At 37.1% G+C, this 72,089-nt stretch overlaps 1 long non-coding RNA gene across 1 annotated transcript; it reads left to right on the forward strand.

Moving 5' to 3' along the window:
- The first annotated feature begins 27,447 nt into the window (after positions 1-27,447).
- On the forward strand, positions 27,448-30,522 carry LOC101254914 (uncharacterized). The gene is made up of 3 exons (NR_136340.1): positions 27,448-27,666; positions 27,840-27,924; positions 29,843-30,522. It is a non-coding gene; the product is annotated as an uncharacterized lncRNA (long non-coding RNA).
- Positions 30,523-72,089: the final 41,567 nt, after the last annotated feature.

Below are 72,089 nucleotides of genomic sequence, written 5' to 3' on the forward strand. Positions count from 1 at the left end.
ATACCATGTGGTGTGATATATGTTTGTAATTGCCACATTATAATGCATGGATATATGTGAATATTGCATTCTTGATCACCATAAATGTAAATGAGGATAATATACTAATTGTATTCTGTGAATCACCTCTTGTTTTATGATGGTGAGAATATATATTGTAATTCCATAATTGTGGGATTTATGTTTGTCTTTGTTTCATTATGATACTTTAATATTTTTGAATGTTGCATTATTGATCATACTTGTTGTAAAGGAAATAGAATATGTCACGAATTAGTTTTGATTGTATGACCTGAGAGTGTACTTGTGTTTGTGATTGTGGTGTAGTGAAGGATCAAAGTTCCATGTTCTGACCTAACTTAAACCGGATTTCCATGTTCTGTCAGAATGAACTGGGATCGGATTTCCACGTTCTGGCATAAATATTGATTAAATTGCAATGTTTTTTCATAACTATAGGGTTGGGTACCACATCCGGTATACTATCAATTTGGATTTGGGTTCTATGAGAGGACCATTGAATTGTGTTTCATGAGAGGAACATCGACTTGTATATATTTTCTTATTTTTGTGATCATGAACATGGATAATGACTTATCACTTCTCAAATAGTTCTACTTTATGTGAGTGGGGGTATGAGACTTCATTTATGCATTGCACAAGTGGACTTTATGAGTGGTTATGGTGTGCTTCTCTTATTAAAACATGTGAAATTGTACGTTGCTCGTAAAAGATAATTGATATTGTATATGTTCTATGTATGTACTTTTATTATGATTTAATATCTGATATATGTTCACTTAGTAGGATAGCCTTGTGATCCTTACATTACAGATGGCGGTTAACTACTGATACTACATTTGCTTTTATTTTTGTTTAGTGTAGGGCATCTTCCAAAGGCTGTTGAGAGAAATCTCTTAGAAGATAATTGATTGCCGATTTGAATTAAAGGTTGAACTAGTTCTTCATGTTACCTTGAGTTGTTCTTATGTTAAGTTTACCCTCTTAAGACTTGGACTAAATCTTGTGATGATTTTCTTGTTCAGACTTGTGAACCTTGTTAAAGTTTTGGTACATTTACTTTCACGATCTAGAGTTGTTTTTCCATGTTAGTTTTAGTTTTTTTAGTTAAACCTTTGGTGTTTATCGGGGCTCCATATTTACTATGTTGTCATTTAAACCTGCTTTCGTATCTTTAAATGCCTAGTTTTTCATTACATTGCTCAGTTGGGTTGTAGTAATAGTTCTCCCACTGGAGGGTTGGTGTGTATGCCAATCATGGCGGTCTAGGTCATGATATTCTCGTCTCTCTATCAACCTTATCATATCCTTCACCAAAATTCCAACCATACTCACCATCAAACTCAAAACTGCAAAAGAACTTATCATTATATGAAAGTTAAACATAAAAACACTCTTATACAATAGTTTTTAATCAATCTGATGAAACTGTGACACTATTGATATACCGTGGTTTCATAGTATAATTAATACTTTTGCCTTAAGTTTAGTGTGTCCGAAAGCCTTTTTGTGCTAATTTTGATATAAGTTTCTCTTTGTTTTGCAGGAAATCTGTCCAAAGCTGAAAGCGGATACTTTGAGCGAAAAAATGCAGAAGAGACCACCTACGGAGCTTATGACGGTCCGTCGTGCCTGTGACGGTCCGTAGGTGGCAGCGTAGAGAAGCTGCTGAAGGAAGATGGGGCAGTCTGACCAAGTGTGGGATTACGAAGCTTGTGACGGTCCGTCGTGGCTATGACGGTCCGTCCTGCAGGTTCGTCGTGAAGATCAGAGAAGTGATCCCAGTATCTAGATTCCAAGAGTTGAAGTATTTTGAAACGACGACCCTTGATAGACCGTTGTGCCTATGACGGTCCGTCACACTTGCCGTCGAGGGGAATGAAGAAAGCAGCAGAAGAAATTGCACCAAGTATGGGACGACGGAGTCCACGACGGTTCGTTGTGACCACGACGGTCCGTCGCGTGGTCCGTCGACCCAGCCGCGTTTTGGCAGATTCCCAGTTATTAGAATCCTTGTTTAATTAGGTTTTTATTTTTTATAAATAGTTCGAAAAACCTCGTTTTTGAGGTTAGACTCTGGGAGATTAGACATCATATTATTAGACTTTGTGTATTAGTGTTTGATTTTTGGAGATTCTTACAAGTGATTTTTGGTGATTAATCAAGCAAATTTTCGGACATTATTCTTTCACATTGAAGTAAGTACATGAATTCTTATTTAATATATTTGAATATTGTGTTTATGGCTATGAGGAACTAAACTCCATAACTAGGGTTGTGGGAACCATGGGCAAATAATGAGATAACCCTAGCTAAAATAACAATTCTAGAATAGTGTCTTGCATGTATTATTAATTCTTTCGCTTAGAAGTCTTTTTAACGGATGATCAATGTTAGAACTCGCCTTAATGCTACTTGCCGGACCAAGGAGGTAGATAATAGGAAAAGAATTATTAACATAGATTTAGTGTATATGTCACGACCCAAATCCGGGCCGCGACTGGCACCCACACTTACCCTCCTATGTGAGCGAACCAACCAATCTAAACCTTAACATTTCAAGGTAATATCAACATAAAGTAATGCGGAAGACTTAAACTCATTAATAAAATCAATTCATTAACTTCTAAAATTCAACATCTATTATTCCCCAAAATCTGGAAGTCATCATCACAAGAACATCTACGATCAAATGACTAAACTAAGAGTATTCTAAAGGCTAAAAATACATAAGAATCTAGTCCATGCCGGAGGTTCAAGGCATCAAGACATGAAGGAGAAGATCCAGTCCAAGCTAGAAGCGTTAGCTCACCCAAAAGATCTGGTGTGACGAAGACTGGCTTGAGTTACTGTTGAGTCGAAGATGACGGCACGTTTGCTGCACTCCACAAATAACAAGAAGAAAAACATAAAAGTAGGGGTCAGTACAAAACACGGGTACTGAGTAGATATCATCGGCCAACTCAAAATAGGGAACAGTATATATCAAATACTATCGTAAATCAACTATAAAACTCAACATGTAGCAACAACAAGTACTATAATCATCAATAAGTACCATCAAGTTCATCCATGAGGGCTCAAGCCTCAACACCATACTCATTTGGGAATTTAAGTTTATTAAATTGAGTATATTATCATCTTTCAAGATTCATTATTTTTCTTCCTCTTGTGTCGGTACGTGACACTCCGATCCCCTACTGCTATGTGTCGGTACGTGACACTCCGATCCCCTAATTCTACGTGTCAGTTTGTGACACCCGATCCCCTATATGTGTCGGTACGTGACACTCCGATCCCCTATATGTGTCGGTACGTGACACTCCGATCCCCTATATGTGTCGGTACGTGACACTCCGATCCCCTAATTCTACGTGTCGGAATGTGACACTCCGATCTACTAATACTATGTGTCGGAACGTGACACTCCGATCCACTAATACTTTGTGTCGGAACGTGACACTCCGATCCACTAATACTATGTGTCGGAACGTGACACTCCGATCCACTAATATCATTCTGTAAATCATCAAGCCTTCTCTATACCAAGGCCTCATTAATCCCATTACTTTAATTCATCAAGCCTTCTTCTATACCAAGGCCTCATCATTAATAATGTATATTAAAGTTTCTTTTCAAGATTTGGGATTCAATATTTTCATCATGCTTATATTATCACAATCACATAATCATATTCATGCAAACATACCATTAAGCATATAGTAGGATTTACAATACTACCAATACATATCATTCACTATTAAGAGTTTACTTATGAAAGCATGAAACCATAACCTACCTCCACCGAAGAATTGAAATCAAGCAAGTTAATCCTCAAAGCTTGGTGTTTTCCTCTTCTTCTCGATCGTTTATCTCTCTCCCTTCTTGTTCTTTCTATTTTCTTATTCAAACCCTCTTTCTTTTACCCTAATTAGTATATAATTAAGAATAAAAGATGGTAATAATACCCCACTAATTAACTTAGGGTTACCTCTTTTAACCCCCAAGAATTTGAGTTATTAATATAAACCCACTAACCTTATAATTAAAGTAGGAATAGTCCAAAACGTCCCTTAAAACGTGCAAAGAAATCCGACCCAGACTGGGATTGCGCAACCTGTGATGGGCCGTCGAGCCTGCGACGGTCCGTCCTGCAGGTCGTCGCAAAGTTCAGAGACCCAATATTTCCACCAAGGGCCTGTGACGGTCCGTCACACCTGTGACGGTCCGTCCTGCCATTACGTTACGAAGTTCAGAGAGTCGATTTTCAGTATCCAATTTTCAGTTTTTCTAAGTGTTTTGGAACGAGACCCTGCGACGGTCCGTCGTACCCTTGACGGTCCGTCGTGGGGTCCGTCGCTTCTGCCAGTTTTTCCATAATTGAAGTCTGTTGCTCAAAACGATTAAACAGGTCGTTACAATAGATACCAATTTACCCATCGTTCGTCCCCGAACGATCACAAGAAGGAAAACAAGGGAGAAAAGGAGTACCTGAATCTGTAAACAGATGTGGGTATCTTTCTTGCATATCTGCCTCCTTCTCCCAAGTGGCTTCTTCAACCGGTCGATTCTTCCATTGCACCTTGATGGATGCAATCTCTCTTGACCTCAACTTGCGAACTTCTCTATCTAGAATAGCAACAGGCTCCTCCTCATAAGACAAGTTCTCATCAAGCAAAACTGAATCCCAACGGATAATATAGTTTCCATCCCCATGGTATCTTTTCAACATCGACACATGGAATACCGGATGTACTCCGGACAGCCCTGGAGGCAAGGCTAACTTATAAGCCACCTCCCCTACTCGCCTAAGTACTTCAAATGGTCCAATGTACCTTGGACTTAGTTTACCCCTTTTACTTTCCGCATCACCCCTTTCATTGGTGAAACTTTCAACAAGACTTGTTCACGCTCCATGAACTCTAAGTCTCTAACCTTTCGATCTGCATATTCTTTTTGTCTACTTTGCGCCGCTAGAAGCTTTTCTTGAATAGACTTCACTTTTTCCATCGAATCCCTCAAGAGATCAGTGCCCCAAGGTCTAACCTCGAACGCATCAAACCAACCAATGGGAGACCTACATCTCCTACCATACAATGCTTCAAATGGAGCCATATCAATGCTTGAGTGATAGCTATTATTGTATGAAAACTCCGCTAAGGGTAGGAAGTTATCCCAATGACCACCAAACTCTATCACACATGCACGAAGCATATCCTCCAACACTTGAATCGTTCGCTCAGACTGACCATCGGTCTGAGGATGGAACGCAGTACTAAGGTCCAACCTAGTACCCAATTCCGCATACAATGTTTTCCAAAACATAGAAGTAAACTGCGTACCTCTATCTGATATGATGGATAGTGGAACCCCATGCAATCGCACCACTTCCGAGATGTAAAGTTTGGCTAACTTTTCTGCATTGTAAGTCACCTTGACCGGAATGAAATGAGCAGATTTAGTTAACCTATCAACAGTCACCCAAATGGAGTCATACTTACCCATTGTCTTCGGAAGACCAACCACAAAATCCATTGCAATTCTTTCCCACTTCCATTCCGGAATGGGCATTCTCTGAAGTGTTCCTCCGGGCCTTTGGTGTTCATACTTTACTTGTTGACAGTTTGGACATTTGGCAATAAAACCCACAATGTCACGCTTCATTCTACTCCACCAAAAGTGTTGCTTTAGGTCACGGTACATCTTGGTTGCACCCGGATGTATCGAATACCTCAAACTATGAGCCTCTGTCAGAATAGTGTTGATCAAATCATCGACGCGGGGTACGCATACCCTTCCCTTGATCCTCAAAACACCTTCCTCATCAATTTGTGCTTCCTTAGCCTCTCCTCGCAATACCTTATCTTGAATTCTGCGCAGTTTCTCATCATCAGACTGTCTTCCCTTAATCTTGTCAAGGAAGAAAGATCTTTCCTCCACAGAAGCCAACAATCCTCCCTTCTCATTTACTTCTAATCTCATCAAGTCATTAGCTAGAGTCTGAACCTCTCTAGCCAATGGGCGTCTAGAAGCTTGCAAGTGAGCTAGACTTCCCATGCTTCCCGCCTTTCTACTTAAAGCATCCGCTACAATATTCGCCTTTCCCGGATGATACAAGATTGTGATATCGTAGTCCTTTAGTAGCTCCATCCATCTCCTCTGTCTCAAGTTCAAATCTTTCTGAGTAAAGACATATTGTAGGCTACGATGATCTGTATAGATCTCACACTTAACCCCATATAAGTAGTGTCTCCATTGCTTTAATGCAAACACTACCGCAGCCAATTCCAAATCATGAGTTGGATAGTTACGTTCATGCACCTTTAATTGCCTTGAAGCATAAGCAATCACACTCTTCTCTTGCATTAGTACTGCGCCCAAACCAGAATAGGATGCATCACAATAAACAATGAAGTTCTTACCCTCTACTGGCAAGGTAAGGATAGGTGCGGTAGTCAACAAAGTCTTGAGCTTCTGAAAGCTTTCCTCACATTCGTCCGACCATACAAATGGAACATTCTGCTTAGTCAAGTTCGTCAATTGGGAAGCAATAGAAGAGAATCCCTTGACGAATCGGCGGTAGTAGCTAGCTAACCCAACAAAGCTTCTTATTTCTGACACATTAGTAGGTCTTACCCAATTCTTCACTGTCTCAATCTTAGAAGGATCCACCATCACTCCATCCTTAGAAACCACGTGCCCCAAGAAGGACACTGCATCTAGCCAAAACTCACACTTAGAGAACTTGGCATAAAGCTTTTTCTCCCTCAACATTTCCAATACCATTCTCAAATGCTCTTCATGTTCCTTCTTGCTCTTTGAGTATACCAATATATCATCAATAAATACGATCACGAAGAGGTCCAAATATGGCTTAAAAATCCCGTTCATCAAGCTCATGAATGCAGCAGGGGAATTCGTAAGACCAAAGGACATCACTACAAATTCGTAATGCCCATACCTCGTTCGAAAAGCAGTCTTTGGCACATCCGTTGCCCGTATTTTCAATTGATGATAACCGGATCTCAAGTCAATCTTAGAGAAGACACAAGCACCTTGTAACTGATCGAACAAGTCATCAATGCGGGGAAGAGGATACTTGTTCTTTATGGTTACCTTGTTTAGTTGTCTGTAGTCTATACACATTCGAAAACTCCCATCCTTCTTCTTTACAAACAAAACCGGAGCACCCCAAGGAGATGCACTTGGTCTAATAAAGCCTTTGTTTAACAACTCTTGAAGTTGGGCTTTTAACTCTCTTAACTCCGCGGGAGCCATTCTATAAGAAGGTATCGAAATGGGCCGAGTACCCGGTTCAAGGTCAATACAGAAATCAATATCCCTATCTGGTGGCATACTAGGAAGATCTGCAGGGAACACATCCAGAAACTCACGGACCACCGAAACCTACTCAATCGAAGGTACTTGGGTAGTGTCATCCTTGAGATGTGCCAAGAAAGCTAAACACCCTTTACTAACCATTTTCTTAGCACGAAGAAAGGAGATGATACGCACCGGATTGGAAGTGTAGTCACCCCTCCCACACTAACGAATCTGTCCCAGGCTTGGCTAACGTCACCGTTTTAGCATTACAATCCAAGATCGCAAATTGCGGAGAAAGCCAAGTCATACCCAGAATTACATCAAAATCATCCATTTCTAAGATAACCAAATCTACATAAGTGTTGCTCCCCGCAAAGTTCACCAAACAAGACCTATATACCTTTTCAACCACCACAGACTCACCCACCGGAGTAGAAACACGAATAGGCATATCAAGAAATTCACAATGTAAATTTAGACCATTAGCAAATGAGGAAGATACATAAGAAAACGTGGATCCAGGATCAAACAATACAGAAGTGATGCAATCACAAACCAAAAGATTACCTGTGATGACAGCATCAGATGCCTCCGCTTCAGACCGCCCAGGGAAAGCGTAACAATGGGCCCTATCGTTAGTCTGTCCGTTGCCCCTACCTTGTTGTGATGTAGTGGCTCCAGTTTGCCCATCACCTCGGCCCTTTTGGTGACCACCATTTCCTCGACCACCACGCCCTCCGGAATAACGGCCTCTACCATGACCACCTCTACCTCTAGCTATTGGGGGTCTATAACTTTGTCTGGGACAATTTTTCCTAATATGTCCAATCTCCCCACATCCATAACACTCTCTGGAGTCAAGCATAGGCCTCTCGGAGAAGTGTTGACCGGTCTGAGGTGGTCCCCCAACTACAGTCTATAGTGAAGACTGAATTGGTCGGACTGAGTAACTTCCCGAACCCTGTCCTCTAGTGTAAGCACCATTAAACTCACCTCCCTTTCGAAACCTTTTTGATGTCGATGTTGTGGTGAAGTCGTCTGGCTTCACTCCTTCCACTTCTATCACAAAGTCTACCACCTCTTGGAAGGATTTTGCCATTGCCGCTATCTGTAAGGCCGAAATCCGCAATTCTGACCTCAACCCCTTCACAAACCGGCGAATTCGCTCTTGTGGACTGAAACATAGTTGGGTGGCATACCGGGATAATACACGAAACTTAGCCTCATATGCATTGACCGACATCCTACCTTGCTCTAGGCTCAAGAACTCATCCCTTTTCCTATCCCTCAATGTTCGGGGAATATACTTCTCCATAAACAAGCTAGAGAATGAGGCCCAAGTCATAGGTGGTGCCTCTGTTGGTTGACACTCAATATGTGACCGCCACCACATTTTGGCGTTCCCTTGAAACTGATAACTCACGAACTCAACACCAAACCGTTCTACTATACCCATCTTGTGTAGTAGCTCATGACAGTCAACTAGAAAATCATAAGCATCCTCAGATTCCGCACCCTTGAAGACTGGAGGTTTCAATTTCAAGAACTTACTGAAAAGTTCATGCTGATCATTTGTCATTATAGGCCCAGTAGTCAGACGTGGAAACGTGCCTATTTCCAATGGAACATCCATGCGGGGAGCCATAGTAGCCGCATGTTGTACCTCCGGAGCCTGAGGTGCTGGTGCAGAAAACACTGGGGGTGTCTGGCCCTGATCAGATAACCCGCTAAGATAAGCCAGAACCTGATTGATCATCTCTAAGGTAGGTTGGGGTGGCATTTCCTCATTTTGCACTTGTTCATTCACCCCATCCTCCCCCTCTCTTATCACTTCCTCAGTCGGTGGAGGAGTCACCGCCCTAGTACCAGATGGGCTCGGTGCTCGTCCTCTTCCTCTAGAGGACGTCCCCCTACGACCTCTACCACGGCCCCTTGCCGCTGTTCTCCCTCGAGCCACAGCCCCAGTGGCTGGCTCAGTTGTTTCTTGTCTGGCCGGCGTTGGTGTTGGCGTAGTCGTTGCTCTAGTTCTAACCATCTGCGAAAGAGAGTGAAGATGGTCAGATACCAATTCGTATCGCCTAGATACCAATTGGACTCAAGTAGTAGCACGAAAGAAAGAATGAAAGAGTGAAATTTTCCTAAAGTCTTATAGCCTCTCAAGGAAAAGTAAAGGTGTCCCCCTACCGTTCCTTAAGACTCTACTAGACCTGTTCTTGTGTGATGAGACCAACGAACCTAATGCTCTGATACCAAGTTTGTCACGACCCAAATCTGGGCCGCGACTGGCACCCACACTTACCCTCCTATGTGAGTGAACCAACCAATCTAAACCTTAACATTTCAAGGTAATATCAACATAAAGTAATGCGGAAGAATTAAACTCATTAATAAAATCAATTCATTAACTTCTAAAATTCAACATCTATTATTCCCCAAAATCTGGAAGTCATCATCACAAGAACATCTACGATCAAATGACTAAACTAAGAGTATTCTAAAAGCTAAAAATACATAAGAAGCTAGTCCATGCCGGAGGTTCAAGGCATCAAGACATGAAGGAGAAGATCCAGTCCAAGCTAGAAGCGTTAGCTCACCCTGAAGATCCGGTGTGACGAAGACTGGCTTGAGTTACTGTTGAGACGAAGATGACGGCACGTTTGCTGCACTCCACAAATAACAAGAAGAAAAACATAAAAGTAGGGGTCAGTACAAAACACGGGTACTGAGTAGCTATCATCGGCCAACTCAAAATAGGGAACAGTATATATCAAATACTATCGTAAATCAACTATAAAACTCAACATGTAGCAACAACAAGTACTATAATCATCAATAAGTACCATCAAGTTCATCCATGAGGGCTCAAGCCTCAACACCATACTCATTTGGGAATTAAGTTTATTAAATTAAGTATACTATCATCTTTCAAGATTCATTATCTTTCTTCCTCTTGTGTCGGTACGTGACACTCCGATCCCCTACTGCTATGTGTCGGTACGTGACACTCCGATCCCCTAATTCTACGTGTCAGTTCGTGACACCCGATCCCCTATATGTCTTGGTACGTAACACTCCGATCCCCTATATGTGTCGGTACGTGACACTTCGATCCCCTATATGTGTCGGTACGTGACACTCCGATCCCCTAATTCTACGTGTCGGAACGTGACACTCCGATCCACTAATACTATGTGTCGGAACGTGACACTCCGATCCACTAATACTATGTGTTGGAACGTGACACTCCGATCCACTAATACTATGTGTCGGAACGCGACACTTCGATCAACTAATATCATTCTGTAAATCATCAAGCCTTCTCTATACCAAGGCCTCATCAATCCCATTACTTTAATTCATCAATCCTTCTTCTATACCAAGGCCTCATCATTAATAATGTATATTAAAGTTTCTTTTCAAGATTTGGGATTCAATATTTTCATCATGCTTATCTTATCACAATCACATAATCATATTCATGCAAACATACCATTAAGCATATAGTAGGGTTTACAATACTACCAATACATATCATTCATTATTAAGAGTTTACTTATGAAAGCATGAAACCATAACCTACCTCCACCGAAGAATTGAAATCAAGCAAGTTAATCCTCAAAGCTTGGTGTTTTCCTCTTCTTCTCGATCGTTTCTCTCTCTCCCTTCTTGTTCTTTCTATTTTCTTATTCAAACCCCCTTTCTTTTACCCTAATTAGTATATAATTAAGAATAAAAGATGGCAATAATACCCCACTAATTAACTTAGGGTTACCTCTTTTAACCCCCAAGAATTTGAGTTATTAATATAAACCCACTAACCTTATAATTAAAGTAGGAATAGTCCAAAACGTCTCTTAAAACGTGCAAAGAAATCCAACCCAGACTGGGATTGCGCAACCTGTGACGGGCCGTCGTGCCTGCGACGGTCCGTCCTGCAGGTCGTCGCAAAGTTCAGAGACCCAATATTTCCACCAAGGGCCTGTGACGGTCCGTCACACCTGTGACGGTCCGTCCTGCCATTTCGTTACGAAGTTCAGAGAGTCGATTTTCAGTACTCAATTTTCAGTTTTTCTAAGTGTTTTGGAACAAGACCCTGCGACGGTCCGTCGTGCCCTTGACGGTCCGTCGTGGGGTCCGTCGCTTCTGCCAGTTTTTTCAGAATTGAAGTCTGTTGCTCAAAACGACTAAACAGGTCGTTACAGTATACTATCTAATAGGCTAGTATTGATTGGTACGAGGTAATAACTTAGTCAAATATCGAATACGATGCTTAATATGAGGTAAAGATAAGGGTTAGGAAAGCAACACACTTAGCCGGACCAAGGTGCGTAGTGATTTTCTACATGCCGGACCAAGGATTTAGAAATACATAACTTATCACTTTGCATGCAAGATACTAGGAAAGAATTGTTATAATTAGAATTATTAAGTTCTGAACCTTTGGGGAACACGTAAACCCTAGTTACTTTGATTAATTGATTAAACCCCAAAATTAAAAGTTGTTAAGTGTCTCTTTCAAATTCATTGTTTATTTTCACTTATTTAGAGATAGAATCCCCCTTTTTATGTTTTTACTTTCTAAGGAAGTCATCAACCGAACAATAGTAATAACAAGTTGAAGTTAAGTCTAGACTATTTTCCTCGTGGGAATGATCTTAACCTCACTAGTTGGGTTATTAACTTGACGCGACCGCTTTACTTCTCATTTGGTCTAGGTCGTGATATTCTCGTCTCTCCATCAACCTTATCATATCCTTCGCCAAAATTCCAACCATACTCATCATCAAACTCAAAACTGCAAAAGAACTTATCATTATATGAAAGTTAAACATAAAAACACTGTTATACAATAGTTTTTAATCAATCTAATGAAACTGTGAAACTATTACCATATCCAATTATTTAACCCTTGCATATAAAGTAAATATCCTTGTTATCTCCTTTTTTTGAAAGCTAAACTATATCTACTAATTCTTCCCATTTATAACACTAGCTCATTCAATTCTATTCAAGAGGTGTTTCAACTCCTCCTACAACTTTCTATGCAACAAAGTTGTTGACTAAATAGTAGCAAACCACAACCTTAGATAATCACAAGTCTTCCTTACGATACAAAAATACATTTTACCAACAATTTTTAGCATATAGTTGTATCTTAATCCTAATCCATCACAAATTCTTACAACCATATTGCTCGATTAACCCTTGCCATCACCACAAAGTCAACCTTGTCATCGACATGACTTCTCAAACCCAACTATACCAATCAAATTCATAGTACTAGCTCAATTTTATATACACTTTCTTACGAAAATTCTAATTTACTTCCACACAAGTATAATTGTTTAGGATTCCTTTATCCATAAGTTTGTCATCCTAATTACTATCAACTTTCATGAAGCCTATGTCGAACCAATCAAGATATTGTATATACCACACAACTACTATTCCCGCTACCTTGTAACTAACTAGAAAAGATAATACTTTTATGAAGTCCCTTAAACCATTTTTCAACTTCATCATTTATTTATCATCAAAGTGTTCATCAAACCATAACCTAACACAATTTATTTTAATTACTAAACATTTAAAATCTAAGAACACACCCTTTAGGTATATCACTTCAACCTTAGCAACATATCGAGATCCAAAACATATACGGCACCAACTACTCACACGAGGATCTATGCACAAGTCATAACTATAAGTGAGAGTGGATAGAGTGAAGCGATAAAAATCAAATTATACGAAGGACACACAATAGAGATTCAAAAAAAGAGTGATATTTCCTAATAATCACTATAGCCTCTCAAAGATAAGTACAAATGTCTCCGGAGCAATCCCTGAGCTCTACTTAGACTCAGCATGTATACACGTTAGACTTATGAACCAAGGGCTCTGATAGCATTTTGCCACGACCCAATAATGGACGTGATTTCACTCATCTTATACAAAGAATACAATTCATCCTAAAACTCGACCTTACATTAAAATGCAATTTTTTTATAATTAACTCAAAATACCCCCAAAAATCTAGTTGTCACTTGTACATGTCTCTAAAGTATTATAACTGATTAAAAACAATAACAAAATACTCAAATTACCTTGTTTTTAAAATAGAACAAGATATTAAATAGGATTAATAAGGTTTGCTACGATGAAGAACAACTACCTCACAATTTTCCAAGATGTCTCGCAAAAGAAGAGAATGGAAATTATCACAAAGATCCATGCTCGTAACCTAAAAAAATTATTAGAGGCAAGGGATGAGTACCAAACCACACGGTACTCAGCAAGTAAATTATGAACACGAGCTAAGAGAATAATAGAGGTACTTCTACCACCCAAATGGAACCTCAACGACTACAACATGTACAAAAATCAGCCCAACCTAACAATTCACAATTTACATAGCACACAGCTCAAAAACAACACTCTAATAATTATATATCCTCAACAACAAGCTCAAAATTCATCTATCACAAGTTCCACAACTACCACTTGCATAAAATAAACTCAACCTAACAGTTCACATTTTACATAGCACACATTTCAAAAACAACACTCTAACAATATATATTCTCAACACTAAGCTCAATATTAATCAATCACAAGTTCGATAGAAAGCCATTCACATAAGTAAAGCACGATATCATGTTCACTAATGATAAAGATGTGAAATGCAATGGAATGCAATTTCAAGTATAATGATGCATGTCTGAACGAATTATACACACCTATTGTTTAACAGTGTGGGACCCATAGGGTTATATCTGTCCAAGCATCTGTCGAGGAATACAACACGACCCACGATAATAGTATTCATCGTGGCACTTGATACATCTCTAAAAATATAGTATCACTCGCAGCGTGCGACACGTCACTCGAAATATAGTATTAGTTGGAGCGTGTAACCTATTTTTCGAAATAGTGTATCCCTCTTTAGTTTCTTATTCTTTCTCTAGTCACATAACACTTTTCACAAGAATTCTTCAAAATAATGCAAATGATATGTTCACATAAATAGTGTGAAGATAAATTTATATATAATAATTCACAATTCAAAACAAAACAATTGTGATACAAAATCAACAATGAGTCAATAAGCCTTTTAAACCATTGTCAATACATCACCCACAAACAATCAATCATATTCCTTTTTATCACCCCTTTTTCATCATTTGAATTATTCAATATGAACAAGTCAACCCACCACCAAGTGTCATTACTCCCCAACACATACCACAAGGACATATATGATTTTATGCACTTAAACAAGGGTTTTTATAAAATTATTTTGCCTCAAATCATCGAACAATCACTCTGGGACTTTAGCCTTCCCATTTCGTTAGACTTCCAAATTAATACAATCTATTTAAATAATTAATCAACAATAACTTTTTGAAATGAACAACACCCATATTTGTAGAGGTCTAGTCTATATCATATAACTCACTAAAATTTAAAGTCAAGATCCTAATGTTCACACCAATTAACATGCCAAATTTAATATTTTCAAAATTTCAATTCTAGGGTTTGTTTCCAATATCTCTAATATCTTAACTATAATATATTCATAAAAATAGAATATATGTATAGTATTTCATTACTATCTTAATATATAAAAAGTTAAATGATAATGTGATAATCAAATAGTTTTTAAAAGGAATCTACCCACAATTCCGTAAGATCAATGACAACTATAACCACAAATTAAAGCCTACCATACTGTTAACCTTAAAATAATATATTACCATGATCATTAAATTGTCATGGTCTATCCTTAATGAATATCCTAATTTTCTATTTCAACCAATTACAGACCACTTACCCCTAGTCCTTGTAGATAACTATGAGAAGTAACAATAGATGCCCTCAATTTAATAAGCCGCAAATTCAACAAGTCTCAAATATAATCTCTTTTATTTTCTAAACACCAAACATATAATAATATAAATAGACTATATTCATATTCACAACACGAGTATTAAGTGTGATTAGTACTTTGTCTAAAGCAACATGCAGTTCCTCTTCACCTAATGCAACTTAGGTAAGTATTCTACCTCTCTTTCTATTTATTTTAGAATAATTATGTATTAAAAGTGAAAGATTCTAGTAACATATTTTAATAAAGATGGTCAGGTTGTATAGATTTTAAATAAATTTTGTACTTGATCCATTAGCCACAAATTAAAATTTATTTTAATAAATCACCCATAAATGAAACAATTGTATTAACAAATAACTCAAAAATTCCAAAAATGATTTTCCAGTCATTAAAGTACATTAAACCCTAGATCTACTAAATGTTAAGCTTACTTCCAATTACAATATAATATAACTGAAATATACTTGATAGCTCGATACTTTAACGTGTTAAATGAGAATAATGCAATATTTAAGTACATATTATGATATATTAAAAATCTGAGACATGTATATTTGTTTATCTGATCTAGCTACTGTAATTCATGAACTAAATGAATCTACACAACTAGGGTTCTGTGTTTCATGCAAGTAAAGAAGAAACAATGTTACAAAAAGATGATAATCCGATTAAGAACATTATAACAATTGAATTACAGCAATTCTCTAAAGTTCTAAAAGCCTAATATCTATACAAAATAAAGGGAATCAAGAACTCAACTGCATTCTAGGGACCTAAATGATAAAGGAAACCTACTAGATAGATCCCATATACCTGGTGATGAAATAAATGGAGAAATCTTTCAATTTTGGAGTTGTAACTAAAGAAAAACTGTTGCATTTTCGGAAAGGTTTGGTCAACACTTTATTCTTCATTAGCTCTAAGTTTAATGAATTTTTGGTGAAAGAATAGACCAGGGAATGATTTAATTAAGGTAATAGACCTAAACTGACCAAAACTATGTAATTTAGGGGTTAATTGACGTAGTTTACGTGTCCAATGTAAAGGGGAGAAGACCAAACAACCCCTAAATTAAAATCTAACAAGGCTTACCATTGGGCTAGTGACAGGTCATCACTAGGAAAACGACCCATCGACTGGGTCGTGGTCTGCTTGACAGTGGCTACTTGTTTTGGGGGTCTTATCTATGAGCCCTACAACGGATAGTGTGGAGGACCACGGACTGTGAATGTCGTTGTTGTCCTTCACTTAGCTTGTGGTCTGCTTGTTCAGGTCCATGTACCCTCCCAGAGCACCTCATCTAGACCATGTGTAATACCTCAAAAATGACTAAGGTGAATCTAGAGCCTAACATAGTTTTCATGATTTTCTACAGTCTTAAAATTTTCTATAATGTGGTATTGAGGTTTTGTCTAAGGCTTTAGGCGCATTGGAAGTCAAACGTCAAGGGACAACCAAGACATTTGACGACTAAGTTACCTATGTGCCTCATATGTGTCTTTATGCTTAAATATGTATTTTATGAGTTAATGATGTAATTATATGAATTATTATAGTGTTTATAGTCAGTGTGTCAAGTTTCGTGAAGTTTGGAGGAAACGTCCATGACGTTCGAAAGGTTTGCCTTGAACTGACCTTGTGTGTCTATGCATGTTTCGTTGAATTTTACGTGTTTATTTTGGATGAAATTCATGTGGGAGGTCCTAAACTCATATAACATATTAGGGTTGGAAACATTTGGGTTTAAGTGCCCAACGACCCACCAAGGGTCCTTGAGGAAAGACCCTTTCCTTGAAGCCAAAACTGCTAAGACAACCCCAAACGACGAAAGCAGTAGATGGATCGTGGGCAAGTCCACTCCCCTTCGCTGGGTGTCGTGGGTCAGTACTTAGGCGTTGGGGAAGTCCAAGCCAAGGACCAGTCTCATTCCCAAACCATGGACCAACAGAACGGTCCGTTGGTTGAGGGACGGTTTGTTGGTGGCCATCTGTCGATGGGCTGCCAATCTGTGCAGCTTACTGTTAACTCTAGAGGTGAATTAGTAAATTCACCCACGTCCAAATAAGATAAAGGGAGGTTACTTTGGGTTCTTTTGGGTATTTTAAACATGTTTATAAGTCTTTAACACTTAGAAAAATTCATTCTTCAAATTAAAATCCAAAATCCCTTTAAAAATCTCTAGAACTCCATTGGAGCCAAAACTCAAGGAAGGGCTTGGATTGGAGGTTTTAGTGGAGAATCTTTATCAAATTGGTTGATTATATTTAGTGAGTTACGGTTTTTGATCCTTGAAACTCTATTTATCAAGGATCCCAAACTCAAAGAAGTTTTCTAAAAGTTTTCAAAGATGAATTATCCAATTTCATTATTTATCCATGGGTTCTTGCATTAAATGATTTTAAGCATTAAATATTGATTGAATTTTTATTAATTAGATGAATTTAACTCAATTGACCTATGAACTCATGTAATTGATGAACCCTAGTTTTTGAATACTTTATGGGTTAAGTGATTTGGTCATAATGCTTATGAATTTAGTGTAGTTTTTTATGGGCTATTGATTGACGTAATAATTGTATTGAAATGATATCTAGGTTGTCTTAGATTGATGAATCTATATTTATTTGGTCTAGTTTCATTGAATATCGTAGTTAATATATTGAATTATTTGTTATGGTCATGGTTAAAGGCCAAATGGTATTGAATTTGATGATTTAGCATTGGACTGAAGTGTTGAGAATAGATTTGGTGGTACCCTGCCCTAATTCTCTTTATTATATGTTAATTAGACTTCAATTATGTTGTCATTGTTATGCTCCACTTATGGTTGCAGTGCTATGTTCTTTACATGCAATTGATCATGGCCTTGTCACAATTAACTTTATGTATTATGATGATCATGGCCTTGTCGACACTACTTGAAGTATTATGATGATTTGTGTAGTTTATTTATGTCAAGTATCAGCATATCTATCTACATGCGATTGATCGAAAGTATGTGTTCTTTTTATGTATTAGATGATCATGTTAGAGTCTTAGAGTTGATTCATAATTGTTCCTAATTGACTATATGAGTCTATGATGGTTATATTGATGATATTATAGTAATGTATAGGATGACATAAGGATGATACGGGTCATTCCTAAGTGATTCAAAGAATGATATGCTATATGTGATAAAGTAAAGAATTTAGTGTCTTGGTTTTGTAGACTTGTGTCCTTACTTGATACATATATGAATGATATGTGAATATAAGATGTCTTGACTACGTAGGTTTAGCTAACCCTTGTCATGTATGAATGAATGATATGGGAGATCTTAGGTAATGTTAAGAAGGTCATGTAAGTGGAACCTTGAACCTAGTGGTAAGGTTATGACCGTTGAAGTCGAGAGTTGTAATGGTATCCTTCATGTAAAGAAACGGTGGACTTAGGGTTGATTGGCTGGAACGACATCATATCATCCTTAGGAAATTCATAATGAGCAATCTTAGTCGCCATTGAAAGGTAGCCCTAGTGAACCTCTTTGGCAGGGTGAATGTAACTAGGTTATGAACTAGATAAGGAACCTCTTCATGTGATCCTTTAGTGTCAATTACTCTGTGAGAACAAAGGCTAGCACCGAGTGATTATGTCATGGGAAGTAGCTATACTTGAGAAGGAGACTAGAGTATAATGTAGCTCTACTTGAGAATGAGACTAAAATGCATAAAAGCCCGTCATATTCCATAACCATGTGCCTACATGGGATCACTACAAGAAAACATATTATTAGCTACGGATTTTAGCTAGAGAACTAATATTCCTAGCTAATCTATATATTAGCATCAAATTTAGTTAGAAATGTCTTGTTTCCTAATAAACTTTTTTGTCTGAAAATTTAGTCTAATAATAGCTAGGAATTAGCTATGAATATTCCCTAGCTAATACATTGCTTGGGGACCTTTCCAAGCAAAATCTCTAGCTAAATTTTGGTGGAAAATCAAATTGGCGTCAAATATTTTTTTTTTAAGAAAATCTAATCTGGCGCAATTTTTCTTTCTTTAAGGATTTTGGTTAACTAGGAAAATGTTTAGTAGCTAATCCCTAGCTATGTTTTAGCTAGGAAATATGCCTAGCCAAATTGATAGGTTGCTAGGAAAGTTTCTTGCAACTTCTATATTTAAGTTTTAGTAGGAATTGAGTCGTGTTTTCCTTATATATTTTAAGAATTTTTAGAACAATTATAGTTCTACAAAAGCATGTGTATGATAAATAGTAAAATTCAATGCTTATATTAATAAATTTTTTAAAGTACTTGTACAAAAGTTAAATACAAAATGACTTTACCTATTTTAGCGTTTAAATGTATTTCTTTTAAGCAACTAACTCTAAACTTGAACATAACTTTGGTCAATAATAATAAACTTCTTATAAAGTCACAAATAGCCAATTCGAGGCTAAATAACTTTACAAAGAAAATAAAAATTTCATATCAAAATTAAATTAAAGAAGTCTGACATAGAGAAAGACAAGGAAATAAAAATTGAAAAAATCAATTCATTGAATATAAAGACTAAAGTCATATAACAATATAGATAAAAAAAATAAATACAAACTAAACATATAATTGTCTTAGTTCTTATTTTATTATCTTCCTACGGATCAAATTCAAGATATTTCATTTATCGAGTCAAACAAAGACATATATCAAATAATAAAATAATGCTATAAACATTTTATAGCGGGTTCATAGATATATTTGAGACGTTGAATTTATATAGATAAAATAGATGAATATCAAAAAATATCTTAAAATTTTAAATTGATTATTTAGAAGTTATATGAATATGAACATCATAAGGGTTATGGATATTATATTTGAATAGGTAACTATATATATATATATATATGAATCATAAAGATAAATATTAAAACAAAGAAAGGAGAAAAATAGTAAATAAAATAAGAAAAAATATTAGTACGAATAATAGTTATGTTAAAAATTTTAAATATATATATTAATAGTAAACAAGAAATATCCGAATCACTGTAACAAAAGTACTTCAAATGCAACTGTTGGTTTTTCCAAGGCGTAACATACTAATTATTGTTTATCTCCATTTTCAATTCTCATAATTTAAATTTTTTAATAAAATTATAAAAAAATTAATTAATATTTTATGATGTATTTTTTTAACATAGTAACATGAAAAATGTTACAATTTAATACATTTCGTATAATTTTTAAATATCTAAATTGTTATTTATAATATCAAATTAATGTAAATTATGAAAATTAAAATTAAATTGACTTTAAAACACCTAACACCACAAATAAAAATAGGAATAATTACCTGAATATACAACTTAAGTTACATATTCTCCATATTTCCCTTCTTTTTTAAAAATTACTAAAATCCCTATTTTTTAATAAATTTAATCTAATAGATACATAAATAAATTAGAATCCTAATTAATACAAACCAATTAAATCTTACCCCTAATTATACTCTTTATTTTCCCCAAATAAAATACCCATACACGACTCCCATAATTAATACTAACCAATTAAATATTATCCCTTATTTTACTCTTTATTTTTCCAAAATAAAGAAACTTTTTTCACCACTCCCACTAATTAATTACTCAACTGTTCATCTTCCTCTAAGTTGTACGCCATTTTTCTTAGTCCGTCTGCCTTTGATTCCGTCCGTCCGCCATCCTCTAAGTTGTCCGCCATTTTCTCCGTCCGTCCGCCTTTCATTCCGTCTGTCCGCCTTCCTCTAAGCTGTCCGCCATATTTCTCTACCTGTCCTCCTTTGAAAATCAAAGTTGTGCTCTCTGTCCGTACGTCGTCGTCTAATCTGTCTGCCTTCGTCCAACCTCTTGGTTCTTTATTTCTATAAACAGCTTCACACCCATATCATTCCTAATTATCATCGGAGAAGAATTGCCCTCTACAATATATCGGGTAATAATATATTTTTTTCAATTCATCAATATTTAATCCCATCACATTTGTATTGATTGTATTTAACCTCACTCTCCCATATTCGTGAATGCCTTAGCAATATCGTAATATTCATTACGAAACCGGATACAAAATTACCTTCAACGAAAATTTGAATATCGTTTTTGCCAAAAAAATGAAAGATCACTAATCAAAATCAAAAATTTCGTTTCTGCATAAAAGAAGAGAAGATATGACAAATTTCAAGGGAATATAACTGCTTTTAAAACACACAAGTTAATGCCTTTATTTAAGGGAATAATAACAGTGACATATTAAAAGTAGGCATTAATTCAAATTTCAGTTTTTAATCCCCCTAATTACTCAACAAACGGATTCCTAAAAATTACTCAACACACAATTAAAATGGAATACAATATAATGTATTTAAGTGTTTTATTATGTAACAGAAACTTATTAAAAATAAGGGATTTTTTGTAATTGAAAAAGAGTAGGAATAGGAGGTAATTTATGTTTTACACTTTGTGATTTATATAATTTTTACATAAAAATAAACATGGCATGGCAGTACATGATTAGAATTCCAAAAGGTACACGTTCATAAGGTCAAATATTGTTATTAAGTTATTAACTACGAAAAATGAAAAAGTCATATATAGTAAAAAGATTTATCTGCAAATACGTTTTCTGATTTATCCGCAAATACGTTTTCTTTTTGTTTATGTAACATTACTTTCTTATAATTATTTCCATGTTTTTTAACTTTTGAATTAATTATTTCTTATGACCTTTATATTTAGTATAATAATTTATATAATACAACTAATTAATAAAAGGAGATACGGCAAAATTTTAAAATGCAACGATTAGTAAATAAAATAAGATAAATTTAGAAATAAGATGAAAAGAGTATATAATATAATTGATGAGTAGCTTGACTAAAAATGACATTGAGTATAAGAAGATTAACATTAACTTTTTTCTTATTAAGTAGTAGGCTAACACAAACACATTCAAATTATTTATATTTAATAAAAGAAAACTACTTTAGGATGAATGATTACTATGGTTTATTTAAGGGCAACTTTCACATATAGCAAAAAAAAAATTATATTTGTATGTTATAGCAAAGTTTGCATAATTGCGCTCCATGGCAAACATAAAACTGTATAATTCGCTATACATATACGATTGTATAATTCGCTGGCCTATTTCGTTGCAATTGTACAATTCGCTATCCTATTTCACTGCAATTGTATAATGCACAATTGTAAAAATTCGCTGCCTATTTCGCTGCAATATTTTTATAAAATTTGCTTTGCATACAATTGAATCGAATTAAAATGTATGTATATTGCATAATTATAAGTGTATAGCAAGAAGATATATGTTTTTCTCTCGCTTTACACAAAAACAGAAACACAATATATACACTTCTGTTGTATAAAGCTAGAGAAAATTGTATTTCACTGCAATTGTATAATTCGTTGGCCTTTTTCTCTGCAATATTTGTATAAAATTTGCATTTGTCTACAATTGAATTGAAGTAAAATATTTGTAAATTATATAATTAAGTGTATAACACGAAGATATATGTTTTTACATGTGTATATACAATTTTCTCTAACTTTATACAAAACGGAAATAGAATTTATACACTTCTGTGTATAAAGCGAGAGACGCGAGCAGAGGGAGAGCGAGAATGGGAGAGTGGCGAGCGAGATTTTTGGGAGAGAGGCGCCTGACAAACTTTGGCTAACGTTTGCTATGGAGCACAATTAAATCAAACCCTAGCTACTACATTTATTTTAGATTATTAGTTTGCTATTATATACAATTTTCTCTTTATTTAATTAAGTAGATATTTTATAATATTTTAGTTTTGTATAAGACACAAAATAGCGCGTGCACACACACACACACACGCACGCACGCACGCGCGCACACACACACACTGTAAATATATATATATATATATATATATATCACATTCAATTTATTAATATTTAATAGCTGAAATTATGTTCTATTTAATTAAGTAAATATTTACAATATATATATATATGTATGAGAAGTAACGTACACTAATTAATATAATATATGAAGTAAAAAACGTACATCTAATTAATATAGTATAAACTTACAGCTAATATATATATTTTATTACTCTTATATTAGAAAAGGCATGTTCAACATGCCTGCTTCATAGGTTTGAGGGTATTTTAATCTTTTTAGTACTCCATTTTGGCTACGTGTCCTGTTGTTGTGCTTTCAGTGTATACATCAATGCGGACTACGGTTTATGCACACCAAAAGTTCTCCTTTCTCCAGCAATATGTTGAGGTAAGCTTCTTCATATTGTTTCTTTGGCTTTTTTGTGATCTTCTTTGTTTTCCCCAAAATTGATGATTTCTTCTTCTTTTTTTTTCCAGTTGGTTTTAGTGTTGATGTTCAGTTTTTGTTATGTGGTTGTGTTTTTTCTGTTTCGTTACTGATTTCTGCTTTGTTTATTACATGCAACAATTAATTTAGTCTGTCTTCATCATAATTCTTTTAAATCTTATCTGTTCATAGATGGTTCTTTGTCGAAATTAACTTTTTGGGTTCCTTAATTTTAGTTGTTTTTTCCATCATACTTCTTCTGGACTTCCTCTGTTTGTATATGTTGGTTTTCCATTGGAATTAACTTTTTGGGTTTCTTCATTTTAGTCGTATGGTGTTGTGGGTTTCGCTTCGAGTTTGTTTAATACATCATTGCATTAACTTTTTGAAATTATTTTCATTTACAGTGTGAAAATTTAAAGATCTGCAACTACTTATGCCAGAATTTGAACTATCGATGTGTCTTCTTAGCAAATTCAAGGATCTGGAACTACTTATACGAATTTGAATTGCGGGTATGTTCGTTGATGGTTTCTTACGCCCTTTATTCCAATTTTTCTCTTTGTCCTACATTAGATACCTCTATGAGCTTTGTTGCTATTATTAAGGATATTTTGGACTTTCTATTTTCAACAAGGTGTTTAACTTGTTCCTACTCTGAAATGAATGTGTTAAAGGAAACTTAGACAGAATAAGAGGTTAGACATATCTTCTCTTAGAAACACCCCTAAAAATTCAAGTTAGTGAGACTAACAATACTATCTTTGATTTGTAAATCAGTTGACTTTATTAGTGAATCGTAAATTTGTGATTAATAAATAGGATATGAGCTATTTGTGCTTTTTTGCTTTTGATAACACTAGCGTACAACAAATTGGCATTTGGAGGACATGTTAACTCATGATTTATCCACTTGCTTTTGCATGAATATGGACATCAAGGTGTAAACTGATGTTCGATTGAAGGAAAATGTCGTCTTTCTAAGGATCTTGTATGTGTAGATGTTTAATGCGGATAAGTTCTCTCACTACATGAACATGTTTATTTGACTGCAGAATAATGTGGAGGCAAGCAAGAAGTAGATATCGTTGTTATTGGGAGCGGTATAGGTGGTCTATGTTGTGCTGGACTTCTTGCTAGGTATGGACAAGATGTTTTAGTACTCGAAAGCCATGATGTAGCTGGAGGTGCAGCTCACTCTTTTGATGTTAAAGGGTACAAATTTGACTCTGGCTCATCGCTGTTCTCTGGTTTTCAATCAAGAGGTCCTCAGGCTAATCCATTAGCATAGGTTATAAAACTCGTATATATTTATAATTTAGCTTTGTTTGTTCAGAATGCAAATGAATCGAAACGTACTAGTATATAAGTCTTCTTCTTTCCTTATGTATCCTAGACATTCCTTCCAAATGTAGTATATGTCTAATGTGAATAGAACTCTAATTAAGGGCCTTGTATACTAGCATTTTCTTTGTCGGATCAATGTTCTTAAGTTACTACACATGAAATAAGTGTATGAGATGTTAACAAAGTTTTACTGTAATTTAGTTTACATTTGGTGTGGTTTCTTGTTAGCAAATAACTCAACTTATGATATGTTTCTCAGGTTCTTGATGCATTAGGTGAATTGATTCCCTGTGTCAATTATGACTCGTGGATGGTATATGTACCTGAAGGTGAATTCCTGTCACGCATTGGCTCAACATAGTTTTTTAAGGTCTGACCTCCTGTTTGCTTTTGTGAACATCTTTCATAGACATCATCGAAATTTTTCCTGTGTGTTTTCAGTATTTGCAAGCTTCATGCTGTAATTTCTAAAATATTAAGATGTTGAGATAGTGTACGATGCTTACAGTAGAGGAGTGTAAGACTTCCTTTTTATTTGTGACCGTATCCTAATGAAACCATTTTATCTTTTAACTAAATGGTTACATTTTCTTATAACATTCTTCGTGATAATCTTTGTCACAATTCAGGATCTAGAGAAGTATGCAGGACCAGATTCAGCGAGAGAGTGGAGGTTTCTTACCCCTACATGTTGTCGTTTCTTACATTATTGATTGTTCTAATACTCAGAGATGTTTCTCTTAATAGTCCCTTTCTCTCGAACTTTTGTAAGAGCTCTTTACTGTCCTTTCTTCTTTGAAATCTTATCTCATTTGCATAGAGTGTTGTTTGTTATGTAGGAAAAGAGTGTATTGAAATCAATTGTTGTGCTCTTTCTCTGTTGATCCCTCTTTACAGTGAATGATTTAATAATAAAGTGTTCCGTGAAACATAAAATATGAAGACAAGTAGAAAGAGCAAGATGAAGAGACTTACTTGTACTTTCGGCATCCTTTATAAAATTTTAGACATTTATCCCTCAATGTTTCAGTATCTTTCTCAAAAGCTTGGATCTATTCAGCCAAGTACAAACTTAAGGACTCACACTTCTGGTTAGAGAAAAGTAAGAATAGATTAGCATATTTCTTAGCCATGGAAAAGGCTTCCAAACTTCTATTGCAAAAGACACAACAAACTGCTACTATTACTTCTATTGTATACACGACTCATTTTACTTAAAGGTGCTCACATGCTATTTTTCATATAGAATCCAATCCAATCTATCCCGTGTATAATACATTGCATTTGAACCTTGGACAATCTTTTTTCATGCTGGTAACAAGGAAAATAAGTGTACTATTAGTGTAACAGATGTTATTTGATAGGTACAAATTGCAAAACATACTAAATTCATTCTACAATTATTTTGCGTGCAGGGTGAAGTTAACGATTTGCAGTTATTACAATTAAGGCTTCAGCTACAGGTATGTTCTTTTTTATCCGTCATTGTGATTTCTTTCTCTCTCATTCCTCATTTTATCTCCTTCGATAGTAGCTGTCCAGCCACTCTGTTCTGTTCCATTTTGATTGATAGAAGATTTGGGTGTGTCTGAGGAGTTCAAGGATAGAAAGTTGTTGTCTTGCTACTGATAATGAGAAAGATAACTAGAAAAATAACAGAAAAATATCTATCATAGACAAAGTAAGAAACTATTGGTAGCTGATATAAGTGAAATTATGATCTTACACTTAATGTTGATTAGGCATTTCTTGATTTTTGGATGGGCTGAAATTCCACAAATTATTGATTTATTGTTTATACTAGAGGTAACGATAGTATTATCACAATCTAATACATACCTCTCATGTGCTCATTCTGCTTTAGTGTCTAATATATATATATATATATATATATACACACACCATAGACTTGCAAGTGAACCTGGCTTGTCACCTTCTGATTCCCCTGGTTTCAGGTAAATGTTATTCTGGAATTTCCCTAATAACATCACTAAAATGTTGATGTAATTAAGTTTTATATAAGAGTGTTTGGTTTAACTATTTGCCTTTTAAGATGGAGGATAGTCTTGTTTAGATTCTCTGGCTTTGTTGAGTTAACACATGAATTTATGTTTGAACCAATTGATGATACCTCTTTAATATTAACAATAAAAAATATTTTGAGTCAAACTATAAATGAAAGACATTTTGATTAATTTCACATAATTTAAGGACATTTTTATCCTTTTCCGTTTAAATAATCTTATCATTATTTGATTCTTCTGTTAATAGTACTCTCTCATTACAATCATATTTATAACAAAACTTTATTATTATATTTACAATAAAATATTAAGATGGTATAAGATAGAATTAATTAATTAAGATAAGTATGATATGAAAATGAAAAAAAATTAACAACGTTGGGCCCGTGTTTACACGGGCAACTCTTGCCTAGTCTAAATAGAAGAAGTACTAGAAAATAAATAGAAAGAAGAAACATATATAAAACTAATTATTATATAATATAATATAATGTAAGAAAGGGAAAAGAAAAGGATCAGAAGTAGAATAAGAAACGTACAACACTAAAACCCTATTAGAGCTCCAAATCGTGCAAAATAGAACAAAATAACTGCACAACTCTTCTTCAAATCCCGTAAACTGAGGATGCATTTCTTCACGTCTCTTCATCATGCTCCCACAATTCAAACTATTATTTCAGTTTACAGAAGCTTGAAATCACAAATTGTTACTTCCTTCTTCGGTTAAGGTATGAAGTTCTCCTAACCCTAATTCTTTTGTAGGAACAGATATTGTTGAAAAGCTAGTTTTTCATATGTTTTTGTTAGATATGAGAGTGAAATTCACACATAATCAATATTTTTTCTTGAAGATACCCTGTTTTTCTTAGACCTTGAAATTGGAACTTGTTATTTTGTTCAGCAGAGAGAAGTTCAAATCATTTTGGGATTTTCTCTGTATGCTGCCAAATCAAAGACCAAGCCAGTGAAAGTCATAGGTTTGCCAGGTGCATCTCTCTTTATGCAATGTTATTCTTTTTTATTGTGTTTTACATTTCCTTAAGATTTGGTGCAGACATCACCTTCTTCTCAAGGTGACTCTTTTATCTTCACAAGTTGCTTTCTTGAACTTTTGCTTCAGTTTTGGTGACCGTTTTAGTTTTAGTCGTTGTTTCGTTGCAATTGGTAGTAGTTTCATATTCAGCTTTATGCATTAATGTCCAGTAATAGTTTGTTTTTGAAATCCCTTCTGCTGTTTACTATTATCACATCTACAAAAAGTATATAGATGCTTGTGAGTTGATCAGTTTAATGTGCCTTTAACTTTTTGATGGAAATATGTTAACGAAGCAAACAACTACAAAACTCGTCTTATTCGAGTATCTATGACAGGCTCGTAATTGATGACTCGGATGACTCTAGTGCCTCCACAAGTGACAATCTGCGATTTCTCCAAGCTGTTTCAACCGACTGCTTCATTTTTCACCTTCTGCCTTTCTATTTTGTTGTACGATAAGTGTCTCTATATACTCACCTTCTACATTCAAGGGTAGAGTTTTGAGCACTTTAATTTCTCTTCTATGGAGTCCCTCTTGAATCAAAAGCGATTTTGTGGTTGATTTTGTATTGGACTTGGGTGACTAAATAGTGTTAGTATACAAAATGCCTGTGTTTTAATATTTTTTTTCTCATCCCTCATTGTAATCACTTAAAATTTTTCGATTTGACTAACTATAAGGGAAATTTATGTTTGTATTAGAAAAATACAATTTTTTCGCGTAGTTAAATAGTGATATGGAACCCTTCTTCAATTAGATATTTGTGGTACAATCATTTCTGTTTAAATTTGAATTTCATTTACTTGATTACTACCTAATGAAAAAATTATTAAGTACTAAAAGAAGTCTTTTATCATTGTTTGTTAGATAGGAAGCATGAGTTCCATTAGAGTTGATCGCATGTGGATGTATAAGAGACTAGTTCCAAGTCGAACAACTGTCACTTCTGAGTTTATAGAAGGTGTGCGTGGATTTATAGAGTTTGCATTGATGCAACCTGATTTTGTTTCTAATGGAAGTATAAGGTGCCCTTGTTCAAAATTTAAAAACAGTAGTGGATTTCTTGAACCTCATGATATTAGATCTCATTTATACAAGCATGCTTTCTTGCCAACTATTATCAATGGGAATCACATGGGGAGCCTTTTGTTCCAATTTCTAGGCCTCAACCTAGTTCCAATATAGGTGATCTGCAAAGAGTTGTTTCTCTAGATGACTAGCCATTTTTGTAAGATTTTCCGGAACCCAATAGTTCAAGGCCAGTGAACAGGACTGCATCTCTATAGTTTGGTTTTGGAATTTCACTATGTAGCAGCCTGCATCGTGTTATATAACTCAGGTGTAGGAACAAAATTTTAGCACCCATCTGTAACCACCCGATTACCTTTTTGAAGTGTTTTTCTCAACTCATGCACGCCATCATCCTTCATCCAGCAACTCTAAACACTGCCCACATAAATATAGAAACTAGAACCAACACCTACAATATTTATAGCCCCCTTCATACCTAATCCTTCATCCATGAATGTTACTTGAAGACCAACACCCCAAAGAGAATTTCCCTGCATGATTTCCATGGCGCTCATCGCATCCATAACGTTTTGGTACTCAAGCAAAGCAAAACCGTTGAACGCAAATAATGGAAATAGATTTACTGGACCAAACATCTCAAACTAATGTTCTTGTATTAGTTCAAATATATATTTCATTATTTACTTCATCAATTACAGTATTCTATTTATTTAATTATGCAAGTTTATTTCATGTTGTCCTATTACAGAATAAATTTGAGTACTTTCATAGCACCTCTTGGAATTTCATAGCTTTGTTATATAATGTACTAACTAATCACTTTATTCTTTTTCAGAATACATTTACAAATACAATTAAGGATCAGGTGAGCGAGAATTCAACATTAAGGAATGAAGGTCTTGAAGTAAATGAAGGAGACATGGAGAGAAACACGGCACAAATGGAGAAAATGATGTGAATTTATTGAAAACGGTATCGGAGGAGCAATTACTAAAAACTTGGATAGAAACAGTTGGTGGAACTAAAAAAGGAAAAATATACGGGCTTGGTTCTAGAAATTGTTTGCTGGCAGATTCAAGGAATTCTAATTGTGTATCCTCTACTGCTCAGAATCATTCAAATATTCCAACTCAACAAATATTTGGAACACCTGAATTGCAGCAACTTCTTGACCGCATGTTGGAGCAACGAATGATGAATATGCAAGTGCAAATGGATATTCGGGAATATATGGAAGCTCAAGTTACTATTGCGGTTCATGCTGCTCTGGCTCGGATGCTTGGTTTTACTCCTCAACCACCACCAGATGGATATGGTTCTACTACCCCAAATTAATGCACCTTAAGATAACTTATCTTACTATTTTTATGTTTTAAGACATTATGTTACTGTTTTATGTTTTAAGATATATTTTAGCTAGTAAACATGTACTTCACTATTCAAGGATTGATGATATTATAACCGTGTTATTTTGATAAATTTATTTGATTTAACTGTCTTTCATCTTGTGTCAAATATAGAGGATTATATTTGTATTCGTCATACAATTTCTAGCCAGATTTCTCTAGAAAATATGCCTAGCTGTTTATAGCTAGTAATTTAGCAAAGAAAATATTCCAAGAAAAATTTGAAAATAGCTGGAGAATTTGTAAGTTTAGATTGGGTGATTCCTTGCTAAGTCTAAGCAAAGTCAATATTTACCAAGCAAATTTTGCTATGAGTTTAGCTAGTATACGTTGTGACAAACTCTTTCCTACGAAAAGAGCCTAGCAAAGATATCTTAGCTAAATTAGCTAGGAATTACATAATTTGCTAGCTAAAAATTAGCTAAGAGCTTATTAGCTTTGAAGGTTGCTAGGGTCATTTTCCTAGCTAAATTGACATTAGCTAGGGATTTTATTACTTTAGCTAGGATTTGCGTCTGTAGCTAAACGATTGTTTTCTTGTAGTGGATGTGTCCTAGTTCTACCGTTGGCAAGAAAAAAACATTCATCGGAGTAGGTCAGAACTACGGATTCCATGTCAAGCTATCATGGTCTATGTCGGTTATTACTTATTCTGATCATGTGGGATACCTAATAGCATCAGAGAAGTTCTATTAAGTTTAGGTGGTGGTATGAGACTCTTTCTAGACATTGCACAATAGGCTTTGAAGGTGCTCGTTAGAGTCCGTAGGTCTTGTCCAAGACTAGTACTTGAATAACCTAATGTCAAGAGTGAGTCTTCTAATGAATGTAATGACTTAAGTAAATGAAGCATGTTAAATGAATAAGTTTTTATCTAGAGTAGTTAAGACTTGTCTAGTTAAGGTGTAAAGGGGGCATAGGAATGGTGACTTCGTATCTCACCTAGATAGGTCTTAAGAATAACTCTAGTTAAGGAAGATGGTTGATTATGTGGACATGATCTAAGCCTTAGGTAGTCTCATGGATTATTTAGGTATTTTGAAGAGGTCAAGCATGGATGTTATCTTCTTGATTTACTTAAGTAAGTCTTTTGACAGACTTTGAAAGGAGAATGTCATATTATCTATGTGTTTATGTACTAAGTGAGAATGATTCTATCTTGAGTAGTCTAATTGATCTCTTAAGTGTGTGTGCAAGGGATTGTATGGGCGGTCGCTTCACAACTCACTCAACTGAGACTTAGAATTTCCTTTGGTTTAAGGATCTCATGTTCATGTCATTGGTGTCTTCTAAGTGTGTGTTGATCTCATTATAGATGGTCTTGAGGATCATTTAGGTGTGCTTAGAGAGGTTGTATGGGCGGTCTCTCTTTGTCTTACTTAGGTGAGTCTTAGGATAGATTTTAATGAGAGGAGTGCATGCTAGGACGAGTTTTATATGAAGTTAATAGGATTCACCGTAACCTTAAGAAATAGTCACTCTACAGTGACATAGTTCACTGTAATGATTCCTATAAATGTACTAAATTGCTTAAATTTTATCATGTGTTTCTAAGGTGTTAAATGTTGTTCTTACGATTATGTTATGATATTTAAGTCCAAAAGATACATATTTCTAATAAATGTCCATTTTCATGATTTTATGCATCTGTCATAGTACATTTGTTTGAACTAATTCCATGCTTTTATCTATCTCTATATTGATTGGTACGTGATAAGCATTTGGATGCAAGACTTGGATCGTAGCATCATTCAAGTGAAGTTCAAGTATGTCCCCGAGGGAATAAATGTCTTTTACATCTCTTTTCAAAGTATTGTAATAGACTTAGTAGTACTACATTTCTATTGTGTATGGGACGTGTCCCAATGTATTCTCGTGTCTAAGATTTGATGAAATGATACATATTATTTCCTCTGAGTTTTATATGAAAGAGATTTTAAGACTTATAGAATGTTTATGAAAAGTTTTAATACGCACTACTTGTCATATGTTTATATGTGATGAACGATACAAAAAGGTTTGTACAAGACTTCCGAGAGATCAAGTACGCCAGTTGCACTTCGAGAGTGCCATATCTTCTTAGGTGTAGTATCAGAATGTGACAAGCTTGGTATTAGAGAATAGCTTTTGAAAGTGGTCTTAGGTATCAAAGAGTCTCATCAAGTCACGTCTAGTAGAGGTCTTGACCATCGGTGTGAGTCGCAAAACATCTATGAACGAGAGGCTATAGAAACATACGGTTTCCCTTATTTTCTACACCTATGTAGTGTCGTAGAGTAATACTCTTTTTCTTATGGTTTTCTTTGTGTTTCCAGGAAGATGAATACGAGGAGAACACTGGTTAGGATAGTTGAGGACAATGAAGTGAATGAGGAGATCCCTCCTCAATTTGAGGAAGTTGCTCAACCTGACCAAGTCCCTATTAGAGGTCAAGGTAATGAGGTTCCGATGGTTCCCCCGGAAATGACCAATTGTGGAAATTAGAATGCTTTACTTACTTTAACCCGAGCTTTGACTACCCATGTGAATATGGGTATTGCACCTAGAGTGAATGTTGTGTAAAGAACTATGACATCTAGATTGGGAGACTTTGTGAGGATGAATCCTCCTATATTTCTTGGATCTAAGGTGGGAGAGGATCCCCAAGAGTTTCTAGATGGTGTGTACAAGGTGTTGAGTGCCATGGAGTGGCTTCTAGAGAGAAAGCGGAGTTGGTTTCATACCAATTGAGGGAGGGTTGCTCAAGTTTGGTACACCCAATGGAAAGACACTAGGACGATTGAGTCGGGTCACATAGAACATGAGGAGTTCAAGAGGGCTTTCTTAGGGGAGTACTTTCTCCATGTGAGGAGGAAGGTGAATATTGGGAGGTTCATTGACTTTAGTAAAGGTAAGGGGAATGCTGAAGAACTCAAAATTAGGAGAAGTGCAAGGATTTTGAAGAGGAGCATGAGGGCTTTGAAAAAGGGTAATGCCAATAAGCAAAGTCAACCTATGTTTAAGGAGAGAGCCCCAAATCGAGATGGAACTAATGTTTCAAAAGAGAAGCTTGGGATAGGTAGTAGTTCTCAAATTATTAAGCCTACTTGCTCTACTTGTAGGAAGAGGCACCATGGGAACTGTCTAGTTGGTACAGGGAATTTCTTTGGTTGTGGTAAGGATGGACGTAAGGTGAGAGATTTTCCTACCATTGCGGCTAAAGGAAGGGAATCTAAGCAAGTTCCTCCAAAAACCGGATGATGATGAGAATGTTGGTAAGTTGTTTTATATTCTTTAGAGTGTGAGTCCCTTCTAAGTGGGGGAGTATGGTGAGTAAAGGAGTTTTAATTGATTGTCTCATCTCTTCTATTCAATTAAAGCTTGAGAGTAGGAAGTCATAGAAGTATGTTGCATGTGCATTGTGTTTAGGGGCCTTGTTGAAATTACATTTCGTTGATTTCTTGCATTGTGCATTTTATGAAGTTATGATTATGTTGTCAGCTGTGTTTATGTGGTTCTACATTGCATATTAGCATGTTTCTATCATGAATTTCCTAAAAGTTGCATTTCTGAAAAATGTTAAAATATTCACTGTAGAGCTGCTAGGGATATCTGCTCACTGTAAAATTTTTGGTAAATTGATAAACTCATTCATTGGTCGAAAATTGTTGTAAGGTTGCTAGAATTGATGTATATGGTCATGATATTGAGTATAAAATAAGTTTTCTCTATTTGGATGAAGGATGTGAGTTTTATAGCTTGATGAGTTGTACAATTTATCATAGTTGCTTATTGTGTTTGACGCTCTTGATTATGTGAAATTGATATTTCTACGTGATCATGTGTTGTATAATGTGTTATATGGTATGATCATGAGCTGCTACATTGAGTCTCTATTCTTGGAAGTGTTCGGAGAGTGACAAGTGTCATTCGAGGACGAATGTTGTCCAAGTGGGGAAATTGCAATACCTTGAAAATGACTTAGGTGAAGCTAACATGGTTGTACTGATGGTCTAAGGTCCTAAAATTATCTATAATGTTGTATTGTGCCAGTTTCTAAATATTTAGATGCATTGGAAGTCAAACATCAAGGGAAGACCAACACGTTCGATGATTAAGTTACCTATGTGCCTCATATGTGGTTATATGCTTATATATGTATTTTATGAGTTAATGAGGTCATTATATGAGTTATAATAGTGTTTATAGTCTGTGTCAAGTTTCGTGAAGTTTGGAGGTCAAAGGTCCAAGAACGTCCATGACGTTCGAAAGGTTTGCCTTGAAACGACCTTGTGTGTCTATGCATGTTTGGTCAAGTTTTACGTGTTTGTTTATAATGAAATTCATGTGGGAGGTCATAAACTCGTATAAAAACATTTTCGGCTTGGAAACGTCCGGGTGAAAGTACTCAAGGACTAACCAAGGGTCATTGAGGAAGGACCCTTTCCTTGAAGCCAAGACTGCCAAGATAGCCCCAAATGACGGTGGCAGTAGACGGCTCATGGGCCAGTCTATGCCCCGTCGATGGGTTTCGTGGGTCATTACATAGGCGTGGGAAAAATACAAGCCAAGGACCAGCCTCAGTCCCAAACCACGGACCGACAAAATGGTCTGTTGGTTGAGGGACAGCCCGTTGGTGGCCATCCGTCCATGGTGCTGTCAACCTATGCAGCTTACTGTTAACTCTAGGGGTGAATTGGTAATTCACCCACGTCAAAATAAGATAAAGGGCGGTTACTTAGGGTCTTTTGGGGTTTTTTAACATGTTTATATTCTTTAACACTTAGAAGAGTTCATTCTTCAAAATTAAAACCCAAAATCCCTTAGAAATTCTCTATAACTCCATTAGAGCCAAAACTCAAGGAAGGGCTTGGATCAGATGTTTCAGTGGAGAATCTTCATCAAATTGGTGTATTAGCATTAGTGAGGTATGATTTTTGATCCTTGAAACTCTATCCATCAAGGAGCCCAAATTCAAAGAAGTTGACTAAAAGTTTTCGAAGATGAATTATCCAATTTCATGATCTATTCATGGGTTCTTGAATTAAAGGTTTTTAAGCATTGAATATTGATTGAATTGTTATTAATTTAATGATTTTAACTTAATTGACCTTTGAACCCATGTAATTGATGAACCCTTGTGTTTGACTACTTTATGGGTTAAGTGATTTGGACTTAATGCTTTTGGATTAAGTGATTACTTTACTGATTGATGTAATAATTGTATTGAATTGATATCTAGGTTGTGTTAGATTGATGAACTGTAATAATTGTATTGAATTGACCTATTTTCATTCAATATCATAGTTTATGTATTGAATTGTTGGTTATGAGCATAGATTAGGGCCTTATGGTATAGAATTGGATGATTTAGCATTAGATTGAAGTGTTGAGAATGGATTGGTGGTACGCTTCCCTAATTCTTTTTTTTATGTTAATTATTCACTTATGTTGTGATTTGTATGGTCCACTTATGGTGGCGGTGCTACGTGCTTTACATGCAATTGATATGACCTTGTTGGCTTTACTTTATGTATTATGGTGATCATGACCTTGTCGACACTACTTGAAGTATTATGATAATTTGTGTAGTTGATTTATGTGAATTCTGAGCATATATATCAACATGTGATTAAGTGAAAGTATGTTTTCATTTTATGTATATTAGGAGATCATGTTAGACTATGACTGTGCTTTGTGTGTAGTCTTAGAATTGATGCCTCATTATATGAGTCTATGATGGTTATATTTATGTCGTTATAGTTATGGATAGGATGATATAAAGATGATAAGTATCATTCCTAAGTGATTCAAAGAATGATATGCTATATGTGATAAAGTAAAGAATATGGTGTCTTGTTTCAGTAGACTTGTGTCCCTTACTTCATACATGTATGAATGATATGTCAATATGAGATATATTTACTAGATAGGATTAGGGTACCCTTTTCATGTATGAATGAATGATATGTGAGACCTTAGATGATGTTAAGAAGGTCATGTACGTGGAATCTTAAACCTAGTGATAAGGTTATGAATGTTGAAGTCGAGATCCGTAATGGTATCCTTAATGTAAAGAAATGGTGGACTTAAGGTTGATTGGATGGAAAGACTTCATATCATTCTTAGGATAGTCATAATGATCTATCTTGTCACCATTGAAAGATATCCCTAGTGGACCTCTTTGGTAGGGTGACTGTGTTTGGGTTATGAACTAGATAAAGAACCTCTTCATTATGATCCTTTAGTGTCAATTACTCTATGATAACAAAAGCTAGAACCGAGTCATTATGTCATGGGAAGTATCTCTACTTGAGAAGGAGAATAGAGTACAATGCAGCTCTACTTGAAAATGAGACTAGAGTGAAGAAAAGCCCTTCATATTCCATAATCAAGTCCCTACATGGGATGTGTACTAGTTCCACACTTGGAAAGTAGAACACTCTCATTAGAGTAAGTTTGAACTTCGGATTCCATGTCTAGATATCGTGGTATATGTTGGTTATTGCCTACTTTCATCATGTGGGATACCTACTAGTATTAGAGATGTTCTATAAAGTTTAGGTGGTAGTATGGGGACGCTATCTAGACATAGCACACTAGGCTTAGAAGGTGTTAGTTAGAGTCCCTAGGTCTTGTCCAAGATAATTATTTGAATGTCCTTTTGTGATAAATGACTCTTAAATGAACTAATGAATGTAATGACTTAAGTAAATGAATCATGTTAAATGAATAAGTACTTACCTAGAGTAGTTAAGGGTTTTCTAGTTAAGGTGTGAAGGGGGCATAGGAATGGTCACTTCGTATCTTACCTAGATAAGTCTTAAGAATAACTCTAGTTAGGGAAGATGGTTTATTATGTGGACATGATCACAACCTTAGGTAGTCTTATGGAATATTTAGGTAATCTTGAACAGGTCAATCATGGACGTTATCTTCTTGATTTACTTAAGTAATCTTTTGATAGCCTTTGGAAGGAGAATGTCATATTATCTATGTGTTGATGTATTATGTGGGAACGATTCTATCTTAGGTAGTGTATAGGATCTCTTAAATGTGTGTGCAAGGGATTATATGGGTGGTCACTTCACAACTCACTCAAGTAAGACTTAGATTCTCCTTTGGTAGAAGGATCTCATGTTCATGTGATTGGTGTCTTGTAAGTTTGTGTTGATCTCATTATAAATGGTCTTATGGATCACTTAGGTGTGCCTAGAGAGGTTGTATGAGCGGTTTGTCTTTGTCTTACTTAATTGAGTCTTAGGATAACTTCTAGTGAGAGGAGTGCACGCTAGGAAGAGTTCTATATGAAGTTGATAGGATTCACCGTAACCTTAAGAAATAGTTGTTATAAATGATATAGTTCACTGTAAAGATTTCTATATATAAAGGAAATTGTTTAAATTTCATCTTATCTGTTTCTAAGGTGTTAAATATTGTTCTTATGATTATGTTGTGAAACTTAAGTAAAAAAATGCATATTTCTAATAAATGTATTTTTCATGATTTTATGCATTATGTCATACTTAGTTCATGTGTTTGTACTAATTCTACGCTTTTATCTATCTCTAGAGTGGTTGGTAGGTGAAGAGCATTTGGGAAGCAAGACTTGGATCGTAGCATCATTCAAGTGAAGTTCAAGTATGTCCTCAAGGGAATAGATATCTTTTATGTCTCTTATAGAAGTATTGTAATAGAGTTAGTAGTACTTCATTTCTATTGTGTATGGGACGTGTCCCAAAGTATTCTCGTGTCTAAGGTTTGATGAAATGATACATAGTATTTCCTATGAGTTTTATATGAAAGAGTTTTTAAAGACTTATAGAATGTTTATGAAAAGTTTTAATTCTGCACTACTTCTCATATTTTTATATTCGATGAACGATATGAAAGGGTTTGTACAAGACCTCCGAGAGATCAAGTACGCCGGTTGCACAGTGAGAGTGCCATATCTTCTAGGGTGTGGTCTCGGGATTTGACATAAAGGACTTTAGATGGCTTAATTATCTTATGTGAGGTCCTGAAAGTTTGTCTCACTCCCACGAGAGTAGTACGACTCATGTGTTGGTCCACAATACGTAAAGGGTCCGATCGCCTACCATTCTTTTGTTGGGCATGAATTCTGTTAAGGGTAACAATTTGTGGTGTAGATCACGGACCATGATCCTCTGTGTGGTTCTTTTTTTTCTGTTGTTTGCTCATAAAAATTACAACTATAATTTTGAGGTGTTACAATATCTCCTTATTTGAAAAATTTTTCACTAAATGAAGCCCAAAACAGTTTAGTATGGAGGGAAAGAGCAGAATACCTACAACTAAGTACTAGAAATTGATATATGTCTGAAATGAGTTCCAAGACCATTCAAGTATGATAAAAATACAATGATAACTAGAGGAACATGATACTAAGATTGAGTTTTTACAAGCAAAAACTGAGAGACTGGAGTGGAACTATTACATGAAGCTTAAACGGAACTGAAAGTAAAGAGATGAGGAAACTGGCTTTCATGTCTGTTTCTGCTTCCCAAAAAGATCCTCTACTGGATTACTTCTCCACAAAACCTTCAGTGAAGAGACTTGTTTATTTCTCAACCTACGAATATGATGCTACAAAATTTCAACTAGCACCACTTCATAAGTGAGTCTTTCCTTAACAACCACATTGTTTAATGGTACTATCGATGTTGGATCAACCACAACTTCTTCAATAAGGAAATATGAAAGATTGAATGGACAATTTCTAGTTCTGTTGGAAATTATAACTCATAAGCCACATTTCCAACCCTTTTTAAGATTGTTTAAGGACTTACATATCTCAAACTGAGCTTTCTCTTCATTCCAGATTTCTTTATCCCTTTATAAGTGAAACTTACAAAAAAACCAATAATTGATTTCAAACTCTTAAGTCCCTTATCCTCACATCTGCATAGGACTTCTGACGACTCTAAGTTGTCTAAAGTCTATCCCTGACGAGCTCAACTTTCTCCAAATCTTTATGACCAAATCTGGACCAATAATTCAGGCTTTATGTACTTCAACCAAAAAACTGGATATCATCACCTGTACCTATATAGTGCCTCATAAGGGGCAATCTAAATGCACGATTGAAAATTTTGCTTGTAGGAAAACTCTCTAAGAGGAAGGTGATCATCCAACCTCCATTTAAATTGATCATACAATATCTCAACATGTCCTCTAAGGACTGAATGATACATTATGCCTTACCATTACTGTGCAGATGAAATGTTGTGTTGAGATTTATCTAATTTCTAGAAATGTGAGGTAAACTGAGAAAGACTATATGAGATAATAGACAAAGGGACCCCATGTAACCTAACTATCTCATGGATGTAGACTTTAGTGTAGTCCTCCGCTGAAACTGTAGTCTTGACAACTAAGAAGTAAGCGAACTTAGTAGCTTTGTCTACGATTACCCAAATTGAGTGATGTTGTCTGCGAGTACGCGGTATACTCATAATGAAGTGCATATTTATGACTTCCCACTTCCACGTTTTGGAAAAAATATTGGATCGAGTACCACGATCTGTTATAGTTTCTGTTCCATAAGATGACCAATGAATTGTTATAAATTCATATTGTTAGGAATGTGATAATATATATTGCATATGTTTTGTATTTTCATGTTAATAATGTGGTATTGACTTGCTTTTGTTGCGCTAAGTTGGATAGCCGCGTGATCCAACAAGTACACTGTGACTGTCTACTGATACTTACACTTGCTCTTTCTTTTGTTGAGTACAGGGCATCTTATGGAGACTATTCACACAACTCATTTAGAGGATTAGTGACCGTCAAATGAATTCAAGGGTGAGATAGTTCTTCCAGGCCGACTTGAGTTCTCATTTTTGGTTAGTCCATCTTTTTGGACTTTATACTAGTAAATTAGATATTCCTATGTTTAGTTTGGGTTTTACCTATTTTATTAGACTATGGTTCCTTGTTAGATGTTGTGGTTCATTGACTTTTAGGTTCTATATGTTATTTTGCATTTTTTCCGCTGTTTGATCTTTTTTATGCTTATGGGAGCTTTAGTTTTTAGTTATATAAACTTGATTTCGTAGTTATAAGTCTGGGTGGAACTCATGAAGGTCTAGGTCATGAAATTTTTTTTAGAGCCTAGGTTCATTAATGTTGATGTACAAAAACGACTTTAGTAGAGTCTTGTGAACATTACAGAGATGTCTCTATTTATCTTCGAGAGGCTATATGACTTTAGTAATTTCTCTATTTTCTCTTGTCTTCTTTGGTGATATAACATTATTCCTATTGATATTTGTAGATCCTTATTAGTATCTGATATGCCGTGGTTTCACGGTATTATTAATACTTTTTCCTTAAGTTTAGTGTGTCCAAAAGACTTTTTGTGCTAATTTTTATATAAGTTTCTCTTTATTTTGTAGGAAATCTATCCAAAGATGAATGCGGAGATTTTGAGCGAAGAAATGCAAAAGATCCCACCTACGGAGCTTATGACGGTCCGTCGTGCTTGTGATGGTCCGTAGGTGGCAGCGTAGTGCAGCTGCTGAAGGAAGATGGGGAAGTCTGACCAAGTGTGGGGCTACGGAGTTCATGGCGGTCTGTCGTGTCTATGACGGTCCGTCCTACAGATTCATTATGAAGTTCAGAGAGGTAGTCCCAGTACCCATATTCCAAGAGTTCAAGTGTTTTGAAACGAAGACCCTCGACGGACCGTTGTGCCTACGACGGTCCGTCATACCTACCGTTGAGGGTAATGAAGAGAGCAGCAGAAGAAATTGCATAAGTATGGGACGACGGAGTCCATGACGGTCCATCGTGACCACGACGATCCGTCGCGAGTTCCGTCGACCCAACCGCGTTTTGGCAGATTTCCAGCAAATAGAGTCCTTGTTTAATTAGGTTTTTATTTTCTATAAATAGTTCGAAAAACCTCATTTTTGAGGTTAGACTCCATATATTTAGACTCCGTATTGTTAGACATCATATTAGTAGACACTGTATTGTTAGAGTTTTGAGAAGCATTAGACTTTTTGTGAGATTATTGATTACTTTGAGATTCTTATAAGTGATTATTGGTGATTAATCAAGCAAAATTTCGGATTTTACTCTTTCTCATTGAAGTAAATACATGAATTCTTATTTAATATATTTGAATATTGTGATTATGAGTATGAGTAACTAAACTCCATAACTAGGGTTTTGGGAACCATAGGCAAATAATGAGATAAAACCTAACTAAAATAACGATTCTAGAATAGTGTCTTGCATGTATTGATAATTCTTTAGCTTAGAAGTCTTTTTAACGGATGGACAACGTTAGAACTCGCCTTAATGCTACTTGCCGGACCAATGAGGTAGATAATAGGAAAAGAATTATCAACATAGATTTAGTGTATACTATCTAATAGGCTAGTATTGATTGGTACGAGGTAATAACTTAGTCAAATATCGAATACGATGCTTAATATGAGGTAAAGATAAGGGTTAGGATAGCAACACACGTAGCCGGACCAAGGTGCGGAGTGAGATTTTCTAGATGCCAGACCATGGATTTAGAAATACATAACTTATCACTTTGCATACAAGATACTAGGAAAGAATTGTTATAGTTAGAATTATCAAGTTATGAACCTGTGGGGAACACGTAAACCCTAGTTACTTTGATTAATTGATCAAAATCCAACATTCAAAGCTATTAAGTGTCTCTTTCAATTTAGGTAGTTCTTTTCATTCATTTAGAAATATAAACCCCCCTTTTATTGTTTTTACTTTCCAAGGAAGTAATTGACTAAACAAAAGTAATAATAGATTGAAGTTAAGTCTAGACTATTTTCCTCGTGGCAATGATCCCAACCTCACTAGTAGGGTTATTTACTTGACACGACCGCTTTACTTCTTATTTGAGAAGTTAGTTTGAGCGTACCAAATATTGGCGCCGCTGCCAGGGAAAATAGCTTTTAGATTAACTTTAATTTATTACTGTAGTTTAGTTGATATTTTCTTGATTTTACTTTGTTTTATTGTTTTTGATTTTTTTTCAGAACTATCCTCCTTGTATGACAAATATACGGAGAGGAAGAGAACCGTTGTATCTCTACGATCACGAATTAGAGCGTACACTACACAATATGAATCGAAACTTGGGAATCAATGATGATGATCCAAACCAGAACATCCCAGCTCCGATTGATGTTCATGGTCAGTTGTTACCCGATGCTCTGGGTGAACACCAACAGAGGGGAAAAAATCCCGCTCCACGACCCCAAGCATACTACAGAGGCTATGATAACATAGCAGACTCCAATGGGCCACTTGTTTTGCCTCCTTTACCCATAGGCCATACTTTTGTGGTAACTAGTAGCCTAATGCAAATGCTCACTGCCAGAGGTTTGTTTTCAGGGCTACCTTCTGAGGATCCACATGCCCATATAGCTAAGGTAAGGGCAGTGTGTAAAAGTTGTGTAGGGAGGCCTGACTTGGACTTAGATGTAATAGGTCTCAGAGTGTTTCCTTTCTCACTGATGGGAGAGGCTGCTATGTGGTTCACTGAGCTCCCATACAACTCAATCTTCACTTGGAACCAACTAAGGGATGTTTTCTTAGCACGCTACTATCCGGTATCTAAGAAACTAAACCACAAAGACAGAGTGAATAACTTTGTGGCACTACCAGGAGAGTCAGTTAGTAGTTCTTGGGATAGATTCACCTCATTCTTGAGAAGTGTTCAAAATAACCGTATAGATGATGAGTCACTAAAGGAATACTTCTATCGGGGACAGGATGATAATAATAAAGCGGTATTGGACAATATAGCAAGTGGATCTTATGGCGAGTGTCCTTAAGCTGAGATTGCTTAAAAATTAGAGAAAATCTCCCAGAATAATAAAGCTTGGAGTACTAGGAAGTCTGATACAGGGAGAAACACCTTCGCAGTGCAGTCCACTCACAACCCAGCCACACATGAGATTCCTGAAGAAATGGCTCAGATGAGAACCGAGCTTCGGTTGGTACTAAAACATGTCACTGGGGGTGCAGAAAAGATAAATGCAGTCAACTACTTGGCTAAACCACCACCTCCTAATGATGAATGCTATTATGCGGAGGAGACTTATGCAGTAAATGAGCATACGGGGGGTTTCCGACTAAGTGCCCAGGGCTCAAATCAGGATAATTGGCGCCAACGTCAAGGGAACCAAGGTCACAACTATGGTGACTACAACCGTGAGGGTCATTATGTCCGAGATGGTAACTACAACCGTGACAACAACTGCAACAGGGGTAAGTACGATAATAGAAATGATAGGAATGGGCCCTATGTCCCTCCCCAAAATCATAAAGTTACTCCGAGGGATGGTGGAGGTAGTATGGCGTGAGTTGAGGATATGTTGCATAAAATGATGAGGAGGTTCGATGCTAGTGATGAGCACATTAAAGAGTTAAGGGGTGATTTAGCTAGTATTGGGCAAAAAGTTGATACACATGCAATTTCGATTCAACAGATCAAATTGCAAATGGCCCAATTATCTACGACAGTGAACACACGGCAACCGGACACTCTTCCTAGCAACACTGTCCAAAATACAAAAAATGATGCGCACTGTATGGCAATCACTAATCGGGGTGGGAAACAAACTATTGACCCACCTATGCCGTCTAATGAGGAAAATGTGAGAAAGGATGATGATAAGGTGGTAAAGGGTAGTGTTGAGGAAGAAGAGAGCAATGGAAAAGATGCAGAAGTCTCTATGAAGGTAATTACCATGCCTAGACCACCACCACCCTTCCCTCAGAAATTAGTCAAAAAGACCGAGGATGGTAATTATCGACGTTTTATAACAATGCTGAAGCAGCTCTCTATCAATGTACCTTTGGTAGAAGCTCTAGAACAAATGCCCAGTTATGCCAAGTTTATGAAAGATCTGGTCACAAAGAAACGATCGGTCACTTTTGAGGATGATGATAGACTGCAACATTGTAGTGCTATTTCTACAAGATCCCTCGTACAAAAGAAAGAAGATCCGGGTGCGTTCACTATTCCTTGTACAGTAGGGTCATTACATTTTGCGAAAGCATTATGTGATCTGGGGGAAAGCATAAATCTCATGCCCCTCTCGATCTACAAGAAGTTGGGTTTGGGTGATCCTAAACCCATGACGACGCGGCTACTGATGGCTGATCGGACAGTGAAAAGTCCTATAGGGATACTCCATGATGTGCTAGTAAAAGTGGAGTCATTCATCTTTCCGGCTGATTTTGTTATTTTTGATTGTGAAGTCGATTTTGAAGTGCCTATTATTTTTGGGAGGCCATTCCTTGCTACAGGTAGAGCCTTGGTTGATATGGAAAAGGGGCAGATGAAATTTTGATTGAACAATGAAGAAGCGACCATCAACGTTTGTAGGACCATGAGACAGAGTGGTGAGCTCCAATCGGTATCATCCATATCCCACAAAGAAAAGATGAAGAAAGAGAATGAAGAAAAGAGTGCAAAACAAGAGTTTATGGTTGGGGATTTGGTGCTTGTAGACAGTTCTGAGGCGCCTTGTCTTCCGGACAAGCTGAAGTCCAAATGGACTGCCCCTTACTTGATTACCCAAGTATTCCCTCATGGAGAAGTTGAGTTAAAAGTCAAGGAGGGAGTGCGGTTTAAGATGAATAGAGATCGAATAAAACTCTATTTAGGGCATAAAGCAGCAGGGAATGAAGTGATAGAGGCATACCATCTCGATGAAGTCTGAGTAATCAAGTGTCCCCAGTCGTTCCGCGACATTAAATCAGGCGCTTGTTGGGAGGCAACCCAATACTTAGAGTCTTTTTAGTAATGGTAGAATTTTTATACTAATGGGTTTTAAATTTGCAGGCACATCACCAGGAAATTCTGCAGAAAATTACTCTATAGCAGTCACTGACGGATACATCGATGGAACGTTGCGCCTGCGACGGACCGTCGTATGCCTCCATCATACCAGGTACGTCTTTCTGTTATTTTAAAACTAGGGCACACACGAGGGACCCAACGAAGGATCCTCACAACTGAGACGGACCGTCGCCGGGGATTCGTTGTGTCATTAATGAGTTGTACCCGACCCGATCCGGCTAGAGTCTTTTTCAAAATCAGACCGTTTAAACCCCCCAAACCCTCATTTCACCCCCATTCCTTCATTACTCCCCTTATTTCCCTCTATTTTCAACTTCCACAATCTCTCCCTCTATCAACCGATCATTGCCCCCCCCAAAAATTCTCCAAAGCCCTAAAAGTTATAATCTACAAGTTGGAGTTGCTGCTGTGGGACTTCCTGGTCATCGAGTACTTGTCCATCTTGTTTTTCTCCAATTCTAAGGTATGTGTCTCTAATTTCTACTCGTTTATCTTGCATTTTTTTATTAATTAGTATTAGCTTAGTTCTTGTTCATATGTTCGTTTCTGTTATATAAGATTCTGTCCAACCTAGGTTAAAAATGTTCGAAATTACCGTGTTTACAACTCTAGACATAGGTGCTTTTGCATTGCTAGTTTCCTAGGTAGTTGGGTTAGACAAATGTAGGTCCAAAACACTACAAGTTTGATTTGGGTTCATCGCGGATACATGGGGTACCCCCAGTGTCACTGATCTATAGAACGAGACCCCGATGACGGACCGTCGTACCCACGATGGACCATCGTAGGGTCCGTTAAAAAAGCCCTAACACCCCACTGTCCATTTTTTCCAAGTGTCCTCCAACGGACATATGCGACGGACCGTCGTATTTATGACGGTCCGTCCTGCACAACCATTCTGGTTGTTAGAGACCCTATTCCTAAGGGTCTCTCACTTTTTCTAAGTGTCCTTCAACGGACACATGTGACGGACCGTCATCTCCTGCTTAACCATTCTGATTGTCAGAGACCCCGTTTCCAGGGTCTCTCTCCATGTCTCTAAGTGTCCTAAAATGGACGAGTACGATGGACTGTCATACCCACAACGGTCCATCCTGCATGACCGTTATGACGGTTAGAGACCTCTCTCCTAAGGGTCTCCATATTTCTTTTCAAGTGTCCTCTGAAGGACACATACGACGGACCGTCGTACCTGTGATGGTCCGTCCTGCACAAATCTGCATACTTGTCAGAGACTCTCCTTCAAGGTTCTCCATATACACATAGTCTAAGTAAGACACGACGGACCCCATGACAGTCTGTCATAGTCAGGATGTGCCATCACCAGGCCCGCCGTGTGTCACTGTTACTATAAGAAATGACATAATATTTTTAATTTTCTTTTGTGTGGTTTTGCTTGTCTTGTTTGCCACTACTCGTACTAATATTGATCCTTTACAGGTACTATCTACTATGGCACCCAAGCAAGATCGAATCTATGCACGTGGGCGATCGAAGTCTGTCGCCCCGTCTGCCCGCATGGTCATTGGCTCTGATGATGAGCGTGACACCGAGTATGTGCCCCCAGGCACTTCCACCCCTGCCCGTGCTGCACGTGCTCCCAGAGCCACACCCAAAAAGGTGGCGTCCGACGTAGTCACTACCTCCCAGTCTGATGAGGAGCGCACACTGACCAGCACACCCTCTGGGTCAGCCACAAATGAAGAAGGAGCGTCTGGCTCCTTAGGAGTTTCCTGGTCGGAGAAAGCCTCCGGCTCTGCTAAGGTTCCCGCACCTGCCACCGCTGCAGTGTCGGCCTCGTCTGATGAGGCTGATAGTTCGAAATCCACATCAGGTTCACCAGCTCAGGCCCCTACCCCAGCCACTGACCAATCCAACCGGTGGTGTGTCGACGGGAAATTTCATGTCTACTCCGACGCCAAGTTCCTGACTGACAAAGGAGTTATGACTCGAACACTCACCTTGGAGCGGCGGGTCCTTACAGGGAGTCACCCGACGATGCATGAGATCCACAATCTCTTCACCAGGCATCGCCTGGAGTGGACAGCACGTCTGGTGGGACGTTACAGTGAAGAAATGGTCCGAGAGTTCTACGCATCCTATGTAGCGACTCTCCGATCACAGGTAGATAGGCGGGCTGCCCTTGCCAAACAGGCCCCACTGGAGCAGGTTTGAGTATGGGGCGTGCAGGTCGACATTTCCCTGCCTGCCATCCACCGGTTTTTATACGGTGAGGGTGTTGATGCTACTCGGACCCCTCTCACTGCCGAGTTTGAATACAAATGGCAGCTTGTTAAAGATGGCCAGTTCCTGCGCGAGCCATCGGTGAGAGAGACCATCAAGAGGTGGATGACCCTGCACCTATCAGTTGATGGAGAGGGTGCCGACTGGGTGACCGATCCAAAGGGGCCATCAAGAAGGCCAACCTAACTTTCACGGCGAAGTTCTTGTGGCTGATTGTCCGCCACTGCCTTTCCCCCACAACCGCTGATAACATCCTTACATGGGATCGAGCAGTGTTGATGGCGGTGATGATAGTTGGGTTCTAGGTGGATTTTGTGTGGCTTCTACAGGCAATCATGCACGAGAGGGATTTCAATGTCACAACTACTTACCCTTTCTCGTGCATAATCTTTTCTCTCTGCAGGTCCACAAGTGTGCCTATATGGCACGTAAATTAACTCAAGACCCCGTAGGGAACTGTTGATGTTGGCCTCATCAGAGATGAGACTAATGAGTTGGATCCACGCAGAGGGCCCCATCCAGAGCTGCCCCCACTTGATGATGATCTTGCTGATACGGTAGCCCAGGCCCACACGGCTACGCAGGCGGAGTCCACTGACACTACCCCGATCGAGTCTATCCCGGGTAGTAGCACTGCCCCGAGCTCCTCTCGCACAGCCCCTCTACCGGCGCTGGTCCCGCTTGCTAGAGTCCAAAAATTAAAGGCGCAAATGGCTACACTTCTGAATCATATCCAGCCGTGGATGCAGAAGTCTATTACTGAGTCAGAAGAGCGCCTGGAGCGGAAAATGGTCCAGTATACAGAAAGGAAGATTGCGGAGGTTCACCAGCGCTTGGATGCCTTTGAGTTGAGGGTGCTAGCCCGGCCAGCCCCTCCAGTGGATGTGTCGACTCTTCAGGTTGCGGTCAACAACTTTCGTGCAGATATTGATACGATCTTAGAGGCTAGGGTGCCAGAGTCTGAGGCCCCTTCTGTCGAGCCTGCTGAAGACACAGTGTTGGCGACCCTATTCGCCACTTCAGAGATTCCACCACCTCCCCCTCGAGAGCATGCCAAGAGGCATAGGGGTCGAGCAGAGGATGAGGCGCGAGCATGGAAAAAGGAGTGCCGAGAGATGGAGGCTGTGAGGAGAGCCTCACTTGCTGAGGAGGAGGCGCACCATATGAGTGCATCAGAGTTAGCAGCTGGGGCATCTAGCTCCCGAACTATGGAGATAGCAGGAGGCCCTACTGATAGTGCGATTGTTGCTGAGGACACCACTGAGGGTGTCCAGATTGCAGAGGATGTGGGTTCTGGGGAACCGGACCCACCAACTTGTAGATCGACGGCGCTTTGCACCACAGGTTTGCTTCACCAACCACTCTAGTATTTAAATTTTTATGCATTGGGGACAATTGCATGTTTGTTTTTTGGGGGTGGGGTAAATGGACAGTGAGTGTTAGGGTGAAGTCCTAGTAGCCCAATTCACTATCCTCTTTTGGGGTTTTCTTGCTTGTGTTCTTTTCCCCCAAAAGACTGATTACTTTTTCTGTTGAATCGACATGTATATATCTTTCGTACATATTTTAATTCTGGAGCATGATGGCTAAAATGATATCCCGATAAATTGGAAAACGATGCATGACTAGGTATAGTAACTAATAAATGTGTGGCTCTAAGCATGACATAGAGGTACACCATTGCCTTACCCTAAGTCTAAAATTCGAACTAGGTGTCTGATAATCTGGTAGAGTGATGAGATGTCAAGTGAGTATGAGGAAGATTTGAGTAGTCCACTATCTGTACTAAGCTAGAACTTGCCTGGTTAGTCCTGCTAAAAGTAAGTTGTAATAGACAATTAGGAAAGGATCATAGGCCCTTATTCAATATATCCCATTTTTAGCCTAAATAAAAGAGAACCAAATGAAATTTATCCTTCTTTGATCCAAATGATCTGAGCTTAAATTAGACCTATCTTTTTCACCCCAACTGTTCTTTTCTGGGAATAATGTGTTGGCCCTGGTCCCTCCTTGGACATGTGCACCTCAGCTTATGCCAAAAGCATAAGTTGAGGGTGGCTAATGCAGTAAACAACCTTCGTTATGGACCTGACCCATCTTTGGGTTTGAGGGTGGCTATTATGAGGAATGCTCTGGAAAGTGGGGTTGAAAGAACAAAGAGAGAGAAATAACAAAAGTAAAGTGACTCAAGAATTAGTTGAAAGAAAAGTAAAGAAAAATAAAAATATACAAGAAATACAAGCAAGAAAAGAAGAGAGTCACTTACACAAATGAAGAAAGAAGAGAAAATAGCAAGGTGAAAGAATATGAGAAACTAGGTGAGATAAAATGATAGAAAGTGGAAGGTTTAGCCGATATGTCAAGGAGGGAAAAAAGTCACTAAAGTATACCTAAATATGCCCTACCTGACCCTGACCCTATGTTAAAAGCTAAGAAAGTCCTATCGTGATCCTAAGGGTTGTATAGTGAACTTAAGGTAGTGAAAATAAGGGCAAGCTTATGGCAATAGGTATGAAGAGTGTGACTTTGTGCTGAGAGCAACTGTTGAAAAGTAATCCTTATACTCAAACTGAAATCATTGTGTGAAAAATGAGGATCTTGTTTTAAAGTGAGGACACTAGTTGCGATACCGGATTGTTAGCATGCATAGATTTGATGAGATTAATCGGGATTGATAGCCAAATGATTGCAAAGGATAAAACATGGATACAATTGTACAAAGATTTTGTATTGAGTCATAGTGCGTCGCTTGAGGACAAACAACGAATTTAAGTTGAGGGTGTTGATATACCGTGGTTTCACGGTATTATTAATACTTTTCCCTTAAGTTTAGTGTGTCCAAAAGCCTTTTTGTGCTAATTTTTATATAAGTTGTTCTTTATTTTGCATGAAATCTGTCCAAAGATAAATGCAAAGATTTTGAGCGAAGAAATGCAGAATATCCCACCTACGGAGCTTATGACGGTCCGTCGTGCTTGTGACGGTGCGTAGGTGGAAGCGTAGTGCAGCTGCTGAAGGAAGATGGAGAAGTCTGACCAAGTGTGGGGCTACGGAGTTCATGATGGTCCGTCAAGTCTATACGGTCCGTCCTGTAGATTCGTCATGAAGTTCAGAGAAGTAGTCGCAGTACCCATATTCCAAGAGTTCAAGTGTTTTGAAACGAAGACCCTCGACGGACCGTTGTGCCTATGAAGGTTCGTCATACCTGCCGTCGAGGGTATTGAAGAGAGCAGAAGAAGAAATTGCATAAGTATGGGACGATGGAGTTTATGACGGTCTGTCGTGACCACGACGATCCGTCGCGAGTTCTGTCGACCCAGCCGCGTTTTGGCAGATTTCTAGAAAATAGAGTTCTTGTTTAATTAGGTTTTTATTTTCTATAAATAGTTCGAAAAACCTAATTTTTGAGGTTAGACTACGTATTGTTAGACATCATATTAGTAGACACTATATTGTCAGACTTTTGAGAAGCATTAGACTATTTGTGAGATTGTTGATTACTTTGAGATTCTTGCAAGTGATTAACTGTGATTAAAATAAAGCAAACTTTTGGATTTTACTCTTTCTCATTGAAGTAAGTACATGAATTCTTATTTATTTGAATATTGTGATTATGACTATGAGTAACTAAACTCCATAACTAGGGTTGTGGGAACTATAAACAAATAATGAGATAAAACCTAACTAAAATAACGATTCTAGAATAGTGTCTTGCATGTATTAATAATTATTTCGCTTAGAAGTCTTTTTAACAGATGGCAACGTTAGAACTCGCATTAATGCTACTTGCCGGACCAAGGAGGTAGATAATAGGAAAAAAATTATCAACATAGATTTAGTGTATACTATCTAATAGGCTAGTATTGATTGGTACGAGGTAATAACTTAGTCAAATATCGAATACAATGGTTAATATAAGGTAAAGATAAGATTAGGATAGCAACACACATAGCCGGACCAAGGTGTGGAGTGAGATTTTCTAGATGCCGGACCAAGGATTTAGAAATATGTAACTTATCACTTTGCATGCAAGATACTAGGAAAGAACTGTTATAGTTAGAATTATCAAGTTATGAACCTGTGGGGAACACGTAAATCCTAGTTACTTTGATTAATTGATTAAAATCCAACATTCAAAGCTATTAAGTGTCTCTTTCAATTTAGGTAGTTCTTTTTATTCATTTAGAAATAGAAACCACCCTTTTATTGTTTTTACTTTCCAAGGAAGTAATTGACTAAACAAAAGTAATAATAGATTGAAATTAAGTCTAGACTATTTTCCTTGTGGGAACAATCCCAACCTCTCTATTTGGGTTATTTACTTGACACGACCGCTTTACTTCTTATTTGAGAAGTAAGTTTGAGCGTATCAGTATCTAACCTCCTTCACTCTTGTACAAACTAAAGTTTAAAGCTAGGTTCAATGGCGTCAGACCTGTAGTTGCTCACAATGCTCCAGTTGAGGAATTTGTAGCAAGAGGTCGCAGTCTAGGCATTGTTATATGAAAAGCTAGGGGTAGAAGCAGAGGAAGAGTAGAACTTACTAGGGATGGAAAACTTTCTTGTTCAGAATGATTAGGATATTTTATAAGAGGAAGAGGTACAAGATGAGAGTACAAGTATTCCTTCCATAGACCTGGTTTTAAATTAACATCGTATGGCATTCTTGAAGGGTTTGATTGGTCCTTGAGTGCTTCCCTCTATTCAAGAAGCTCAGGCTTCCTCCCATCACCTTATTGCTAACACTGTCCTCTAATTGGGTGGAGCTAGAGGAACTTATTCATTCTTAAAGCCTTTGTTGAGTCCTTTAAAAACTTATAATGGGAATGAAATGTTGACTATCTTTTTGAGGTTAAATTCTACTATGTTTCTTTGTCATGAGAGTAAAGATGATTATGAGTTTATTCTCGATTTCTATGAGAGTCTTTATAAGTTGGGAATTGTCAAACCGCATGTGATGTCATTTGTGACCTTTTAGCTTCAAGGAGAGGTAAAATAGTAGTGGAGAGTTCATGGATTTGAAACAACTTTACCTCCACATTCTTGGACTCAGTTTCATTCCCTGTTCATAGAAAAGTGTATGACCGTGACTTTGAGGAATCGTATGAAAGATGAGTTCATGGATTTGAAGCAACTTGGCATGACTGTGGCTGCCTAGGAGGCAAAGTTACATGCTTTGTCTAAATATGCTACTCAGTTGGTGACTACTATGGAAGAGAGGATTTGTCTCTTTTATAGGGGCTTAAATTCTGAATTACATGTATTATCTGTTCATACGACCTTCAGAAAGAAAAGTTGTTATTAAGTGACAGACTTTGTGAACAAAGTTAAAGGGGTGAGGTGAGACGGTCAAGCCGCAACTACGTGATCAAATTTTGGATTCAAGCTTCTCAATACCTTTTCAACAATAATCTGATTAGTGACCTTCTCTTCATATGATCGCATTTGACTTACAATTGTCATTGCTCTTGAAAGAAACTAGCAATAGATTCACCACTTTACACCATCAAGGTTTCAAAGTCACGCCGAAGTAATTATAGTCTCACCACAATGACGTATGAATCTCCTTGAAACTCTTTCTACAGAATGGACCAGGCTTGCTTCGATGTAGATGTTGTTGCGATTCGTGAAAAAACGTTGTCATGGACAGCCCGCTGGATAAACACCAGCACGTTAGCATCTTTTTTATTCTTGTCTCGCAGCCTATTTGCTTCATCGGGATCTATATATCCACGTTCTACTAAATCCCAAAGATATGGAGACTTGAGTATAGTTTTCATACGTATACTCTAGAATTCGTAGCTTTCTCCCTTGAAGACAGGAATAAGTGGTTGTGCCATGCTCAACGAACTACCGTTAGTTTCCATGCCTGGCTCTGATGCCAAATTCGTTGGAGAAAAAAGTATAAGAATCTGGAAATAAAAAGAGGAGGGAAAAACTTATGCTACAAGTTTTTAATTTCTATTTGATAGGAAATTACAGAATAACAAAATATGCACATATGATATGTAGGCTGAGAAATAAATAACTAATCCTAAAATATAGGTCCTATAACCCCCCCCCCCACATGCTAGTAGAGATTTCTCGATTGCGAATGTATCAAAACCCTAGGTAATAAAAAAAGTGGGATGTTGTATTTCCAAGATTGGATTTCATAATCGAATAAACCACACACACACACACACATACACAATGTTATAGAAGACAACTTTACATAATTTTTCTGATGATTTAGAATCTGTATCTAATCTTAATTATTTGGAAATTGGGATTTCATCTTCAAAATCACCATCATTTTGATAGTTTTCAGAAATAAAAACTTCATTTGCCTTTTCTTTACCCTTCTTGTTTTGACAAGATTGCTTTGACGAGATTTTTGCTGAATCTTACTGGCTAATGATGTATTGATAAAAATATAATATTTTTTTTCTTTACCTATTTTATCATCATCTCTTCCTAATTTATTGACTGAAGTTTGATTGAACGTGTTCAAGTCAAACAAGGTCTACAATGTAAGATGGTGGGATATGACTGACAATAACTAGTTTGTTAAGCCTTGGGCTTTTCCGCGGTGTTCTATCAATCTAAAATAAATATAATAAATTAAGAAGTAGAAGATGGACAACAAAAACAAGTTAACAATGGTGCAAAAATTATCGAACGTAACAATAAAGAAATATAAGAAACGAAGGAAGAAGAGAGAATTGAAGGAAGAACTTTAGAAAGCATGACTAACTAGGGAAGGAGTAATATTGGAAAGAGTAAAATTTTTACATTCTACCTTACCTAGATTGTATCATATAATAAATTAAAAAAGATAATATTTGTAACGACCTGTTTAGTCGTTTTGAGCAGCAGATTTTAGTTTGGAAAAACAGGCTGAGGCGACGGACCCCACGACGGACCGTCATGGGCACGACGGATCGTCATGGGCACGACGGACCGTCGCAGGGTCTCGTTTCAAAACACTTAGAAAAATCTGAAATTGGGTACTGAAAATCGACTCTCTAAACTTCATAACGGAGTGGCAGGACGAACCGTCACAGGCCATTCACCCAAAATCAAGTTTCTGAACTATGCGACGGACAGCAGGACAGACCGTCGCAGGCGCGACGGACAACAGGACGGACCGTCGCAGGCGCGACGGCCCGTCACAGTTTGCATAATCCCAGTTGGAGTCGGATTTCTGGTTAAGTTTTAAGGGACGTTTTTGACTATTCTTGCCTTAATTATAAAGTTCGTGGGTTTATATTAATAACTCAAATTCTTGGGGGTTAAAAGAGGTAACCCTAAGTTAATTAGTGGGGTATTATTGCCATCTTTTATTCTTAATTATATACTAATTAGGGTAAAAGAAAGAGGGTTTGAATAAGAAAATAGAAAGAACAAGAAGAGAGAGAGAGGAACGATCGAGAAGAAGAGGAAAACACCAAACTTTGAGGATTAACTTGCTTGATTTCAATTCTTCGGTGGAGGTAGGTTATGGTTTCATGCTTCATAAGTAAACTCTTAATAGTGAATGATATGTATTGGTAGTATTGTAAACCCTACTATATGCTTAATGGTATGTTTGCATGAATATGATTATGTGATTGTGATAAGATAAGCATGATGAAAATATTGAATCCCAAATCTTGACAAGAAACTTTAATATACATTATTAATGATGATGCCTTGGTATCGAAGAAGGCTTGGTGAATTAAAGTAATGGGATTGATGATGCCTTGGAATGGAGAAGGCTTGATGATTTACAGAATGATATTAGTAGATCGGAGTGTCACATTCCGACACATAGTATTAGTGGATCGGAGTGTCACGTTCCGACACATAGAATTAGGGGATCAGAGTGTCACGTACCGACACATGTAGGGGATCAGAGTGTCACGTTCTGACACATGTAGGGGAACAGAGTGTCACGTACCGACACATGTAGGGGATTGGAGTGTCACGTTCCGACACATGTAGGGGATCGGAGTGTCACGTTCCGACACATAGAATTAGGGGATCGGAGTGTCACGTTCCGACACATAGAATTAGGGGATCGGAGTGTTACGTACCGACACATAGTAGTAGGGGATCGGAGTGTTACGTACCGACAAAAGAGGAGGAAAGATAATGAATCTTGAAAGATGATAATATACTCAACTTAATATACTTAATTCCCAAATGAGTATGGTGTTGAGGCTTGAGCCCTCATGGATGAACTTGATGGTACTTATTGATGATTATAATACTTGTTGTTGCTACATGTTGAGTTTTATAGTTGATTTACGATAATATTGATATATACTGTTCCCTATTTTGAGTTGGCCGATGATATCTACTCAGTACCCGTGTTTTGTATTGACCCCTACTTTTATGTTTTCTTCTTGTTATTTGTGGAGTGCAGCAAACGTGCCGTCATCTTCGACTCAACAGTAACTCAAGCCAGTCTTCGTCACACCGGATCTTCAGGGTGAGCTAACGCTTCTAGCTTGGACTGGATCTTCTCCTTCATGTCTTGATGCCTTGAACTTCCGGCATGGACTAGCTTCTTATGTATTTTTAGCTTCTTAGAAACTCTTAGAATTAGTAGTTTAAAGTAGATGTTCTTGTGATGATGACTTCCAGTTTTTGGGAATAATAGATGTTGAATATTGATAGTTATTGAATTGGTTTTTATTAATGAGTTTAAGTCTTCCGCATTACTTTCTGTTGTTATTACATTGAAATGTTAAGGTTTAAATTGGTTGGTTCGCTCACATAGGAGGGTAAGTGTGGGTGCCAGTCGCGATCTGATTTGGGTCGTGACAAAACTTGGTATCAGAGCATTAGGTTCGTTGGTCTCATCACACAAGAACAGGTCTAGTAGAGTCTTAAGGAACGGTAGGGGGACGCCTTTACTTTTCTTTGAGAGGCTATAAGACTTTAGGAAAATTTCACTCTTTCATTCTTTCTTTCGTGCTACTACTTGAGTCCAATTGGTATCTAGGCGATACGAATTGGTATCTGACCATCTTCACTCTCTTTCGCAGATGGTTAGAACTAGAGCAACGACTACGCCAACACCAACACCGGATAGACAAGAAACAACTGAGCCAGCCACTGGGGCTATGGCTCGAGGGAGAACAGCGGCAAGGGGCCGTGGTAGAGGTCATGGGAGGACATCCTCTAGAAGAAGAGGACAAACACCTAGCCCATCTGATGCTAGGGTGGTGACTCCTCCACCGACTGAGGAAGTAGTAAGAGAGGGTGAGGAAGGGGTGAATGAACAAGTGCAAAATGAGGAAATGCCACCCCAACCTACCCCAGAGATGACCAATCAGGTTCTGGCTTATCTTAGCGGGTTATCTGATCAGGGCCAGACACCACCAGTGTTTTCTGCACCAGCACCTCAGGCTCCGGAGGTACAACATGCGGTTACTATGGCTCCCCGCATGGATGTTCCATTGGAAATAGGCACATTTCCTCGTCTGACTACAGGGCCTGTAATGACAAGTGATCAGCATGAACTTTTCAGTAAGTTCTTGAAATTGAAACCTCCAGTCTTCAAGGGTGCTGAATCGGAGGATGCTTATGATTTTCTGGTTGACTGTCACGAGCTACTACACAAGATGGGTATAGTAGAACGGTTTGGTGTGGAGTTTGTGACTTATCAGTTTCAAGGGAACGCCAAAATGTGGTGGCGGTCACATATTGAGTGTCAACCAATAGAGTCACCAACTATGACTTGGGCCTCGTTCTCTAGCTTGTTTATGGAGAAGTATATCCCCCGGACTTTGAGGGATAGGAAAAGGGATGAGTTCCTGAGCCTAGAGCAAGGTAGGATGTCGGTTAATGCTTATGAGGCTAAGTTCCGTGCACTATCCAGATATGCCACTCAACTCTGTTTCAGTCCTCAAGAGCAGATTTTTCGGTTTGTGAAGGGGTTGAGGTCAGAATTGCGGATTTCGGCCTTACAGGTAGCGGCAACGGCAAAATCCTTCCAAGAAGTGGTAGACTTTGTGATAGAAGTGGAAGGAATGAAGCCAGACGACTTCACCACAACATCGACATCAAAAAGGCTTCGAAAGGGAGGTGAGTTTAATGGTTCTTACACTAGAGGACAGGGTTCGGGAAGTTACTCAGTCCGACCAATTCAGTCTTCACTACAGACTGTAGTTGGGGGACCACCTCAGACCGGTCAACACTTCTCCGAGGGGCCTATGATTGACCCCAGAGAATGTTATGGATGTGGGGAGATTGAACATATTAGGAAAAATTGTCCCAGACAAAGTTATAGACCCCCAATAGCTAGAGGTAGAGGTGGTCATGGTAGAGGCCGTTATTCTGGAGGACGTGGTGGTCGAGGTAATGGTGGTCACCAAAACGGCAGAGGTAATGGGAAAACTGGGGCCACTACATCACAACATGGTAGGGGCAACGGACAGACGAACGATAGGGCCCATTGTTACGCTTTCCCTGGGCGGTCTGAGGCGGAGGCATCTGATGCTGTCATCACAGGTAATCTTCTGGTTTGTGATTGCTTGGCTTCTGTATTGTTTGATCCTGGATCCACGTTTTCTTATGTATCTTCCTCATTTGCTAATGGTCTAAATTTACATTGTGAATTACTTGATATGCCTATTCGTGTTTCTACTCCGGTGGGTGAGTCTGTGGTAGTTGATAAGGTATATAGGTCTTGTTTGGTGAACTTTGTGGGGAGCAACACTTACGTAGATTTGGTTATCTTAGAAATGGATGATTTTGATGTAATTCTGGGTATGACTTGGCTTTCTCCGCAATTTGCGATCTTGAATTGTAATGCTAAAACGGTGACGTTAGCCAAGCCTGGGACAGATCCGTTAGTTTGGGAGGGTGACTACACTTCCAATCCGGTGTGTATCATCTCCTTTCTTCGTGCTAAGAAAATGGTTAGTAAAGGGTGTTTAGCTTTCTTGGCACATCTCAAGGATGACACTACCCAAGTACCTTCGATTGAGTCGGTTTCAGTAGTTCGTGAGTTTCTGGATGTGTTCCCTGCAGATCTTCCTGGTATGCCACCGGATAGGGATATTGACTTCTGTATTGATCTTGAACCCGGTACTTGCCCCATTTCTATACCCCCTTATAGAATGGTTCCCGCAGAGTTAAGAGAGTTAAAGGCACAACTTCAAGAGTTACTGAACAAAGGCTTCATTAGACCAAGTGCATCCCCTTGGGGTGCTCCGGTTTTGTTTGTAAAGAAGAAGGATGGGAGTTTTCGAATGTGTATAGACTACAGACAACTAAACAAGGTAACCATAAAGAACAAGTATCCTCTTCCCCGCATTGATGACTTGTTCGATCAATTACAACGTGCTTGTGTCTTCTCTAAGATTGACTTGAGATCCGGTTATCATCAATTGAAAATACGGGCAACGGATGTGCCAAAGACTGCTTTTCGAACGAGGTATAGGCATTACGAATTTGTAGTGATGTCCTTTGGTCTTACGAATGCCCCTGTTGCGTTCATGAGCTTGATGAACGGGATTTTTAAGCCATATTTGGACCTCTTCGTGATCGTATTTATTGATGATATATTGGTATACTCAAAGAGCAAGAAGGAACATGAAGAGCATTTGAGAATGGTATTGGAAATGTTGAGGGAGAAAAAGCTTTATGCCAAGTTCTCTAAGTGTGAGTTTTGGCTAGATGCAGTGTCCTTCTTGGGGCACGTGGTTTCTAAGGATGGAGTGATGGTGCATCCTTCTAAGATTGAGACAGTGAAGAATTGGGTAAGACCTACTAATGTGTCAGAAATAAGGAGCTTTGTTGGATTAGCTAGCTACTACCGCCGATTTGTCAAGGGATTCTCTTCTATTGCTTCCCAATTGACGAAATTGACTAAGCAGAATGTTCCATTTGTATGGTCGGACGAATGTGAGGAAAGCTTTCAGAAGCTCAAGACTTTGTTGACTACCGCACCTATCCTTACCTTGCCAGTAGAGGGTAAGAACTTCATTGTTTATTGTGATGCATCCTATTCTGGGTTGGGTGCAGTACTAATGCAAGAGAAGAGTGTGATTGCTTATGCTTCAAGGCAATTAAAGGTGCATGAACGTAACTATCCAACTCATGATTTGGAATTGGCTATGGTAGTGTTTGCATTAAAACAATGGAGACACTATTTATATGGGGTTAAGTGTGAGGTCTACACGGTTCATCGTAGCCTTCAGTATGTCTTTACTCAGAAGGATTTGAACTTGAGACAGAGGAGATGGATGGAACTACTAAAGGACTACGATATCACTATCTTGTATCATCCGGGAAAGGCGAATGTTGTAGCGGATGCTCTAAGTAGAAAGGCGGGAAGCATGGGAAGTCTAGCTCACTTGCAAGCTTCTAGACGCCCACTGGCTAGAGAGGTTCAGACTCTAGCTAATGACTTGATGAGATTAGAAGTAAACGAGAAGGGAGGATTGTTGGCTTCTGTGGAGGCAAGATCTTCCTTTCTTGACAAGATTAAGGGAAGACAGTCTGATGATGAGAAACTGCGCAGAATTCAAGATAAGGTATTGCGAGGAGAGGCTAAGGAAGCACAAATTGACGAGGAAGGTGTTTTGAGGATCAAGGGAAGGGTATGCGTACCCCGCGTCAATGATTTGATCAACACTATTCTGACAGAGGCTCATAGTTCAAGGTATTCTATACATCGGGGTGCAACCAAGATGTATCGTGACCTAAAGCAACACTTTTGGTGGAGTAGAATGAAGCGTGATATTGTTGACTTTATTGCCAAGTGTCCAAACTGTCAACAAGTAAAGTATGAACACCAGAGGCCCGAAGGAACACTTCAGAGAATGCCCATTCCTGAATGGAAGTGGGAGAGAATTGCAATGGACTTTGTGGTTGGTCTTCCCAAGACATTGGGAAAGTTTGATTCTATTTGGGTAATTTTTGATAGGTTAACTAAGTTTGCTCATTTTATTCCGGTTAAGGTGACTTACAATGCCAAGAAGTTAGCCAAGATCTATATCTCAGAAATCGTTCGATTGCATGGGGTTCCACTATCCATCATATCAGATAGAGGTACGCAATTTACTTCTAAGTTTTGGAAAACATTGCATGCGGAATTGGGTACTAGGTTGGACCTTAGTACTGCGTTCCATCCTCAGACCGATGGTCAGTCTGAGCGAACGATTCTAGTGTTGGAGGATATGCTTCGTGCATGTGTGATAGAGTTTGGTGGTCATTGGGATAGCTTCCTACCCTTAGCGGAGTTTTCATACAATAATAGCTATCACTCAAGCATTGATATGGCTCCATTTGAAGCATTGTATGGTAGGAGATGTAGGTCTCCCATTGGTTGGTTTGATGCATTTGAGGTTAGGCCTTGGGGTACTGGCCTTTTGAGGGATTCGATAAAGAAAGTGAAGTCTATTCAAGAAAAGCTTCTAGCGGCGCAAAGTAGACAAAAAGAATATGCAGATCGAAAGGTTAGAGACTTAGAGTTCATGGAGGGTGAACAAGTCTTGTTGAAAGTTTCACCAATGAAAGGGGTGATGCGGTTTGGTAAAAGGGGTAAACTAAGTCCAAGGTACATTGGACCATTTGAAGTACTTAAGCGAGTAGGAGAGGTGGCTTATGAGTTAGCCTTGCCTCCAGGGCTGTCCGGAGTACATCCGGTATTCCATGTGTCGATGTTTAAAAGATACCATGGGGATGGAAACTACATTATCCGTTGGGATTCAGTTTTGCTTGATGAGAACTTGTCTTATGAGGAGGAGCCTGTTGCTATTTTAGATAGAGAAGTTCGCAAGTTGAGGTCAAGAGAGATTGCATCCATCAAGGTGCAATGGAAGAATCGACCAGTTGAAGAAGCCACTTGGGAGAAGGAGGCAGATATACAAGAAAGATACCCACATCTGTTTAAAGATTTAGGTGCTCCTTCTCGCCCCTGTTTTTCTTCTTGTGATCGTTCGGGGACGAACGATGGGTAAATTGGTATCTATTGTAACGACCTATTTAGTCGTTTTGAGCAGCAGATTTTATTCTGGAAAAACAGGCTGAGGTGACGGACCCCACGACGGACCGTCGCAGGGTCTTGTTTCAAAACACTTAGAAAATCTGAAATTGGGTACTGAAAATCGACTCTCTGAACTTCGTAACGGAGTGGCAGGACGGACCGTCACAGGCCATTCACCCAAAATCAAGTTTCTGAACTATGCGACGGACAGCAGGGCGGACCGTCGCAGGCACGACGGACAGCAGGACGGACCGTCGCAGGCGCGACGGACAGCAGGACGGACCGTCGCAGGCGCAACGGCCCGTCACAGTTTGCATAATCCCAGTTGGAGTCGGATTTCAAGTTAAGTTTTAAGGGACGTTTTTGACTATTTTTGCCTTAATTATAAAGTTCGTGGGTTTATATTAATAACTCAAATTCTTGGGGGTTAAAAGAGGTAACCCTAAGTTAATTAGTGGGGTATTATTGCCATCTTTTATTCTTAATTATATACTAATTAGGGTAAAATAAAGAGGGTTTGAATAAGAAAATATAAAGAACAAGAAGGGAGAGAGAGGAACGATCGAGAAGAAGAGGAAAACACCAAGCTTTGAGGATTAACTTGCTTGATTTCAATTCTTCGGTGGAGGTAGGTTATGGTTTCATGCTTCATAAGTAAACTCTTTATAGTGAATGATATGTATTGGTAGTATTGTAAACCCTACTATATGCTTAATGGTATGTTTGCATGAATATGATTATGTGATTGTGATAAGATAAACATGATGAAAATATTGAATCCCAAATCTTGAAAAGAAACTTTAATATACATTATTAATGATGATGCCTTGGTATCGAAGAAGGCTTGGTGAATTAAAGTAATGGGATTGAGGATGCCTTGGAATGGAGAAGGCTTGATGATTTACAGAATGATATTAGTGGATCGGAGTGTCATGTTCCGACACATAGTATTAGTGGATCAGAGTGTCACGTTCCGACACATAGAATTAGGGGATCGGAGTGTCACGTACCGGCACATGTAGGGGATCGGAGTGTAATGTTCCGACACATGTAGGGGATTAGAGTGTCACGTACCGACACATGTAGGGGATCGGAGTGTCACGTTCCGACACATGTAGGGGATCGGAGTGTCACGTTCCGACACATAGAATTAGGGGATCGGAGTGTCACGTTCCAACACATAGAATTAGGGGATCGGAGTGTCACGTACCGACACATAGTAGTAGGGGATCCGAGTGTCACGTACCGACACAAGAGGAGGAAAGATAATGAATCTTGAAAGATGATAATATACTCAACTTAATATACTTAATTCCCAAATGAGTATGGTGTTGAGGCTTGAGCCCTCATGGATGAACTTGATGGTACTTATTGATGATTATAATACTTGTTGTTGCTACATGTTGAGTTTTATAGTTGATTTACGATAATATTGATATATACTGTTCCCTATTCTGAGTTGGCCGGTGATATCTACTCAGTACCCGTGTTTTGTACTGACCCCTACTTTTATGTTTTCTTCTTGTTATTTGTGGAGTGCAGCAAACGTGCCGTCATCTTCGACTCAACAGTAACTCAAGCCAGTCTTCGTCACACCGGATCTTCAGGGTGAGCTAACGCTTCTAGCTTGGACTGGATCTTCTCCTTCATGTCTTGATGCCTTGAACTTCCGGCAATGACTAGCTTCTTATGTATTTTTAGCTTCTTAGAAACTCTTAGAATTAGTAGTTTAAAGTAGATGTTCTTGTGATGATGACTTCCAGGTTTTGGGAATAATAGATGTTGAATATTGATAGTTATTGAATTGGTTTTTATTAATGAGTTTAAGTCTTCCGCATTACTTTCTGTTGTTATTACATTGAAATGTTAAGGTTTAGATTGGTTGGTTCGCTCACATAGGAGGGTAAGTGTGGGTGCCAGTCGCGATCCGATTTGGGTCGTGACAATATTAAATACCACTAATTTTAAAATTAAGGAATAATGATGGAAAGGGTAAAAGTTTTTACTTTTACCTTACCTAGATTGCATCACATAAGTAAAATATAAATTAATTATTTATTAAAGTCCAGTAACCTTTGGAATAAAAAAATCCTTAAATTTACGCACAAATTCTTTTAAAGAAGGAGAAATAAAACTTTGAAACTGAATAATTAAATCAAATTGGAAAATTAATTAATTTTTTAAGTTTGCAATTTTAAAATTTGTAATTAATACAAGTATATGTATATATGGTTAATTAAAAACTAAAGTTTGTATTATAGTATTTTTTTTGATGAAAATCGTGGTTAAAAACTATCGAGTGAAGATAGAATTTACCCAGCCCAAGTAATAAAGTCCATCTTTACCTAGATAGAGTTTATATATATATATATATATATATATATCCTTCAATTTAAAATTATACACAAGCTGATAATCATTTTTGCTCAACTCTTTTATGTTCTTTTCTATTTTCTTTTTATTTTTTTAAGATCTCTAAAGTTATTTTGACTACCTTTATAATAAGACTTTTGAAACATACCTAAATTGTCAACTTATTGAAAGAACAAGATTAAAGTTTCTTAATACACAAGTAAATTTAGGTATGTACCAAAACTATGAAATACTTCAAAAGATATTTATGTTGATGAGTGCCAAACAAACATTTAAAGTTGTGATTTAGTGAATAATTAAGAATGGGTGAATCATAATCTCTAAAATTCAATTAAAAAAATTATGCATGCTTTTTTCCCACTCAACTTGACATTGATGATTATAAATATCCAACAGTTGTTGTTGACGGTGAAATGTGGCACATGTCTAGTGAATTAGTCAAGATGTATGCATATTTATTTTTATACTGAAATTATTGAAAGTCTACTTCATTCTTCTACTTTATATATGTTGTTTGATTGATCTAGTGGCGGATCTAACTATCGCTTACTGGATTTTATTTAATTATGTGTTTTGGTATTTCATTAAAATAATAATAATAATAATAATAATAATAATAATAATAGTAATATTATAATAATTAATAGTAATAATAATAATAAATAAATAATAATAATAATAATAATAATAATAATAATAATAGAAATACTAATACTAATGTAATAATAATAGTAATAGTAGCAGTAGTAGTAGTAATAATAATAATAATAATTGTAAATAAACACACATTTTAGATCTGGTTCTCTTTAACAAAGTGTTCATTGTATCTGTCAAGACTCCGTCCGTTGTTATCGACACTTACAGTAACCCTTCAGCGGTAGAACCACTACTATTACCCAAATCAAACAACTAAACCAAAATTTAATACATTAAAGTTACGAAAGCTAGTTAATTAGATAAGACTGAGGTTTTCAAAAACAACCAAAAGATCTAACAACTAAATATTGCAAAAATGTCACGCTCCAAGCCTACACCTTGGGCAGAATGGACACTCGAAGACCATCGCTGACCCTCAACCAAACCCTTGTCCTGGCTTACATAACTCAACAGAAGACTCAACTCAAATTAAACAAGAATAAAACATGTTTAAAGAAAGGTACTTCATATGATAAATCTGGCCAAAATTTTATAACTTGTATAATTGGTTTTATCTCATCAAATAATATCTCTACTGGTGCTGAATAAAACTTTATATAAAATAATCTTCCTTTAGTAATTCTTTTATAGTTCATAAAGGCTTTGTATAGCTCTGGTATGGTAGATATTTCATCTCTTGTTTGAGTATAAACTGTACAGAGTAATCCATAACTATAACATGTTTTTACTAGATTTGCATTGGTGCCTGGTTGTGCTATTAGCTTATTATATCCTTGTAGTTTTTGGGTTATGAAATCAGTATGAGGGTCTTTGGCAGTTGGAGATCTAGGTGTTGATTTTAAATATTTTTGAAACTAATAAAACAATGAAAAATAATGTCCTCCGGAATGCAAGGAGGATCACCACTAACTCAGGAACTTGGTCTGGATAAATAAAGCATTGCGTGCTGATCCTGAGTACTTGCGTCTGCATCATAAAACAATGCAGGCTACCTGATATCAATACATCAAATGTACGTGTATACAAGTTGGAGAGCTAAACGACAACTTAAGCTTGAGAGAACAACTCAAGAATATACTTAACTCAAAGGATATACATATAAAGGAGTTTAAATCATATGCAAGATAAATATGAATCTTATAAAACAGAAAAAGAACAACTCAGTTCGTTAAACAAAATGCAATAACAAACTCAACTTTACTTATATAAGAAAGAAATATAGTTTCTGTTGGAGTTTGTCTAATCAAAAACCATCACTCTGAGCCTAAGTGATGGTACAATGTCCTACCTCACGTTGCAAGAGGACCATCCTACACCTTGCCTTTGGTATAGCACCTTACTAAACTTATTGGATCCACTAGCTCTCCTTACGTGATCATCTAAAACTGAAACTTTCTTTTCTTTGGGTTGAGATAATATGTTGAATCCTTTAGCTCTAAGAAGCTCCTGTTGGAATCAATGATCTTTTTTTGTTTAAAACTCTTTTGGAACATCAAGTTCCCTTTTTATTCAAGTGTGAAATTTTTTTAAACCTTTAGGGAATGCTTAGTTCCTTTATAACTTTTGAGAAATGAACTCAACTCTTGTATCTTTACGTAAATTCAAAGTTGACTCTTATGGAATACTTAGTTCCCTTAAAACTTTTGAGATATTTACTCAACTCTTTACTCTTGGATCAACTTGTTACTTGAGTCCTAAAACAAAGTTAAAATGATTGTTTAAGGTTCTTTTGAAAACTATAAGAACTTACTTTGACTTGCTTCTTAACTTTAGACTTTGACTCTTTAATTCTTTGACTTTGATTGTAGCTTCCCTTGAATTGGATTACAGATTAAAGGATCATGATCTCATGTTTATGGATAATTTCATGATGTTTAGATGTATTCTAGAGTATTGGAATCAACTAGGAATGAAAGGTACATCATTTAGGCTCTAGTACGGAAAGATAGGGAAAGAACGGGGTTTCCAGAGGTATTGGCGCTCTAAGAAGCGTGGAGTGCATGGGCCTATTAGACAGACCCTATTCTAGGGCGCTCTGGGTGGCGAGCCACGGAAGGGCCTACTAGACAGATCCTCAGCGCCCCAAGAGGTGTCTGATGGGACCTCAGATTTTTCCCCCGTTTTTCACCTCTAAACCTTCCCAAACTCCCATGGATCCCATCCAAAAACACTTTGTATCCCTAAATAACTCATTTACTTAATAGTTTAGACCTGGAAACTGTCTGAAAACAAGAATCAAAACTGCTAGATATCAACTACAAATCTACCAATATCAAAATTTTCATCAAGAACTTCAAGACATACTTTCAATTAATTCTAAACGCTGTAATGAATCTAATTGGAGGGTGGGTGAAATAACCCAACACCGAATGATCTCATATACCTGATAGGGATCACCCCGACGAGAGCCACACAATTAAACCTTGGCATTCTTGCGTCTTCTTCTCCCTTCTCCTCTTTTATCGTTTCTTTTCAAAGCCCTTGCTTATTTTCTAAGTGTGTAAATTGAATTGGATCAGTTTAGACCCCAACATATTACCCCAAAAACAAAATTAATGATTGACTTAGGAAAAGACCAAAACACCTTTAACAAATCCAGATTTGGAACTTTCCCTGCTCAACAACCCAACTTCCGAAAGTGAGATCTCCCTCATACAACCTCCGATGAGCTTTCAATCCATATAAAAAACTAATCCAAATATCTCTCCTGAGCTGGAAGTTATGGCCGTCTTAAAATGACCAAAACACACCTTTGAAATCTGGAAATTTTCCTGATTTCCTTGCTTATTTCAAAATTTGATTCTTCTTGTTTTAATTAGCTTAACCTTAGATAATTATAGACACGAGATGTTAGAGGAAAATAACACCTAAAAACTGAAAGTCAATGTACCAAAACATAAAACATTGAACCAAAAGTCTAAACAAGAAAGATTACAACCCTAAACTACCGAAATAATTAACTAACTAGAAAAGTGCATGCCCCAAATGGTAGACACTAACAAAAGTGAACTCGTGACAATGCGGAAGAAGTGTATCACCCTTTAATTTGAACCATCATAAATCTTCTAAGAGAGATTTGTCAATAGTTGCAGGAAGATGCCCTGTACTTAGCAATAATTAGAAAAAGTATAATATCAGTACACAACAACCGTATATTGGTAGTTTCATGCGGCTATTCCACCAAGTGCCACATAATAAAGTCATTACCACATTATAAACATGAAAATGCCAAACATATACCATATAGGTTATCACATGCTCAAAAATACAAATTTATAACAACTCATTAGTTCTCTCATGGAACCAAACCCAAACGTTAGCTTATCGGAACATTGTACCTGGCCCAATTTGTGTATTGGAATGTCACAACCTATCCCATAATTATGCCGGAACATGGAAACTGATCCAAATTAGTATACTAGAGCGTGATATCGGACCCAATCAACACACTACAATCGCAATCAGAAGTATATCCTAAATAATAATACAATCATGAAGTTATTAATGACATATAATTATTCATTTATCTTATTAAAAACAATGTTGATCAACAATTTAGCATCCACATACATGCATGTATCGCAATGAAGAAATAAAAATCATATATCACACAATCATAGAATCACAACCATCACCTACCTCAAAAGAAGCTTGAATCCGCTAAGAACTTGATTCTTCCATTTCAGGATTCGTTCTGTTTGTATTTGCTATACAAATAATTAATATAATACGGAAATTAATAAGCAATTAATAATTACCCCAATTACTAACAATATCATAGAGCCTATATGAAACCCTAGGTATCCATACTCAACTTAGGGTCTTTCCCACTATAAATTTTAGATTAACACCCTACCCTATTGATTCTCTTCCAAAAAAATAGGTTCTACGGATCGAAAAACTGATTTGGGAGTGAAAATTTACCTTTAGCCTCAATAATTGTGAAAACCTTTCATGAAAACTCTTGGAGTTGTTCCTTAGCTCTCAAAGTCGAAAAGTACATAATAAAATGTTTGTGGAGTTTATTTGCGATTTTAATTCACATCTAGCCCGCAACAACGACAGGAGCCCGTTATAGTTGCCACCCTGGTGACAAAAATCACTGCCACATCAGCTTGAACGAAAGAGTAAGTTATTTAAATAATTCGAAGACCCCCATTTCACAATGCACCTTAAACAAACAACACTCAGAAAATACCATTCACGCAATACGTTTCGGGAGTTCAACTTACCCGCTTCAATTTCATAAAGTTTTAACGGTTCTTTAATAACTTATCTATCTAATCATGTAATAAAATTTATTATGAAATAACCAAATTGTTACAAGATTTTCCTAGACCATACAAATTCCAATTTCATCCAATTCTCGACTAGGTTGTGAAATTTTACGTTACTACCAAAATGTTTTCTGGCCATCAATTTATCCCCTTGACTTTTCTATAACAACGAAACTCGATTATTATAATAGATAAAATTTACCCTTCACTCATCCTCGAGTGACAAACTACGAAAAATGAGATAAAGTATGAATGTAGTGGCACCTCAATCGACGAGTAATTGGGGATACTTGTCTCGCATGTCCTCTTAGATTCTCAAGTAGCTTTCTCAACTGGACAATGCTTCCATTGAAATTTCATAGACTTAATATCCTTGGTTCTCAGCTTGCTTACATCACGATCAAGAATTGTAATCAGTTCCTCCTAATAATTGAGGTCTTTGTCGAATACAATAGAGTCCCTCTTAATGATATAATCTCTGTCACCATGATCTCTCTTCAGGATTGATACATGAAATACTAGATGAACTCTTGATATATTAGGATCTAAATCCAATCTATAGGCCACAAGCCTTACAAATTCATGAACCTCAAACAGAACAGTGTATCATGGATTTATGTTGACCCTCTTATGTTATACCTTGTAAAACCAATGACTTAGGCTAGGGCTTCACGTGTATTTCAATGACTTAAAAAGGATTGTAAAGATTGTATAGGTCCTATCTTGTGCTAACTAAGTTAGTTTAGGAAGATAGGTTGCACTGCAACAAATGTGATGCTTAGCTACAATATTATTATTTATGACATAAAATTCATCACTAATTATTTACATTTTTAAAAAAAAAATACATTTCGTATTTAAATGTATGTGCAACTTTTTTAGTGACGAAACTTACAATTTCGTAGCAATGTTTGTCTAGAAAAGTTTCCCACCAAAAAATAATTTTGTGCCATTTATTAAGTACAACTAGGTTAAAATTTTAATTCATCAATGACACATTATTTTGTCGCTAATAATGTACCAAAATTTTGACAAACTGTTTGTTGTCAAAAAATTAGTTAAAATTTTGGACAGGAAAAAGTTTTATCACAAAATATAAATTGTTGCAATAGCGACAAAATAGAGTTTGTAGTTGAATGATGTAAGCTTTAGCCACAAACTTATATATTCAATAGTGACCTTTGTTTTTGTCTCCAATAATATAAGAAATTACTCACAATTATCTTATCATCTATAATTAACATGCGACTTAGTTACACCATAATTTTGTGACAAAATATACAATATGTGGCATCTCATAACTCAAAATAAATAAGGATAAGGTAATAAATTAAAAATAATCACTTTTGAAAAGAAAGGGAAAAAATTGAAAATTTTTCTAAGTTTAAAAACTGAGTTTTGGTTATTTTCAAATGGTCATACCTTCAATATCAGGATTTCTTAGAGGTAGTTCTCGATAAGGTTGGATAACCCTTGGAAAGATCTTCCCAATGGCACCGCGTTTTTAAATTTTTGATATTGTATAAGGAAGATATGCTTATTGAAAGTTGGGTTGTTGAAGTGATAAAAGTCCAATTCCGGATTTAAGGGAGGGAAAACTAGTTTCATCACTTAATATTTCCTAATTCGTTTTAAGAGTTAAGTCTTAAAAGTTATGAAAGTCCAATTCGTTTTAAGACTTAAGTTGAATTCAGTTCAAAGTAAAGTGAAGTCTTTTCTTTAAAAATAGTCTACGAGGACCAAGTATTTCCAAAGCAGTATTAAAATGTTTTTTACATTTAAAGGAATGGAAACTAAGATTTCCAAGAATCCTCAAGTCTAGTTTTCATAAAAGAACTATAGCTTTCTAATGAAGCAAGCATGAAAGCTAAAATTTCTAAGATAGCCTTTGAGCTAAGTATATTTTGAGCAATAATCTCAAACCACAGAATCAGTATGTTTTAAAAACATAAGAGCCAATATATTTTGGGAGTAGTATTGAGCACCAATATGAGGGAGAGTTCTGAAAACTCACAGTCCCTATAAACCATGTAGCCACCATGGGTATAAAAGGGGTAATATTTTTTAGTTGAACCCTTTCCACATTAGACTAGTGGATCCATTACACACTTCAGGACTTATACCTTTGGCTGGGTAAAGGATGCGCTGTCATGTCAGGTTGATCATTTTATCATCGTTTTAGCCCTTAAGTGATGGTTGTCAGTCAGGGAAACTCCCACAATATATATTGTATCTCAGAGTTTATTTTATCCTTGTATACATTCAAAGTTTTCAACACTTTTTTAGAGAGCTTTTCATTAATTGCACTTATTAATAAATTGCTTTATATTTAAATGAGTAATTATTCATGAGTTTAGCAGAGACAAGGTAAGCGTTCTTTCTTACTCCTTTTTGAGCTTAAGTTGTTGTTTAGCATTCCAACTCGTATACTCATACATTCAATGTACTGATGCCAGTTTGCCTACATCGTATCATGATGTTGACGCAGGTAACTAGGATCAATTTTTGGCGCACCGTTGATCCAATGAGTAGCTCAGAGTCAGTTGGTGAGCCTCCATTCATTTCGGAGGACACCTTTGTAATTCAGTTATTTTATTTCAGTGTTTAGTTGTTAGGATGTTGGAGGTCCTGTCCCATTATCCATCTTTACATTAGAGGCTTTATAGACGTATAATATTTATTCTTGTCTTATTCATTTCAATTGTATACGTTTAAGACTTAAGTTGTCGTTTTGGATAAGTTTATACTTAAAAATTATTTCTCTTATGTCTAAGTATTCTACTGAGTAAAGAAAATCAGGACAAGGGTTCGCTTAGGGGTCAACAATGGTCTTCTAGTGCTAGTCACCCCCAGGGTGTAGGCTCAGGGCGTGTCACAATGTTTAATAGTGACAATTTAAAATTTGTAGTTGAATAAATTTACTATTTATCGCGATGTTCTAAAATCTAAATATAAAAATAATATTTGGCTACGCTCGGGTGCAAATCTACAGGGTAGTGAGAGAGTTCACCTATAGAGGCGGACCCACATGGGTTCTACGGGGTTCAACCGAACCTCCTCGGTAAAATATATCACGACGTATATGAGGTAATTTTTTGTCTGAACCCTCTCAATGACTAATAGAAATTTATAGCCTAGTGGTAGGTCTCCTTGAAATTAAACTACACATCAAGGGTTCAATTCCCTCTATTAGATTTATTTTAAGTTTAAGTTCCGTTTTTCACGTTTGATTTAGTTTTTTTAATTTCTGAAACATACAAAAAGTGTGGTTTTAAAGCCAAAAAAAATTCAAGGGTCTACCA

The sequence above is a fragment of the Solanum lycopersicum genome, chromosome 7, assembly GCF_036512215.1.
Source record: "Solanum lycopersicum chromosome 7, SLM_r2.1".
Lineage (NCBI taxonomy): Eukaryota > Viridiplantae > Streptophyta > Magnoliopsida > Solanales > Solanaceae > Solanum > Solanum lycopersicum.